Raw genomic sequence first — 72,089 nt, 5'->3', positions numbered from 1 at the left:
ATTGCTGAACGCGGGCTTTTCTCTGGTTGTGGCGAGCAGGGGCTACTCTTCGCTGTGGTGCGCAGGTTTCTCATTGCGGAGGCTTCTCTTGTTGCGGAGCATGGGCTCTAGGCACACAGGCTTCAGTAGTTGTGGCTCGCAGGCTCTAGAGTGCAGTCTCAGTAGTTGTGGCGCACAGGCTTAGTTGCTCCGCGGCATGTGGGATCTTCCTGGACCAGGGCTTGAACCCGTCTCCTGCACTGGCAGGCAGATTCTTAACGTCTGCACCACCAGGGAAGCCCTCTTCTGCCTATTTTTAATCAGATTTTTTTTTACTGTAGATTTATATGAGTTCTTTATACATTTTGGATATTAACCCCTTGTCATATATGATTTGCAAATATTTTCTCCCATTCTGTGCGTTACTTTCTCATTTTGTTGATGGATTCTTGGCTGTGCAGAAGCCTTTCAATTTGATGTGGTACCACTTGTTCGCTTTTTTGTTTTCTTTTGTTGCCTTTCCTTTGCTTTTTTAGGTTCAAAAAATCATCACAAAGACCTATGTCAAGGAGCTTACTGCCTATGGTTTTTTTTTTTTTTTTTTTTTTTGGCTGCATTGGATCTTTGCTGTTGTGCACAGGCTTTCTCTAGTTGCGGTGAGCGGGGGCTACTCTTCATTGCTGTGCGCGGGCTTCTCATTGGCAGTGCCTTCTCTTGTTGCGGAGCACAGGAGAAGGCATGTGGGCTTCAGTAGTTGCAGCACATGGGCTCTCTAGAGCACAGGCTCAGTAGTTGTGCGCCCGGGCTTAGTTTCTCTGCAGCATGTGGGATCTTCCTGGAACAGGGCTTGAACCTGTGTCCCCTGCATTGGCAGGCAGATTCTTAACCACTGCACCACCAGGAAGTCCACTGCCTATGTTTTGTTCTAGGAGTTTTATGGTTTCAGGTCTTGCATTCACGTCTTTAATCCATTTTGAGTTAATTTTTGTGTATGGTGTAAAATAGTGGTCCAGTTTCATTCTTTTGCATGTGGTTGTCTAATTTTCCCAGCATCATTTGTTGAAGAGACTGTCTTTTCTCCGTTATATATTCTTGGCTACTTTGTCAAATATTAATTGATATATATGTGTGGGTTTATTTCTGGGTTCTCTATTCTGTTTCAAGATCTATGTGCCTGTTTTTATGTCAGTACCTCACAGTTTTAAATGTTATAGGTTTGTAATATAGTTTGAAATCAGGGGGCATAATGCCTCCGGTTTTATTCTTCTTTCTCAAGATTGTTTTGGCTATTCAGAGTTTTGGCTATGGTTCCAGACAAATTTTAGGATTATTTGTTCGAGTTATGTGAAAAATACCATTGGAATTTTGATAAGGATTACATTGAATCTGTAGTTTACTTTGGATATTATGGACATTTTAACAATATTAATTCTTCCAATCCATGAGCATAGAATATCTTCCCATTTATTTGTGTCTTCCTCAATTTCTTTCCTTAATGTCTTGTACTTTTCGATATATACAGGTCTTTCACCTCCTTGGTTAAATTCATTCCTAGGTATTTTATTGTTTTCAATGCAGCTGTAAATGATATTGTTTTCTTAATTTGTCTTCCTGATAGTTTGTTATTAGTATATAAAAATGTAACTTATTTAAGTGTTGATTTTTATATTCTGCGATTTTATTGAATATGTTTATTTTAACAGTTTTTTGGTGGAGTCTTTATGGTTTCTACATATAATATCGTGTCATCTGCAAATAGTGCAGTTTTACTTTTTCCTTTCCAATGTGGATGCCTTTTATTTTTTGTGCCTAATTGCTCTGGCTAGGAATTCTAATACTGTGTTGAGTAAAAGTGGAGAGAGTGAGCATCCTTGTCTTGTTCCTGATCTTAGAGGAAAAGCTTTCAGCTTTTTGTTGCTGAATATGATGTTAGCTATGGGCTTGTTATATATGGCCTTTATTATGTTGAGGTACATTCCCTCTACACCCGTTTTGTTGAGAGTTTTTATCATAAATGGATGTTGAATTTTGTTAAATACGTTTTCTGCATCTATTGAGATGATCATCTGACTTTTATCTTTCATTTTGTTAATGTGGCGTATCACATTGACTGATTTGCTGATGTAGAACCATGTTGTATCCCTGGGATAAATCTCAGTTGATCATGGTGTATGATCCTTTTAATGTACTGTCAAATTTGGTTTGCTAATATTTTGCTGAGAGTTTTTAAATCTATGTTCATCAGGAATATTGGCCTGTAATTTTCTTTCCTTGAGGCATCCTTGTCTGGTTTTGGATCCAGGGTAATTCTGGCCTCATAAAATGAGTTTGGAAGAGTTCCCTCTTCTTTTTTTGGTGGGGGGGAAGAGTTTGAGAAGAATTTGTATTAATTCTTTGAATGTTTTGTAGAATTTACCAGGGAAGCTATCTGGTCCTGGACTTGTGTTTACTGGTAGGTTTTTGATTACTCATTCAGTCTCCTTACTATCAGTTGATTCAGATTTCCTATTCCATCATGATTTAGTCTTTAGACATTGTATGTTTCTGGGAATTTATTTCTCCTGGGTTGTCCAATTTATTGGCATATAATTGTTCATAGTAGTCTCTTATGGTTCTTTGTATTTCTGTGATATCCATTGTAACATCTCTTTCAATTCTGATTTTGAGTTCTTTTTTTCTTGGTTAGTCTAGCTAAAGGTTTGTCGGTTTTATTTTTCTATTTTCAAAGAAACAGCTCTTAGTTTCACTGAGCCTATTTAGTCTTTTTAGTCTCTATGTCATTTATTTCTGCTCTAAGCTTTATTTCCTTCCTTCTACTAACTTTGGGCTTCATTGTTCTTCTTTTTCTAGTTTCCTGAGGTGTAAAACTATGTTGTTTATTTGAGACTTGTTTCTTGAGGTAGACATTTATTGCTATGAACTTCCCTCTTAGAACTGCTTTTGCTGTATCCCATAAATTTTGGTATGTTTTAGTTCCATTTTCATTTGCCTTAAAGTATTTTTGAAATTTCTTATTTCTTCCTTGACCCATTGGTTGTTCAAGAGCATGTAGTTTAATCTCTACTTATTTGTTAATTTTCTAGTTTCCTTTGTGTAATTTCTACTTTCATACCGTTGTGGTTGAAAAAGATGTCTGATATTATTTCAGTATTCTTAAATTTATTTAGACTTTTTGGGGCTTAACATATAATCTATCTTAGAAAATATTCCATGTGCACTTGAGAAAAATGCATATTCTGCTGCTTTGGGGTGGGATTTTCTATGTATGGCAAGAAAATACATACAAAGAAACCTGGTCTAACCTGGTCACCTGGTCTAGTATGTCATTTCAGGCTGATGTTTCCTTATGATTTTATAGCTCGATGATCTATCCATTGATATAAATGGAATATTAACGTTCCCTACCATTATTGCCTTTTTCTCTCTTTAGGTCTGTTAATATTTGCTTCATATATTTAGGTGCTCCTAGGTTGGGTGCATAAATATTCCAAATTTTATATCCTCTTGCTGGATTGACACTTTATCATTATGTAATGCCCTTCTTTGTCTCTTATTAGAGTCTTTGTTTTAAAGTCTATTTTGTCTGATAATTATAGCTACCTCAGCTTTCTTTTGGTTTCCATTTGCATGGAACACCTTTTTCTATTCTTCACTTTCAGTCTGTGTATGTTGTTAAATCTGAAGTGAATCTATTGGAGGCAGCATGTAGACAGGTTTTTAAAAAATCTTTTGCGTATCTGCCATAGGTTTTTGCTTTGTGATTACATGAGGCTTACATATAACCTGTATTTAAAAGTCTATTTTAAGTTTGAATGCATTCTAAAGCTCTACATTTTTATTCCCCCTCCACATTTTGTTTTCAATGTTACGTTTTACATTATTTTATCTTGTGTATTCCTTATCTGATTTTGTAATTATAGTTATTTTACTACTTTTGTCTTTTAACCTTCATGCTAGCTTTATATATTTATTTACCTTTATCAGTGAAATTTATACTGTCATATGTTTGCTTGTTACTAATTAGTGCTCTTCAGCCTAAAGTCCCTTTAACATTTATGATAAGGTTGGTTTAGTGGTGATGAATTCCTTTGCCCTTACTTGTCTGAAAAACTCTCTCCTTCACTTCTGAATTATAACTTTGTGGGATAGAGTATTCTTGCTTAGAAGGATTTTTTTTCTTTAAGCACTCTGAGTATATCATGTCAATCCCTTATGGCCTACAAAGTTTCTGGTGAAAAATCTGCTCATTGTTATGAGGGGTCCCTTGTATGTAACAAGTAGTTTTTCCCTTGCAGTTTAATATTTTCTCCTTGTCTTTAACTCTTGACATTTTAATTATAATGTGTCTTGATGTGAGTTTCTTTGGGTTCATCTTATTTGGAACTCTCTGGGCTTCCTGGATCTAGATGTCTGTTTCCTTCCCCAGGAAGGAAGCTTTCAGCATTATTTTTTCAAATAAGTTTTCTGTCCTTTTCTCTCTTCTCATTCTGGTGCCATTATAATATGAATATTAGTTCATTTAATGTTGTCCCATAAGTTCCTTAAGCTATCTTCACTTTTTCATTCTTTTTTCCTTTTGCTACTCTGATTAGGTAAATTCCAATGCCCTGGTTTCAAATTGACTAATCCTTTCCTCTGCTTCAGCTAGCCTGTATTGGACCCCTCTAGCATATTTTTCAGTTCAGTTATTGTATTCTTCAGCTCTGTGACTTCTCTTTGATACTTATTTTCTGTCTTTTGCTGAATTTCTCACTGTGTTCATCCATTTTCCTCCCATGTTCGGTGAGCATATTTATGACCATTCTTTAAACTCTTTATCAGGTAAATTAGTTATCTCTGTATCATAAGGGTTCCCCCCCCCACTCAGGTTTTAGCTTGTTATTTCATTTAGAACATATTCCTCTATGTCCTCATTTTTCTTGAGTCTCTGTGTTGGTTTCTATGTATTAGCTGAAAGAGCCATCTCTCCCAATCTTGAAGGAGTGGTCATATGTATTAGTTGAACTTATTCAACCTCACCTTAGCTCTTGGTTGTCTCTAGAACCTTGGTGATTGTCCAAGCAGTCTATTTTATTTTTAGTCACTGCCACTTGTGGATGTGCTAAAAGGGTAGGGCTCTCAGTCAGCACCTAGATTCAGGCTGACTGGAAGCCAGACACTCAGGCAGCAGCTTTTAAAGTATGCAAATAAATACAGTCCTGTGAGAGCACAAGTGTAAGCCCTCCTGGCCACAAGACCAGGCAATCTGGAAGTGTGCCCTGGGCTACAGTCGCCTAAATTGGGGCCCCAGGTGAGTAGATAAGCTTCTTTCTGAGAGATACTGGTGAGCTGTAGCAAGGCAGAGGGAGAGTGCAAAGATGGCATCCCCCCCACTACGTTCCCTGAGAACATCTCTGTAGACCTCTAGATGTCTGTCAAACCTGAAGTCTGCCCCTCAGGTCAAAAGTCTAGGACAAGCCAATAGGCGCCTTTCACAGAAATCCTAGGGGTGTGTTTCAGTCTGCCATCTGTGCAGTGCTCTGACAAGTACTGTCTCTCTGATTGTACAGTCCACATGAGACCCAGGAATACAAACCCCCTTGCCCACCAGATCCAGCTGTTCAAAGGGTAGCTCCTGGGCGGCAGCCACACGAACCAGGCCCCTGCCATAAAAACCAGGGCATCAGACACGTGTGAGAACTCCCCTCCAAGAGATGCTTGTGCTCTGGAGCCGGGCAGAGGGAGAGTACGAAGATAGCGTCACCTTCCAAAGTCTCAGGAAAGCTTTACAGTCAGCCCTTTGATTTGTGTTTAATTAGAAGCCTGCCCCTCGGGCCGCAGTCATGATGATTAGCTTATCGGCCTCCTTCACAGAAAGACTGAACCCCTGGATCCTTTGCTTCATGCTGTGCCGTGAGGATGGTAGCTTTTGAAGAATTCTCTTTGTTACCGTCCCGTGGGACCTACGAGCATAAGCCCTGCTGGCCACCAGAGCCGGGCCATGCAGAGGTGTCCCAGGGCAGCAGCTGCAGAAATGAGGGCACCAGATAAGGGTCTAAGCTGAATTTTGGGAGCTGAAGCAAGGCCAGGGTAAAGCACAAAGATTGGGTCTACCAGCCCCTGTTCCCTGAGAGCACCTCTTTGGCCTCTATAAGTGTCAGCCCAGAAGCCTGCCCCTTGGGCCTCTTAGAAAGACAGGGTGTTTTTCAGTCCGCAGAGTGCCCTGGGGATGGTAGTTTTCCAAGAACTGTCTCTTCGATTGTCACAGTCTCATGGGACTCAGGAATGCAAGCCCCACCCTGGCCTCCAGAGCCAGGTGATCAGGGGCATTCTCTGGGTTCCAGCCACAAAAACTGGGGCACCAGACATGTGTGAAGGCTCCCTTCTGGGAGATACTGGTGCCGTGGAGCAGGCCAGAGGGAGAAGGTGAGGGTGGCACCCACTGAGGAAAAAGAAAAAAAAAGGCACCTGCCAGGGCCTCTGTCCCTGGAAAAGTATCCCTGCAGGCCCCTGTCCCTCTGGTGGTTGCTTTAAGATTAGCTAATGATTCTCTTTCACATCAAGTTTAGGCACTTTCAAACAGCTGCTTTTTCGCTGGGCCCCGGGGCGAGTGATTCTGTTCACGACAGCCCTGTGTCTCTCGTGAAGCCCCTTTGGTTTTCAAAGCCAGGTGTTTTGGGGGCTTGTCTCAGGTGCAGGTCTTTAAAAGTTGGGGTGCCTGATGTGGGGTGGCCCAGGGAAGAGCTCCAGGTTTGAGTTCCCTCCGCACTGTAGGTCACCATACCAGGGTTAGGGTTGACGGCTAGACTACGTCTCAGCCTCTCCTACCCACCTCAACGTGACCCTTTTCTCATTTGCCCATGTGAAGGAGCTGCTCTGCTAGTTTTCAGGTCTTTTTCAGAGGAAATTGTTCCACAGGTAGCTGTAGACTTGGCGTGTCAGTGGGAGGAGCTAAGTCCATGATTTTCTTGTGTTGTCATCTTGGACTGCCCTCCTGTACCGCTTCTAATTCATGTCATTCATTACCTTTTGTTTTTTGAAAACTTCCAAGACATGGTATATAATAATGCTGGCAGTCTAGCATCTGGCTTTAAATCAAATTAGCTTAATGTTTCACCATTTAGGATACTATTTATTGGTTTTTGATAACCCTTCTTCATAATTTTACTATTTTAGTTTACTAATATAAGTTTATGCTGATAGTTTCTAACATTGAGTCATCCTGGCATTCTCAAAATATAGGGTAAAAAGTTTCTCTCAATGTACATTTCATAACATCCCTCTCTCCCCTCTAGATAAAGCCAAATTAATCATCGAGAATAACATAAGAAAAATCTGAGTGGACTATTAAGCTCCTATAGTCAGTCATTCATGAATTAATATATTTTTCCAGATATATTTGAGTGCTTACTATGTACCATCCTCTTTATTGTGTGTATGTGTGTGTATGTGTGTTAACCTTCTTAATTCTTTGAGGCTGGTACATATAACTGCATTTTACAGATGAGGGAACAGATCTAAAGACATTAACAATTTGCCCAAAGTCCCACAACTGAGAAGTGGTAGGATTGAACCCAGGTTTAGAGCCTGAACTCTTAACAACCATATTATAATGTTTCTCATTAAAGCATTAGAGAAGATCAAAAAATAACAGAAGCTTCAAGATGGCAGACAAATTTAGTGTGCTATTTATTCAGTCTCCAAATTTTACTGAAATGACAGTAAACATCTATTAATGGAAATAAATCCAAAATAATATAGAGAGCAGAAGGGAAGGCCCACGTAGTTCAAAAATTCTGACAAATTCCTAGAAGACAAGAAGCAGGAGGCATTAGAGAAGTCACAAACCAGAAAAGCAGGGATGCTTTTAGTCCAGCCAAGCCCCAGAAAGGACTCCAACCTGTGAGACATTAGGTACAGAGAGGGACAGGGTTGCTGGCAGTACTCAGTTTTACTTAAAGGGCTGTCTGTGAACAGTTGGACCAGTCAGCTCTTCCCACCTACCCTCCCCCACTCAGCAATATCTGTACCATGTTAACAGAGAGGTGCTTTTTAAAGAAATTGGACTATATTACATGCATGAAAAGGGGACAGGCTTTAAAGATGGGAGTTGGCCCCTAGATTATGTCCTCCTTGTCACCTGGCATCATGGGAGGCTTTTGAAATCCTTGACTCAGCTTACAAAGTAGCAGCCAGCTACATAAAGGGAAGAAAAAGCAAGATATTCCAGACACAAGGTATAACCTGAGCAAAGGTGTAAAGGTTAGGAGCAGCATGGTGGCTGAGGGAAATATTTCACTCTCGCCTGAGGATAACGGTCAGTCTTAGGTGTGACAGATGCTGAGGCTAGAGGAGCAAACAGTAGCCAGATCTAGAGCTTGTACTTGCCCTATAAGGCAAAAAGGAGCGATTGAAGGATGTAGTGCAAGAATATGAAATGGTCAAGACCATCGTTTTGGCAGTTGAGAGGACCTGGGAATGCATGCTCTCTGGGTATCCTAAGGCAGCGGGGTCCCAAAGTGTGGTCTGGGAAGGCATCAGGACCTGGGAACGTTAAAAAAAAAAAACAAAAAAACAAAAAAGCGATTATTGGGCCCTGCACACGCATTTGAAAACAACTCTTCTAAGGTAGAATACCTCTTATCTCATTTCATCTCTTCCAAGAACCTTTCCTGCCCCACCAATGTAGAATGGGTCATATACTCCACTGGCACCTACTCTGTCTCCTGAATACACTTCTCGTACAGTAGAGCTCTATGGTGCTTCCTATGTCAGGTCTCTCCTGGTAACCAGCACACTTCTTTATGTCAGGTATGGCCTCTCACCTGGCTCTGCAGGTCTGGCAGGACCTAGCAAAGGACTTAATAAATTAGCTTCCTGGATGAATGAACCTAAATGCTAGTTAGAAGGCATTTGTAGTAGTCCAATCAGTAGGCAAGGAAATGAGGTCTTGAACCAGAAGAGTACTGGAGATGGACATGAGAAATATTTAGGAAATAAAATGGGCAGAATGTTAACAAGAGCTAACAATTATGTAGCACAAACTATGTACCAGGCAGTTTTAAGTGCTTTACAAGTGTTCCTATTTAATCCTCACAATTATCCTGAGGTAGCTACTACGTTTATCCCCATGTTTTAGATGAAGAAACTGAGGCTAAGTAATTTACCCAAGTCAAATAGCTAATATTGAGCCGAGATTCAAACCCAGACGATGTCTGGCAGCAGACATGTCTATGTTGTTATTTACACTTTCCGCCTCCAAATTTGTGTTAAGATTTCCAGCTTGAGTGACTGGGTAAATGGGGGGCCATCAGCAAAGACATAGAGACAGGGAAAAGCCAGGGGAAGATGCTGAGTTCAGCTCTAGCTATGCTGTGTTTGGGATGTATTTATGGTGTGTCCAGCAAGTGGTTTGATATAATAGTCTGAAATACACGACTGAGCTGGGTATACAGATTTAGAAATCAACATGTAAACCATGAGAAATGGATGAGATGATCCAGGAAGGATTATAAATGAGAAGACATGTGAACTGAAGGCCCTGGTGAACAATATTTAAGGGAAACTAAGATGCAGTGGTCTCACAGGTATAATGAAAGCCCTAGACGGTAACATCCCAGAAGCCAAGGGAACAGGTAGTCTCATGGAGGGAGTGACCAGCACTATTGATATCAATGAGTTGAAGTAAGAGAAAGACTGAAGGCCATTTTGGCATAAAGGACTTCACTGAAATTGGTTTGCTATGACCACCTACAGAGGGATGAAAGCCAGATTAGAACAGGTTAAGAAGTGAAAAGAAGGCAAGAAATTGGGAAAGCATATCTAATTCTCTACAGAGAGATGACATCTTGTGGAAGATGCAATAAAAAAAATTTTTTTTTGTCTTTTTAGACGAGACTTCAGTGTATTTCTGAGAGTCCAGCAGATGGAACTAGGGGAAGTGGTATTGAGGATAAAGGGAAGAGATGGAGGACCAATTTAACCGAAACCTGGGAGAGGCTAGTGGAAGCTGGGCTCTGGGAGAAAGGTTGGACTTGAGCAAAGAACAACCAACTCAGCCTCTGAGGATGGGAATGGATATGAGATTCTTAGGTGGAGGGACAAGAATAATGGCCTTAATTTTATTGACAAAATTATGTTAATGGTAGGTAGTCCATTGAGTATGGAGGCAGGGTTAAGCGTAACAATTAAAGGAAGATTTAGGGAGTGGGAGAGGGGGCATCCCTAGATGCAGTAAAAGGACAAGTAATTTTATGAATAAATCATTTACAAAAACCAGGAGATCCAGATTAGGTAATGACAGAAGGCTAAAAGAAACTGAGAGAAAATGGTGGGAAAAATCGATCACAGGACTCTGTGAGGTCAAAAATCAGTTTACAGCAAGTGAGGGCAGAGCTTGATGTTATACTTAGAGTAGGATACTAGAGTTTCAAACAGCTCTGGATGAAAATATCTTAGCTTGTAGCCTTCAGAGTGGTTGGTCGAAATAGCAGAGATAAAGGTTGATAAAAGCAAGAATTACAGGGTTGGAATACTGAGTGATACCTACATAAGTGCATTTCAGAAAACATCAAAATTGCTGGCACTTTCAGGAGACTGCTGTTTTTGTTTGGAAAAATACAGCTGAGCTCTGGGTGGGGGGAAATGCCTGAGGTAGATGGGCCACTTCCCATGGCCCTGGGTGCCACAGCTTAAAAAGTTGCTAACAAAATTTGACTGCTACTGTGGAAGGTGTGAGGATGGTTGTAGGAGGGTATGGAAGAAAGAAGAGATGAAAGAAGGAGAGGAGGCAGACAGTGAGTGGAGAAGGAGCTTAGGAGAAACTCAGTGGCAGGGTGGTTGAAAAGAACTTGTAAGAATCGGTGGGAACGTCTAATTTTGAGTTGTTTGCAGTGGGGTGTGCAATGTGACCTAACTCTTCTGCCCACATTTCGCCTCTTAAAAAAGGACCACTCCACAGCTCAACGGAGCTGACTGTTCTTACCAATGCCTGGTGAATGAGCGTTCAGCTGTTAGGTATGACCGTAAGACTTCTTGGCCACCAAAATGTGATCAGCAGTGGTGTGTGTCATTGTCAAGCGAAAGCACTGTGTGACAGATGTGACTCACTTCTCACTTTCCCTCTGCCACAGCAACGGACCACATTCCCAGTGGCAGCTTCGTTATCCAGGGTCCCAGTGAGGTGGGAAGCAGACCCCCATGCTATCCACCATAGCTATGTAGGATAATGTATTCTAAACCACCTGTTTGGGGGACTGTATGTATTGCAGCCTAACTGTCCATATTTCCAACATCCAATCAGTTGTTGTCCTGTCAGTTTTATCTCGAACACCCTGACTTCCCCTCCAAATCTACACTGGTTCAGCACAACATTCCCTTTCACATATATTATTCCATTAACATCCTCACTCACCAAGTGTCTTTCCTTCCTTCCAGTCCATTCTCTATACAGCAGCTAATCTTTCAAAATTACAAATCTGATCACATGACTGGCTTTTAAGTATTTCTAGGCTTGCCATCATCCCTGAAATTAAATCCAAAACGTTTACAAGGCCCTCTATAATCTGCCCTTCCTAGCTTCTTACTGTTCTCCCTCATATTCCAGACTACAGCCATCTCCAGCTTCTGAATACAGCATGGCCTCTTGTCCCTCTGCTTTTGCTAATTCTATTCCCACCACATGGAGTACACGGCACCCCTGGCTTAGGCTTGTCCCGATCCCTAGACCAGGAATCTGTGCCACAAATCATACAGAGCCCTAACGGAATTTCCCCTGTTGAAACACTACTTAACAGTAACTATGTAGTGTTTCCCCCATACTGTCCCTAGGGTTAAGCACATAGTACTAAAGAGTAGAGAGGCACCAAAGGAAGGAGGGAAAAAGGTAATTAGCTTTGCCTTCGATCCGTTTACAAGGATGGAGGCGTGGCAGTAAGTTTTTCGTAAAGCTTGACAGGTAGAGCACGGCGAGCAGGGGCTACAGCAATGCAGATCAGCAGTGGGGCCTCTCTTACACACATGGTCATCTGACAGTGCTTGACTCTGCTTCAGAGGGCAACTGATGCTGAAACAAATTTCAAAAGTCTTTTAAATGCAGGTTTTAAAGACTAGATTTTCCAAGGTTTCCAAACTCAGCATTCTGAACTTACTAAAACTGCTGACCAATCAGCCTCATTTAATACTTCAAAAAACATCATGTAAAAGGAAATTAACTTTTATTTTTGTTTATGCCAATTCTGCTAAGTGGGACTAAAATGGTTCAGAAGCTTGAAAGATGACTCATTCAATGGTCTTATTTCGAAGAGTAAGCAATTTGATTTGTGATAAGTTTTCCTGCCACTTGCCTACCACCATTCAGTCTTTAAAATCTCATGGGTGGTTATCAAGATTCATAAGAAGGATTTTCTTGTCTCTAAACATCAACTAATCCTAGAAAAATAGCAAAAATCTGCTAGAGTCACCTTTACTTTTACAATTTACTTTCAAAGCTCAAATATATAGTTTTGAAATAATACCTAATACCCCCCATCACTGTTTGGCATGTCTTTAAATATTACAGCTAAACAGGAAATTACCTGTACTGAAAGCAAGTCTTTAGTTCAAGAAAGTAGTGAACAAACTGTTCTCTTGAAGAGAATGTAAATGAGTAATTTTGAAAATCCACTTATTCTTTTTCAAGAATTCAAGTAAAATGTACTAGTTGCCTTTTTATACAGTACCCCAATTGCAAAGCACTCACATTGCCTCATATTCCCCTACGTAGTAGAAGCCCCCTTTATACTCATATTTCTTTAAGTAAGAGAAAGCATTTTATAGCCAGAAAAAAAAAAAGTATGTTAAGCGATTTAATACAGACCATCCATTTAAATCAGAGGAGGTAATATATAGAATAGAAACCTATTTTCACTAAATCATGATAGTTCTAATTAACTGGTGGAAGAAAATAGGTTAAAAACAGTACTTAAATTTAGTTAGGAAGATGAAGAACTGACACTAAGAATGTCTGAAAACTTCTGCATGTATAGAATCTCAGTTGGTTTTACCTACTAACAAGAAACAAAAGCTCTCTAGAGTAGTGGTTCTTAACTGGGGCAATTTTGCACTCTCTCCCTCTTCCCCTACTCCACTGGGGACATTTGGCAATATCTGGAGACAATTTTGGTTGTCACAACTGGGGGTGGTGATGGTACTACTGGTATCTAAGTGGGTAGAGGCGAGGGATGTTGTTATCTTACAATGCACAGGGCAGCTGCCATGACACAGAATTACTCAGTCCAAAATGTCATAGTGCTAGGTTGAGAAATCCTGATCTAAAAAGAACATGCATTTTTCTACTTAAGTATCAAGTCTGGAGGAAAGCATGGGTTTTATTTCTAGAACAAGAAACTAGGTGTTTATTTCCAGACCTTTTAGGAAAGCCTAATTTAGTTCATGGATGGTAAGGATTCCAAGTAAAGTACACATTTGGTGTCTTAAAAATACTACATTAGGATTACAGTAAAATACCACCACACACATTTAGCTGCTCTTACCTAAGTAAGCAGTTGGGTTTATATTAAAAGTGAAATGTCTATGAAACAAGTAAAATAGTTTTTCAAAGTAACAGGATTATTACGGGCTACTAAATCATGAGGTTATTGTGGTTATCATACATTAACCAGTTCTAAAATACAATTCTTCAGATTTTTCTTGTGAGAGCGCATTCTAGAATAAAATCACTCAGTGTGCATCAGCCATTATTTACTGATAATGGCTAAATACACTAATTCCAATACATCCTAATCTAGAAAGAATTTCAGTTCACAGATAGCTTTTTCTCATCTAAGACTTAAGTGAAAGAATTCAATTTGCCAAAATCACTGACAATCACTTAACATCAGAACTAAAGTACAAAGCGGTCAGGGTATTAAGACTCCCTCTACTAAAAAAAGCATACTGACACATTAACATTACAGAGTCTAACAAAGTAAAATTATCTGCAATACTCCCCTTAGTTTTAATTGAAGTTGGTTTTTATGAAAAGTGCTAACTTTCAAAGTTGTTACAAAGAGCCAAAAACATGTTGCTGGTAACTCTTGTCCTAAATTACAGTGTAGGTGTTCACAAAGTCCTATTTTTCTAGTATTAATAGGAAAATAAGCAACTTACTGTATTGTAAAGGGAAAATATGTAATTTCATTGTACATGTTTCTTAAGAAAATGGCCATATCTGGTGAGATTTTGGCAGCTTGCCACGTAATACTTCCAATGTGTTGCATTTTGCAGCCAAAGGCATCAGAGGAGTTTTACTTAATTAACTGGAAAAAAATCAGCTAAAACCAGAATATCCTTTTCCCAAACAGTAAAATGAACTGTTGTCGTTACTGTCCATTTTCCATTTCACAGAGAATTAATTAAGATTTCAAAAACAGATGTGAATCTGGGGTGGCAGTAGTTTGAAAATTGGGATTCAATATTTAAGATAGAGCTAGAATCAACATTTACTGAAATTTTTAAGCTCTTTAATATCAAAATATTTACTAAGCATAATATATCTAGAGATTGGCAGTTAATTTTAACAACTGAAATTTTTGGTAAAATTTTTGATTTGGGCAGGAAATGTTATTTCAACTTCTAAAAAATTGTCAAGTATTTGACATGTGGCTAAACACACCTTACAAGGTTTATTAGTTAACCAGTTAACTGAATTTTTCAGTGACTGAGGATTTTGTATATCTCATCATTTTAAACTTCAATCATGCCTATATAATCATATTCATATATCTGAGACTGAGCTAGATATAAAGATATCCCTTAAAACTGGTTAAATGAGATATGCCCATATGTTATTTCTTTACCATTTACCCAACAAAAGTGTAAAAAAACAAAAAACAAAAAAACATGATTTGGTTACTTATGGTTACATAAAAATTATATAAATATTCAAACATTTGTTGAAGTCTCCATACTCCAATATTTTAAGAATTCTAATTCCCAGGGGTTAAGCAGATTTAGATATCATTAATGAATACATGACCACATTTAAAAAATCATTCAGTGCTAATGATTTAAAATTTTTAGTTTAGTCTTTGCCATAGCAAATTTCCTTTCTGCCTTAGTTTCATAAAATAAGCTAACCTAAAAACACAACCCCATACTGAGCTTTCTTTAAAAAGAAACTGGGGGGCTTCCCTGGTGGCGCAGTGGTTGAGAGTCCGCCTGCCGATGCAGGGGACACGGGTTTGTGCCCCGGTCCAGGAGGATCCCACATGCCGCGGAGCGGCCGAGCCCGTGGGCCATGGCCGCTGGGCCTGCTCGTCCGGAGCCTGTGCTCTGCGACGGGAGAGGCCACAGCAGTGAGAGGCCCGCGTACCACAAAAAAATAAAAAATAATAAAAATAAAAAATAAAAAGAAATTGGGTAGATCTAAACAATTTAAACGTTCTCAAGAAAATCAGAGAGCAGCTGTTCTCTTACTATTGTAGATCTCCTGAGGAACCTACATATGCAGAATTGCTAAGCAGAACTTCCTAATATTTAAAAGACCAGTAAGCAGTATGAGTGGCAGATTATGACTGAACGCCACACCTTGCAACTTCCATTCCAGTATCAGGACATTACCACTAGAAGAAGTATGAAGTTAATTAGTATGACTCAGCATTTAAAATCTGAGTATTCTACTTTTACTAATTTTGTTATATATGTGAGTATATACATATAATATATATTATATATATATAAACACTAAAACCATATCTACTACTAGAAAAGAGCAGAATCTTTCGTTAGAAGATAGAATTTCAGCTATATTAGAAAAGTTAGCCATTTTGCAAGACTCAAAAAAACAAAAAAAAAACTGTAAGCATTTTAGAAGTTAAAGAATGGAGAAATCCAATACATAAAAAGTATATGGATTTAACTTCAGACACTTAACTAAGACATTCACACAACATATGCATGTCAGTCTCCTATATGGTCCTAGAGCCTGCAGTATTGTAATTTATTGTGAAACCATGTAACCAAATACTTAAATATATCCACAACATCTATATCACGGTAATGCATAGTACATAATATACCAACATCTCAAAATAAATTTCTATTACAGTTTTATGCAAATTATGGTATGATTATCACCTGCCACATTCTGAAATGGCACCAACTTCATGTAATGGTCCATGTCCTAATCAAAATCCTTACTGGTAATGATGTCTTATGCATTATCATCTGAATATCTCAAGTCAAGCTGTTAATCTAATAACCACAGTATGTTACCAATTAAAATCACCGCATATTTGGATGTTAAAGCAGGTTAAGTAATACAGCAGGAAAAATACTTCTAATTCACAGTTTCAAAAATAAAGGGTGCAGTTTTCAAATATCTGAATGCTTAAAATTGGTCACTCAATTTAACAACTGCCTCCTTCAATACATGTAAACTATGTTTGCACAGCATTAGGAGATGTCTTTTATTTCAGAAATTAGTTCTTACTGTTACAGGAGCACCACAAATTTGAAGAGGCTACAGTGTGAAATGAGCTCACTGAAGGATATGTTAAATAAAATCTTAACTACAATATAAGGTACTGTTTCCCCCAAGCACAGACCCTTTAATCAGGAAAAGTAGTCAACGCTTACCGAATACAATATGTAAATTAGCTCTCCAAGAAAGGGGGAAAATCTAACTCAACTAAAAGAAAATACTATTATTAGCTAACAAACCTGTGATAGCCAGCTTCAGAATTTTCCTAAAAGTAAAATTCAAAAGCATATAGTTATTTGACTCTTTCGATAAGGAATGTAGAGATACAAAGGAAATGAAAGAAAAATCTGGCTTTAAGAATTTCTAAGTGGAAACACACGCACACAAATGGGTAACTGAGAAAAACTGAGTACTTAAATATTCAAATTTTAAATGTATACGAAAATTTATAATAGAAAAAGAAGTGGCGAATTGTTATCATAACTTGATTTGCTGAAAACATCTGCAAATTCACACTGGCATTAAGAAAACCAAAGTTTCAAAAATTTACTCCTCTCTCTTTCTCTCCAGATATGTTTTCTGTGCAAAAATAAATATCTGAAAATTGCACTAATACAATAATACTTATTTTTACTTTTGTATTATGAATAATCTGCACATGCTGCTTTACAGACAATACATATTTGTAAACTTGCTCATGCAAAATTAGTGTGCGCAACAGGGATACTGTTAATCCCCATACCTAAAAAAATGATATCTCTTTTAAACTGCCAACCCCTCCGAAATGTAACAAATCTTACACATATTCTTGTCTGCCACAGCTAAAAATCAATTTGTGTTGCTGAAACAAAAAGTTATACAAGAAAAAGAAACATGGTTTTTGTCTTGCAGAATTTTTGATTTTTAAATAAGAGAAAATTTATAAAAGAAAGAAAATTCATGGTCACAAAATTTTAACATTTTAATCCTAAACATTACAGGGTAAATAGATACTGGACCCTATCTCCATCAATCCTAACTTTTAGATGTCATTTTAAATGTTGCCCTAACCACTAAAACATTAGTGGTTTTACAACCTCTGGATTATGGAAATACGTATTTCTGAAATAAATGCTACAAAAACAACAATGGAAGAAAGTCAAACTGTCTCCACGAAGGAAAAAAAAAAAGTGGAACATTTTGAAGCTTTACTTCTCTTTCCATGTCTTATGATTAACCTGTCAATTCAGTGCATCATATGGTCAATGTAATGGTCCCCAGGTTGAACCAACATCTAACTAGTGTCCATTGATTCCAAGTTAGTGGATGATGAATCTTTTTGGATACTTTCAAAGATGGCTGCCAGCTCAGGGTTAGAACTGATCTGTGACTGGAATTCACTCATCAGTGGACTCTTCTCTGCTTCTGGAATGGTTAGCAGTGCTGCTACTGCTCTCATGGCAGATCGCTTTAGTTCATCTTGCTTTTCAAACTCCTGCTTTACTGAGTTTGCTTTTACCTGTAACAATGAGTAAATTTATATTACATGCTATAAAAGGCAGTTCTTATACAAACAAAATTTAAGCACATATAAATAAAGAAATTTAAGCACATATAAATAAAGCAAAGCTACTCTTTCATAGATCCAAAAGGCACATTATTCTTCAAGCAGAGTTGCTCTGAAACTTCTTTTTAGTAGTAGCTATGTATCTCCTTTTAAGGGAATATTCTATACAAGGCCCATTATAAAAACCAAGAGTGGGATCTGCTTATTAGCAAGTCCTACTTTGTCCTCTATCAAGAAACTACCCCTCTAGCTACCTTGTTTATTCATTATTCTTCAAACATGTCATGTACTGACATCTCTGTGCCTTAATTCATATAATTATTTTTGTATGAAAAGTCCTGTTTCACCTTCTGGACCTAAAACAATCCTGACTTCTCAAGGTGCATTTTAAACGCTGTCACGTGCATATGAAGCCTTCTGTGACCCCCACCCCCTCCTCCACCAGAATTAAACATTTCCTCCTCTTTTGTGGCCCTATCACACTTTAACCCATATCAGTACTTTAAAAATATGTGTCAGATTGTTATAACAAACTTTTAAGAATAGCATTTAACAGTGCTAAGCTTTCTAAAACATCCACATTTGAAGGAAGTGAGGAATAGGAATAATAAGTTAACTTTTGAAACAAACTGCTACATAAGGGTGCTAGCAAAGTTAAATTTGGAAAACCACAGTATAGAATCAACTAGGGATCCTGAACATACTAAGTCTGGCCTAAATCAATGACATCAACATTACCTTAGTTGTACATGTAGCACGTAATGGCTCAACAAGTCGGTCCAACCTCTGCAGTACTGCACTTGGACAAAGGGTAGAGAGTCTCACCAACATTAAAAATGTTAGCATCTATTATGAATAAAAGAGACAAAATTTAGATTTTGCATTATTTTCTAAAGACAAATCCCAAATTCTGACAAAGCTTTTGAAAGGAAAATGACTAACCTGTACCATTAAGTTTCATTTTAATGTAATCTGCCATTGGAATCACACAGAATTGCCTCAAATCTTGTCTAAGGAATTTTACCTACAAGTACTAGAGTTACCTTATCTATCATGATAGATGGTCACGGTCCTAGAGTACAGAACTAAAAGAGTGGTTCTCAATCCTGACCACACATTACAGCTGGGGAGCTTAACAAATATACCTATTTTTACTTCACTCATCGGGATAGGGCCACAGACTCAGTATTTTTTAAAAAGCTCATGTGCACCAGATGGAACAATCAGTGAATAAGAAAATAACTGAACCAGAAGAAAAGCTTTATAAGAAGTTTCTACTGTCTTTGCAAATTTCACTAAAAAACAAAACAAAAAGCCTGCTTATTCAGATTAATCCATATAAAGTCCAGTAACCCATAATCTTTTCTCTTAGACCATAAACTGTAGAAATAAAAGGATCCTATTCTTTCAGGGCTCTTTTCACTGAGTTCCGGAGGGGTCAGGTTATTCCATGTTACATTATGGAAACGTGAAAGCTGGAGTTCTGATAGTATGGATGAGTTACTGCTCAACTACCACTTTGGCCCTGCTTGACCAAAGGTCCTGACTAGAAGAAAAAGATTTTTCAAATCACCCTTTTATAGTTCACATTTTAAACGGACTTAAGCAAACAGGAAAACAAAAAGCAGTTATGAGCAAAGTTCATGCTCTAAACCTAAGTAGCATGAAGTATAATTTCTCTATGGTTGCTTCTACAGATTGCTTTGTGTATCTGAAAACAGTTCTTCCTCTTATCCTTTAACAAACCTCTTGATATTGACTTCCTCTTCCAATGAAAAGGTTTCTGGATTTTTCCTGTATGTCAACTGATGTCACATTGCATCGCTATTACTTTTGCATATTAGTTTATAACACACTAAAATCATGACAAGCAAACCAATCTTTCTCACTTAATAACGAGTAGATTACAAAGGTGAAAGTCACTAGCAAAGTCTTCTTCTAAAACATTCTATAAACAGGCACAAACATCTTACCTTAATATCATAATGGTCCTTCAAACCATCTTCAACATGATTTAGAAATTCAAAGATATCAAGTCTATCCAGACAACTGTCTAGAAGTGTGTACATACACTCAAAAGCTGCCTTTCTAATATCCAGGCCATCATCAACTGTATGCTTAAATGGACCCATTTCTACCTGTTGAAATAAAACAGAATACGTAGATATACTAGAAAGTAAAAGACAAGCTTAGGTAAACAGTGCAATCTAACTTACCTCTCTTATAAGCTCCTTTCTAACTTTTGTTTCATTATAAAGATGTGGAAGAACAGTATCTAGAAGATCCCTTATTAATGATGGCTTATTATGTGCTGCTGAGTTGAATGTGACCAAGGCCACTCTTCTTACATTCAAATCTGGGTCTTCCAAAGTTTTTAGGAAATCACCTGAAAAATTGAAAGAGAAGCAACAGAGTTATGGTAAGCTTAAAATATGCATTATATTATTTTCCTAAATTGATAGTTTATTATTGTTACTTCTTCAATGTGGGTCATGGAATATGATGAAATCCTAAGTGAGCTATATAATTTCTTTTGACAACAGGTAAACTATTATGTCTGAATGTGAGTGGACTTAATTGATAAACCTGTTCTCAGCACCTTTAAATGCAAAAGGTAAGGAGTGAGAGCCCCAAAAGCTCCCCATTACTTTTATATAGATAGTTGATTTAACAGGTGGGTGACATAAAAAAGTGACGGAGCCAGCAACCACAAGGACTAGTAACTTGAATGATTCTCCTTAAAATTCAAAATTAGTACTCGCACTAAAAGCACCAACAAAAATGGAATTTTTTTTTCACTCATTCAAAAAACATTTATTGAGCATTTATGGCATGAAGCAGTGGGGATGCAGCTGTGGACAAGTCAAATAAATTTATGCTCAGATGAAGTTTATATTTACTTTAAATTTTAAATTCCAAAAGTGAAATTTAAAAACCTGAGTTCAAAAGATAAGCAAGGTGGGGACAGATCCACTGCTTGATAAAGATGGAATACTGTTAACAAGTATATAATTTATCAGATGACGGAGAAATGTGCCTCCCAAAGCCTATTTTTATCTTTAACAAGAAACAGATAAGAGGTCTAAGAATACAAAAAGGAAGAAACTGAAACCTACCACAGGACAAAAAGCTAAAGAAAGCACCTAGCCACTTTAAACACAGATATAAGTCTGGTTTTTCTTCCACACGGGGGACAGAAATTATAGTGCAAAGATCTTTGGAGTCATACAGACGGTGATCCACACTGCTTCACTTGTCAACTGTATGACCGACTTCTGGCAAGTTACTGTAGGCAAGAGCTTCAGTTTCCCAATTTATAAAATGAGAATTTTATACGTACATTACTGAACACAGTGTCTGGTCCACATGTGATATTCACACAGAGCTACTCATCATTATGTCATCTCAACCCTACCATAAGCAATCTTTTAGAATACACAGGGGAAAAAAGGTATGAGAAGAATTAAATGTATCACAACAGCAATTCGAAGAAATGGGAGGGGGAAAAAAATACTTCAGACACCATAGGTTGGTAAACTCAAGGTTGACCACCCAGGAAAGTTCTGACTACAAAAAAGGTTAAGAGGTAGCTTGGGTTCAAAAAGAATTTAGATGTACCAGACTAAACCTCCTCACCTCTGTTTGCTTAGAATTACTATCATGGTGAATTGCTTTCAGTAAAGCACAAAAAGTATTGCTATTATGATAGACAAATGGTGACGTGGTCTAGGATCAGTGGTCCCCAACAACTTGGTCTAGGAATTTCAATTTTAAACAAACAGAATGATAATCATCTGACTGAATAACTATACCAATGATGCACACTGGTTGACTGTTGTCAACCTAGAAAGATGTCTCTAAAGATCTGGCACAGGTCTCTTCCTTTGCTGTATCTTGTACAATGACAAAAATGTGAGTAAATATATCAAAGCAAAAGGAGGCGAGGGGAACAAAGGCAAGAATCTTCTGATAGAGACTTTCTTTGAATTAATTCTAGGTCTCAGCGTTGGCACCCATTTATCCCCCATGTCCCCCTTACTCTGAATTGGTAATCCCTTTTGGTAGTTCTTTTCTTTTAGACTGTGTTTTTTAAATGGCATGAAACTGCAAAGCTTCTTTGCCATATCCCTCTATCCTCTCTGCTGGTATCCCCATTCTTGTCTTCAAGAAAATACCAGAGAGTTTAGTTACTAAAAGCTCTAGGAAAACTGATGATGAAAACAACACAGGGAAGTTATAAAATCATGAAAAATAACACTAAAAGCTAATTCTTGTCTTCATAGAAAGAGATGGCCCTTTTCTTTCTTGGCTAGCTCCTCTTAGGTTGGTAGAACTAATTACCACAAGAATTATCTTTTTTATTCTTAAATTTTTACCTTAAATTTAAAAGCCTCCAAAGATCCCCTTGGGAGCTGGAGAGATACAATAATAACGAAGAACTGGGGCCATCACAAGCTCAAATGTGATTCATTTACAACTGGGAAGAACTTCAGATTAGTCAGACAGATCATACATCTTTTTCCTTTACCCATTAGTTTACTTTAGGTCATTCCCAAAATATGATTATCAAATGTGTAGTTGACTTTAAAGACATCCTAGCATATTTACTAAATTTCAGCTATTTGCAAAATTATTTTTTTTATGAAAGAATTACCAGACCCTTAAAAGCATTTTAGTTCCTTGGTGATATATTTAGCTATTGAAATGATTCGTTTTTTGACAGTTAACTATTAACTAGTTATTCAGTATATTCATCTTCATTTCCACTTACCTATGCAGTTCTTTAATAGTGGGTCAATAGGCTGTGGATGATCAGAAATAGTAAACTTCACAGCTGTAACCACTGAGCTTCGGGCATATGATGAGCCTAATTAAAAATAAATTTTAAGTCTATTGGTATTTAAGTCAACTAAAATCCATGGACACCTTTATCATTTTCAAACCACTTCAAATAACACCAGGGTCTTTAATTCCTTAAAACTCTCTTTGGTTGGGCTCCCCTGGTGGCGCAGTGCTTAAGAACCTGCCTGCCAACGCAGAGGACACGGGTTCGAGCCCTGGTCCGGGAAGATCCCACATGCCACAGAGCAACCAAGCCCGTGTGCCACAACTACTGAGCCTGTGCTCTAGAGCCCGTGAGCCACAGCTACTGAGCCCATGTGCCACAACTACTGAAGCCCGCGTGCCTAGAGCCCGTGCTCCGCAACAAGACAAGCCGCCACAGTGAGAAGCCCACACACCACAACAAAGACCCAACACAGCCACAAATAATAAAAAACAAAAAAAAACCTCTCTTTGGTCAAGAGGGGTATTTCTTATTACTTCCAGGATACTAATGAAGCAAAGTTTACTCATCTTATGAACATAATTCCACTAGATTTCAAAAGGAACAATCTCTACCAGGAAGGAGGCAGCCTGCGTGACCAGCAGTGGAGGCTCTATCCCTCACAAAAGGGAACTGGTTAAACCACTATATGACTGTCAAGATTTTTATTAAAAATGAAAGCAATTTCTAAGAATGAATGGCCTTTATTATCTTCTCCTGGGACAACAGGGGTTGACACTGGTAATCTGAAAACTCTTCTAGAATCTTTCATTTGAACCAGGTTAGTTCACCAATTTTAGTACGGTAATTAATTCTAAAGAGACATCTGTCCCACATTAAGACAAGAGTAACATTAAAATACATTAAACACTAGAAACTACAACAGATTTATTTAATCATTACCTAACTACACTTCTTTATCCTTTTAAACAACAAGGTGTCATTTGAATATGGCTCCATATCAATAACATAAGGCAATAGGTTCTACATATAACAAGATACAGAAATGTTTTAACTTCGGCATTAGCCATCTTTCCAGGCAACAACTGCTAATAAACAAAAACTTTTTAGATAAGAAAATCTAGGTACCCACCTGATATTAAATACCCCTTAAGCCGTGGAAGGAGAGTTTCTGGATCAATTAGAGTGAGTTTGCCTAGACATTCAGCAACAACATTTCTGGTTCCTTCTTCTGCACACTCACAGTGCTTTAGCAATAAGGCCCAAATGTTTTCAACATATGGTTTAAGGCCCACCACTGATGCAGAGCTAATAATTTCCTTCAAGGAATGAAGCAGTAGATACTGCCTTTTGGGTTGACTGGTTATTTCTTGTAAGACAAATGGTAGATATTCAGGAAGGTTGCCCACACTAATGCTGCCTAATGCATAGGATGCAGCTGATTTGACTTCTTCACTAGGAGATGAGAAGGCTTCTAATATGACAGATTTTAGTTCCAGCTGCCCACTTAAGTCAATATGATGCCCAACTTCTCCAAGAGAAAGTAGAGCTAAGAGGCGAATAGAATCTGTAGACCTTGAGTTCTTGACATCTTGAATAAACTGACCCACTACAGCTGGTCCTTCTTTAGGGCATGCTCGAGTAAGAGCAGCTACACATTTGGCAATGGAATAATAAGACTGCTTATGAGTAAGAGCTGTGCTCTGAGAATAAACTGGACCAGTCAGCATGCGCAACAAATCCATGTATCCTAGGTTATTTGTTCCAGTGACAACCAGAGCTTGGAAAAAGTCTAGCATGGCGCTAAGAGCTCCCCCTTGCAATAAAGGTGATCTAACAAGTCCAATAAGTTCATTGAGAATGGATCCACTTATCTTTGAAAGGGAGGAGGGATACACTTTTGCCAGTGTGGTAAGAAAACTGATAGCCATCTGTGAAACATGCATATCACTTTCGCTGATAAGAGGTGGGAGCTCATCTAGAACTGCATCAATCATGGCAGCTGTCAGGCTATCACTATAGTTTTTAATTAGAATATCTAGAGCAGAAAGGGTACCCAGTTTCAAAGCTCTCTGGTTTTTCCTGAGAAATGAAGCAAGGATAGGAACCCCTTCTCCCAGGACGGGCCTCAAATCTATCTTCAAAGGCGACCCAGCAATCAGTGTCAACGCCTTCACTGTAGTTAACCGCGTAATCTCATTCTTCAGTCTCTCCAAGAAAATCTGAAGGGTATTAGGCAAGTCAGAGCCCAAATTGTCTCCAAGGTTGCAAATAATTTGTCCCATACAGGAAATAGCCCTTTCCTTGACTTCCTGATCAATGTCAGCTGCTTTTAACCTCTTAATGGTACAGGTAAATAGATCTTTGATGTAAGGAGTCGCATCAAACGAGGAAGGCTGATCTAAAGGACGAATTACTTTGACAAGCTGTTGAGTAACAAGAAGCGCTTCAGATGTAATCTTGTAAAATGGATCTCCAACACAAGCCACCACTGGAGGGACCAAAGCTTGAACATGAGGATGGAAGACTTGAGGAGAGTGGTTACAGAGGATTACATATAGACAGGACAAAGCATCAATCTTCAAATTTGATGAGCTTGATTTATCATTCAGTGAGAAAATGATTCCTAAAACCCAACCAAAAAAGAAAAATCCAGTATTTTTATCCATGGCACCTTTATGAATTTAAAGCTAGTTTTAAAATTTAAAACGAATCCCTAAAAGATTGCTAAAGTTCCCACTATATATTATCTCTAAAGCAGTCGAAATTCCACAAGCTATGATAAATATTAAAGTAAAAAATTTTAGGGTACGATTTTAAACTTTTAACTTTAGGTATTCAATGGTTCTGTAAAAAAGTTAGTTACATGTGCAAAGTTGTCACAAATTATCCTTTTCAAGGAAACAATTATTTAAGCTTATCTAAGTCTTAATAAAGTCTATAATAAGTCCCAAAAGTGATTTACTATTTCTTTCATACCTGGTACAAGTACAGGAATGTGTTGTGTTAGGGCCCCAGGTAATACATTTACCAGTTCAGTTAACATGTTAAAACAACACTGTCGGGTCTTCACACTTTTTTCTTTCATCTGTTTGTGCAGAGCTTTAACAATGTTGGGAACCTGTAATTATCAAGTGCTCATTAGCTGGTTCAGCTGCTGGTACTTCCTCAATACACTTAACACAAATTACAGGGGCTGGGGACAAATGGAAGAATTTTTTTGGTCAAATTCCTAATTCCACTAACTGTCAACAATTTGTACAATACAAACTTTGTTGCATCTACTATATATGTTCTCTTGAAACTATATTTGCTTGATACTGATAAATAAGAGAGCAGAGAAAAGCTATCATTAGCTTTCTACAGAGCAACAAAAGTCTTCCTTGATTAATTTTACTTACGAAATGCACAAGACTAAATAGAGATCTAAACAATAAAATAATTTTCAACCAAAACTTTAGGAGCATAATTTATAAATGGTTTTTGAAACTGAAATAGCACATACAAGCAATTAAAGAAAAAAGACAAATTATAGAAAAGAAACCATTAAATGGGTCCTTGTGTTTGCTTTTCGTTGACTGTTATAATGAAATCAACCTCACTTCAAATGTAGTTACAAGCGGCAGAAATAAGATTCAAAGACATCTGCTTCTAAACTTCCTAATGTCAGTCAGTAAATCCTAAACAGGGAATTTACCAATAAATCTTATGGATGCCAGGAAACAGACACATACCATATCGAACAATGATGAGAGAACTAGAGGCAAAAGAAAATATCTATCTAATTAATTCACCACAGCATCATCAAAATTTCCTGTGATTTTTATCTGCTTTCCATATACTTAGTCAATTGCTTATGTCCTCCATACACTTTATCTTTTCCTTCTACAATTAATCTTCAGTGTTCACCTTTAAGTTCACCACAAACTTTTAAAATTTTTACTACTTGAAAACAAGATAGATATGGCATGTACATCCCCTCCTCTGGTTTAGTTGTTCAGTCCTTCTCAACATCTGTTTTGTAATCTACAAAAATGAACAAATATGTACCCCATAGGGCTGCTGTAGAGACTGCATATAAGATAGGAAAATACCTAGCATGTACTAAATATTCAACAAATGGGGGCTATACAGAGCTAACATTTAGGATCTTAGAAAAGATGTCCTCAAGTGAAAAAAATATGTATTTTATCAATAACAATAGCTGGTATATATAAATACTATGTAGCAGGCTTCACTGTATGTTTACATAGATCATATCATCTCTACCTTGGGTAGACAGTTCTAAGTAAACCCTTACTACAAATGAGAAAAGTGAGGCTTAATAAAATGTCTAAATAACTTGTCCAAGATCACACAGCTAAATTAGGAGGGAAGGAAGCTATGAACACAAGTTGTCTAATTCCACCGCCCTAAGATTTCTCCATTGATCAAAGATAAAGACTACTTCACTGAATCTTAAAGCTAATATTGTTTAGCCAGGAAAAATCAAGAAAACTTCAATCAGAATAAATTATTTACAAGTAATGTAATATGAGCATCCATAAACTACTATACAAACACATCCCAGAACTGTTTCTCTAAAGCTATTCTGGAACTCATATTTCCATATAAAAACACCACTTTAAAAGATGACATTTATTAGCATGACTTTTAAAACACACTTTTAAACTGACCTGACTCTGAAGCATTGTTAAAGGTGTTTCTCCCTGTTCCATTGCATCAGGGTCACACAGCCAACTTTGCACAGGACGAGTTTGCTTCAAAAGAGAAAGGTATGCATGAAAAACATCTGCCTTTACATTCTCTTCACGCTCTTTAAATCTGGATATCAGTGCAGGAGAGACGGTCTTGTAGAATTCTGGAAGCATTTCATGCCTTGTGCTAACTACAGCATCCAAGCACTTAGCAGCTGCACGTCTCACTTTCCAACTCATGTCATCATCGTCACTGTATTCATCATCACTCCCTAAAGAGAAGTTTTAATGTTAACAGGCTATTAATCATAAGAAAAGTTTAATATAGAAAGTGAACTGATATTCATAACTAAGATAGTTTTCTAACTTTCCACTAAGATATACAGCAATAGATAGGTTTAAAAAGAACTAGTACTTAAATCGGAGGCAGAATTTACTTATAAAAATTTACACATAAACAAACCTCTAAAGAAAAATTATCTGATTGTGTTTTTAATTTGTTAAACATTTTCTCATTTATGGGTAATGAGCTGCTTATTAACTCTTTAAAATCATTTATTAATACATTAAACTTCTTCAGATTATAAATATTTGTAAAATCATAAATGTCCCAGCCTTTTAAAATAATGTGAATGGAAGTTCAATTCAAAAGATTCACTTGACACTACAGGAAAATCAAACAAACAACTGGGGAGTTTATAAGATAAACTATAAAATAGATTTGTGATATAGATGATGTGATAAAAAGAATGATCACCAATCCCAGGTCATGCTGTGAAACTAATTTTTCAGGGGAGAAAAAGAATCCTGACAGCAGCTTTCTTTGTGACTACAAGGCTTTTCATTAAATTTGTTGATGGGCTATTAGGAACGAATATGCATATTCTCAACCTTTCAAGATATTATCTTAATACAGCTTAAATAAACTATACTTTCTCAATTATAACAAGAAAATTCTGCCCACATAACAGAGCACCAGCTTCTCCAAACTCCTGTTAAACATTAAAGCAATATTCCAAGCATAAGCATTAACAATTCTCTCTCACTTACTATTCTTGCTAACTTTTGTGTGTGTGAAATCTCTGAAAATTATTTCCTTCTAACAACATCAAGCCGAATCAGTTGGGTAACGTGAAGTCAGGAGGATGGCCTACATATTAGCAGTTCTCAGGACAGTCTAAAATTACTAACAATAATTTCGTTATTCTTAGATATAAGAACTATAGTCCTGAAATGATTCCTCAGTGGGAGAAAAAAGATACCATCACTTCTTTGGCTTATATTCCAATTAGCTTAGTGACAGCTAAATGTAGCCAACTATGCCTTGGAAAATTTTCCAATCTCCAGAAGGCTTACTTAATTTCGTCTTAGCAGTTTATAGTAAAACCCAACCAAATACTGCTAAACTAAGGCATTTGATTTATTCACCAATACCTATTTGAAGAAAAATTATAGGGTACTACCAAATAGATTACTTTAAAGCACATAAATAAATGAAAAATTTCCAATGGCAACCCAACTATAGGAATTACTTTACAGAAATATACTTAAAGGTTATAAAAAATTAAACAGCTTAATCACGAAAATTATGTTGGTTTTATAAGTTACAATAACACTATGATAAAAAGGTATTTATTAGGTATAATCCATGTACCTGATAAAGCAGCCAAAGGACCTGGTTTGTTATTCAGCATCAGTACTTACCACACTAAAAAAGCCAACAATCAAAAAATCTGGAACATAAAATGCTACTCCTTTTTTCAAAGGATATTCCTATTATAAGCTAAGGTTTCCCTTCGTTAATATAACACATTTACTGAGTGTCTAATGTGTGTCAAGCACTGTCCTAGGCACTGGGATAAAGCAATTGATAAAGAAAGACTAAAATAAAATCTCTTCCTTCATGAAGCTTACATCCTGGTACGGTAGAAAATAATTTCAGTGTATCAGAAAATGATTAGGTGTAATGAAGAAAATAAAAATGCTGCAAAGGGAGATAGATATGAGTATGAAGTAAGGGGAAAGCCCTGAGATGGGAGACTGGACGAGGAGGGTGTGTAAAAGAAGCGATCAGGTATAACCCCAAAGTTTTTGGCCTGAAAAACTAAGAAGAATGGAGGTGCCATTCTGAGATGGAGAAGTCTAAAGAAGAAACAGGGTCGGGCAGGCAGTGGGGGAAGGGTGGAGAGAAGATATTTTAGACATCTAAGCAGTAAATCAGTTACGCAGTTGCATATATGAACCTGGAATTCACAGGAAAGGTCTGGTATAAAGGTAAAATTTGGCTTTTCAGCATATTGATATTAAAGCTAAGAGACTAGATGAAATCAACAAGATCATAAGAACATAACAGAGAAGTCAAGGACTAAGCCCGGAAATACTCCAAAGTATAGTGGTCAGGGTGATGAAGAGGAACCAGCACAGAGACTGAAAAGGAGTAATCACAAAGATAGGAGGGTGTGGTATCCTGGAAGTTAAATACAGAAATGCTGCTGAGAACTGAGGAATAGGCAGACTCAAACATCTGAGGTCACTGGCAATCACCAGAAGACTGGATTTAAGAGAAAAGAGGAAAAAAGGAGTTGGAGAGCATTCATTCTTTTGAAGAGTTCTGTTGTAGGGTAGAGAAACTGGGCAGTATCTGCTTGACTCTAAAATGGGATTAAGAGAGGTTTTTTCCACCTTTTTTTTTAAAAAAAAGATGGATGAAATTACAGACTTTAGAGCAAAGTCATTACCTAAATTCATTCAAAGAATCAAACTTAAAAGTATAACTAACAGGAAATCCACCGATGCATATACCCAATAACTTAAACATTTCTATTATGATTCTTTTAATACTAGCAGAAACAACTAAACATGAGCAACCCTGTGTCCTTGAAGTGCTACTCCTTTCCAGAGTAAATACCACAAATCACAGCACAATGACATCAATCATACGAGCCTCAGAAATGCTTAAATTATTCATGAAAGTTAAATGGAGCCTCAAACAATATTTAGGATTTCTCATTAAAGTAACTATGTATGAAACCAACCAAACTGCTATGAATGTTATCTATAGGTACAATTTTTAAAATAACATTCATTTCCCTCCTTACAAAAACACTTTGTAGAAAATTTGAAAAATAAAGAACAAAAGTCACTTATAATTGCTTGCCAAGAGAAAAACACTAGTAACATTTTTTTCACCATATTTAAAAAAATAAAACTGGGACAGTAATTTTTGCTACCCACTTTTCATTCAACTTATTAACTGCTTTAACAAGAACATGATTTTGAACATGTTGCATAGCAGTTCAATACATGGATGCCCCATAATTTTTTTTATCAATTTGCTCTTGTTGAATATTGTGGTTATTTCCGCTTTCACTATCATAAGCAAACAAACACAGTACAATCTGGGTAAGAATCACCTCCATCTATAACACTGGGTCTTTCATGAAAATGTAACAAATTCCTTCTATTTAATTTGAAATACCTTGGTCATCATCATCACCACCATCTGCATCCATGGCATTTTCATCTTCATCTTCATCATCATAATTATAATTTGGATCATAAGTAAGATACTTAAGACATATATTTATAATGGTAGAAACATGAGGATATACTTCCTTAGGACATCTGAAGAAAAAAACAAAAGCTGCCTTGAATAATTATACTTTTTTCCTTGATTCAGTATCTGCCAATTTTGCTTTATTACCAGATATTTTTCCCTTCCCTTTACCATAGTATAGGAAAGTGGTTTCCAGCCCTCAACACCAATGATCCTTCATCTTTCCCTCCCACTGACTTCATGTTTTAAAAAAGATTTACTTTTCAAATTACTCTTATTAAATCAATTTTAAGATGAACTCCACACCCCCACACACACTTTAACATCTCTGAAGTCAGATGATTCTTATAATAAATGGTATGACGTAGTTAGTGTGGGGTCATACAGAGAAATCTGTATACGCTCTATCTTCTCAACACACGGCTAGAACACCAAGCCCAGATAAATGTATCTTCAGTAACTAGGATTATTGGTGAAAATGCCAGTGTACATTCATCTAGGCTTGGTCTTCTAACTTTATGTTGAGAAAAGACAGAACATATAATAAATGCCCAACAATAAAGAAATAATTTGTATTTCTCAATTAAAAGGACAGAAATGCATCCCACAATTTCTGATTTTAACAATTTGCTATGACTATAAAAGCTCCTTATCAAAAACCATGAGTGGCAAATAACTACTTATAATTACTGCAAATAACAACAGTGAAGTCTCAAGACACTGTGCTACTACACTGTCAATTCTAGCCAAAAGCAAAAAAAAACACCCCAAATCTCACTACTTAGCCAGTATGGCCTTCTTGTACATAAATACAGTTTTTATTATTAGAACCAAGGTTCCAAAACTGAGAATCACTGCCCTAGCAAAATGGCTGTAACACATCTCAAAAACTGTTGAAGAGAGATGAAATTCACTAGTATACATTTCTGACCAGATAATTAATTTATCCTGGTACTCTCTCAGGATAAAGACTACATCATTAAAGTAAACTGAAAGACAATTATAAATACCTTTCCCAAGTTCTTTAAGGAAAGTCCTAACAATAAGAAGGAAACATTTCAAAATAAATGTAAGGATTGTATTTTAAAATAAAGATGATATTCACTTCAAATACTGTATTGGTTATCAGTTATTATTTAATAAAAACTTAATTAAAACACATTTGAAATCCAAAACTCAATCCCAGCTGTCATTAAAACCCATTTCTCCTCACCCACCTAATCTACATCTTAATTATTACTCTATTCTTAAGAAAAATTTTTATTTGAAAAATATAGATCTTAAAAACTTGCCTTCTCACAAATGATTCAAAGGCTTGAATGCAGTACTCTCTTAATTCATCGTCATCTACATTACAAAATTTTACCACCAAAGGAATTATCTTCTCAAGGTATTCACCTAAGAAAAGCATATTAGTTCTTATAAACATTCGTTAATATTTTTTAAAGAAAACTTTTCAATACATAAATATTTCTTACCTATTCTATGACCAGCTTGCCTACTAATAGCAGCAATACATTGTATGTAGGTTCTTGTTGTTGACATGGAATCATTTTTGGACAACTCTGACAAAAGATGTTCAATAAGATCAACAAAAACTATATTTCCACAGCTCATAACCAGATGGCCAAGAGCAATAATGGTTCTTTTCCTCACTGCAAGTCTAGGGCTGGTCAACTGGGGGAGCAGACAGGTCAGAATTGAAGGATGGAAATTAACAAGAAGTCCTCCTTGCCTTAAAATAAAATAAAAAGAAAACAAATAAATACAAAATGTCCAAGTACTACTGAAATGTCTGCCCTCTGACCATCTCTTGATTACCCCTTCTCCCTATTGTCTTTCCTCTACAAATCTACACACTAAGTTTCAACGATCTTGTTGGTCCAACCCTCTCTTTCAAATCATTTCACATGTGCAGTTCAATGACTCAATAGCAGTCAAACGTCTGTGTCCTGCCAGGACAGTGCTAGTGATCAAGTCACACGCAGGACAAAAGGTCTAACTGAGGGGCTTCCCTGGTGACGCAGTGGTTGAGGGTCTGCCTGCCAAGGCAGGGGACACGGGTTCGTGCCCCGGTCCGGGAAGATCCCACATGCCGCGAAGCGGCTGGGCCCGTGAGCCATGGCCGCTGAGCCTGCGCGTCCGGAGCCTGTGCTCCGCAATGGGAGAGGCCACAACGGTGAGAGGCCCATGTATCGCAAAAAAAAAAAAAAAAAAGGTCTAACTGAATTTTCACTACTTATCAAATTAAGCATAAATTCCTCACCCTCCTCAACAAGACTCCAATGTATCAAAATGATCTCCTACCACTTTTCTATTCATTCTATATTCTGGAAAATTAGAATACAATGTTTCCCAACTCAAGACTACTTACATATTCTGATATATTCTATGTTTAAGCATAGACACCTGTGCCCTACCCACTTTTCAAAACTAAATTCAAATGCCACTGTTTCCATAACAAACTTTCTTGGATCCTTCCATTTTAAACCCCCAAATACACTATACTCTCCGTTAATATTTAGTCCAATTCTGCCTTACATTATAGCCATTTGTGTTCTTACCTCCTATCGCAAAGTATAAGCTCTTTGTGGGCTAGGATGATAGCTCTTCACTTTTACTATGTATTTGTACCACATGAAGGCACTTGATTATTTTCAAGTTCAAGTGAATTAGCCACAAATAACAGACAAATAATGATGACGTATAATGATTGTAAGAATCAGGGACAAACTGAAACTGACAGGTCTTTTAAGGTTACTTCCCCGTTGGAGTTGCTTAGATCTCTTTCTATATTCCCAAGTTTGACTTCCAGAGGAAAAGTAGAAAAGCAACAAATATATAAAGCCAAGTTCCTTCCACCCTCACAACACATGCTCTAAAAAATCATGGCTGCTGAAGAATACCAGCATTATTTTAACTGGAAAACTTGCCACTCCTACCAGCACATTTCCTTATCCAAGTAGATCATTGTATTCAAGAACATCAAAGAGTAAAACAAAATATAAAAACTCTGCTGAAATGTTTAAGTCACAAATTTTATTATTTTTCAAAACTACAAGAAATATGCTTGCTATGCAGTATTACATAATATAATTAGCTTTTTTCTTCCCTCACTTCTAACCACACACATTTATAAAACAGACACAATTTAAACATGAATAATTTTAGACCAAGTTTTATTATATTTATCCGAAAGCGTTCTTAATAAATGCACAAATATTTGTATTATAAGTAATACAAACAAGTCATGTTTACCTGCTCAACATATCAGCCATAATATCCAAGGCTTCTAGCTGAACAGAGACATCTTCCTGCTTTGCTATTGCACTGGTAAGACGCCCAGTAATCTTTTTACATACATTAGCAGCTAATGCAGAGCCTGCATGAATAAGAAATCGATTATGATTTCAAGGCAAGTATGTTGAATTCCACCTTATATTCATGCTAGTTAGCAAATACTCAGCAACTCTAAACTTGATTTTAAAACTGACTCAAGAGATCCATGTCAGAAAAATATGTTTCAAGGGACTTCCCTGGCGGTCCAGTGGTTAAGACTTCGCCTTCCAACGCAGGTGGCGCGGGTTCGATTCCTGGTTGGAGAGCTAAGATCCCACATGCCTCGAGGCCAAAAAACCAAAACATAAAACAGAAGCAATATTGTAAAAAATTCAATAAAAACTTTAAAAATGGTCCACATCAAAAAAAATCTTAAAGAAGAAAAATGTTTCAAAACAGGTTTTTTAATCAAATAATTTATTAGACATAAGTAAGAATTAGACCCCGCTGCAGGAGTACACAAAACAGGGAAAACAGTATCGATTCAGTAGAGTCTACTGGACAACTATTTCTGTGCACTGGCATGAATGCCAGCTATGGAGCTAACAGTAACTGTAGTGCTTACACCTCTAGATTGGAAAGCAGTGATGACATTTTTCTCTATTTAAGTCCTCTTTACTAGTAACCTAATAAGATCCTTTCCAATCCAAACAAAGTAGAAATGTTGTTCCAGGAGACTCATCAATAAAGATTATGACTATTTTAAAGTAGATCTGTGTTGTTACTGACCAGGGAGAAAAAAAAAGGAAACAAAAAACTGTGAAAGTAAAAATCTGAATGGTTAATAGAATTCTTGTTAGAGCCAGAAATCAGCTAAAAACAAACATGTTTCAATGAGAGGGAAAAAAATAAGGAAAATATCAATGTAGCTAATACAACTATAAATAACATACTTCAGAGTTGGTGAAATAAAGTAACATTGGCATGATACAGTGAAAAAAAACCATCACCTTTGGATTAAAAGATAATGGGTATGAATCTTCGTCCAACCAGGTAATCAAAACTTCGGATGAATTAACTTAATCTCTGAATTTCAGTTCCCTTATCAACAATCTACATTTAAGACCTCCCATATGACTGACATTTTTAGACAGTGAAATAATATACACGCACTATCTAGCATGATACCTAGCATAGAGAATAATATTTATTAAGTAAATGAGTGAAAACTACATACTAAGACTACATTATTACCAATATACCTCTTTCCATGAAAGAGAGTAATTTCACCCCATTTGCAGATGAGACAGTAACTTTAGCCTGAAATTTTAGCCTGTAGCTTAGCAGTCAAGACAAATTCTAAAACTTACATTACATGAACATCTGTCAGAGGTCAAAAGCTAATTACTTGACAAATTCGTTAATTGTAGTTTTAAATTTTAAAAAAATTATAAGTAGCTATAAAAGGCTCAGCCTTAATTAAAGATACTAGTAAACTGAACTCTTTCACAGCTGTCTTAATGGTGCTAAGTTTTACATCATAAATTCTAAAGCAAAGCAAAATTAACATTGAAAATAGAAAGCTAATCAGAAATAACTCATGATTTTGGTTATCTTTTCTCTCATTGCATAGGCTGGCTTAACTCTATTCTGCAAGTCACATTTAATACAATATAAAATCTTATTCCAACATAAAAATCCTTCAGAACTGGTATTCCAAAGAGATACTTAAATTCAATCAAAATAATATTTTTAAGCAAAAATAAGACTCCGGACTTTTTTTTACAAAGATCTTTTAGGGATAGATACCTCTCTCCCTCCCTGGTCAGGAGGGAAAAAAAAAAAAAAACGGTGGAGGAGAAATACCTCCATTTATAAAAGGGAAATAGGAGAAAAAAGCATTCTTGCTTACCACTGGAAGCTGGAGGGAGTTCTCCAATTACTGTTTTAAGGCCAATACTCGAAATATCTCGAAGTTGCTCCTTATCAGAAAGCATGTTAGTGCAGAGGGTATCTACAATTGTCTCTACTTGGTATTCTTTCACTTTACTCACTAAAGGGCCAAGACTGTAACATAAGGAAGAAAAAACATTTTTTAAATCTAGATAAACAAAAACAGAAAAACAGATGAGTGAAAACATTAACTTTTCTGCCTAGCAACTGTCAACACGAAATAAATGCTATGCCTGTAACATAGATAGTATATGAATAAGAGTGTTAAAAAATTCTTAATAAGCTCTTTGCAGTTTCCAATTTTTTCCCACTTATTTTCATCACAGTATCATGAAACTCGAAGATGCTTTCACCTTCTCCCGACAAACCCTTCAAATACACACAACATCCTTTAATAATAAGAAGGCTAATTAGGAGTCTGCTCCTAACAAGGATCCTATGATTTACCTGCAATAGAAATTCCATCCAGTGTATCACATTTTCCCAACTGTGACCCTTCCTTCCTACCATCTATCATCAACTCCAACTCATGAACCAAAAAATTTATATTCTTTTTATTTTCTTGTTTAAATTTTTAAAGTATCAAGTAACTGGGAAAAGCTCTTCCACCGTGTCCTTGCCACAGAATTTAGCACATCGGAGATAATGTTTATTGCATGACTATTCATTGAGGAGCCATTGTATTCAAGACTGTATTGAATAACAAAAGTATGGCCCCTATCTTCAAAACTTTACCATCTGGTTGGTGAGGTAAGGAACTCACATAACTACTTTAGAAATTCACTACTCTGCACAATTAAAAAAAAGAAAACAACTTTTAATTTCAATGTTAGTATTTATTTACAGACAGGAGACTGCACCTTGGAGACAGATTTTTAGGTACTTGTATTTATGGAGTATAGTTAGAAAAAAGAGCACTTCAAATGAGAGACTAGAATGAATAGAATACATGCTGAAAGAAATGAGAAGTCAAAAGAATTGCTTGATGCAAAAGGCAGATGAAACACAAAATAGGAAAGGCAAACACCTGGGATATTAAGGAGAATCTTTAAAGTTAGGCCAATGAATTTAAATGTGATGTGGTAAAGTTGGGAGCCAATGCATTTTCTCAAGCATTAGTGACATGATGAAAATAATTTAATTTGATAAATGCTCAGATCATTGTTTCACATACAGATTCTCAATAAATAACAGCTGACTGACTGCCTGACTAGAAAAGTAGTAGGCAGTATGATCTGGGGAATTAGAGGGAACTTTCCTCAACATAATAAAGGCCATATATGACAAACCCACAGCCAACATCGTCCTCAATGGTGAAAAACTGAAACCATTTCCACTAAGATCAGGAACAAGACAAGGCTGCCCACTCTCACCACTCTTACTGAACAAAGTTTTGGAAGTTTTAGCCACAGCAATCAGAGAAGAAAAGGAAATAAAAGGAATCCAAATCGGAAAAGAAGAAGTAAAGGTGTCACTGTTTGCAGATGACATGATACTATAAATAGAGAATCCTAAAGATGCTACCAGAAAACTACTAGAGCTAATCAATGAATTTGGGAAAGTAGCAGGATACAAAATTAATGCACAGAAATCTCTGGCATTCCTATACACTAAGGATGAAAAATCTGAAAGTGAAATCAAGAAAACACTCCCATTTACCACTGCAACAAAAAGAATAAAGTATCTAGGAATAAACCTACCTAAGCAGACAAAAGACCTGTATGCAGAAAAGACACTGATGAAAGAAATTAAAGATGATACAAATAGATGGAGAGATATACCATGTTCTTGGATTGGAAGAATCAACATTGTGAAAATGACTCAACTACCCAAAGCAATCTACAGATTCAATGCAATCCCTATCAAACTACCACTGGCATTTTTCACAGAACTAGAACAAAAAATTTCACAATTTGTAGGGAAACACAAAAGACCCCGAATAGCCAAAGCAATCTTGAGAACGAAAAACGGAGCTGGAGGAATCAGGCTCCCTGACTTCAGCCTCTACTACAAAGCTACAGTAATCAAGACAGTATGCTACTAGCACAAAAACAGAAAGACAGATCAATGGAACAGGATAGAAAGCCCAGAGATAAACCCACGCACATATGGTCACCTTATCTTTGATAAAGGAGGCAGGAATGTACAGTGGAGAAAGGACAGCCTCTTCAATAAGTGGTGCTGGGAAAACTGGACAGGTACACGTAAAAGTATGAGATTTGATCACTCCCTAACACCATACACAAAAATAAGCTCAAAATGGAGTAAAGACCTAAATGTAAGGCCAGAAACTATCAAACTCTTAGAGGAAAACACAGGCAGAACACTCTATGACATAAATCACAGCAAGACCCTTTTTGACCCACCTCCTAGAGAAATGGTAATAAAAACAAAACTAAACAAATGGGACCTAATGAATCTTCAAAGCTTTCGCACAGCAAAGGAAACCATAAACAAGACCAAAAGACAACCCTCAGAATGGGAGAAAATATTTGCAAATGAAGCAACTGACAAAGGATTAATCTCCAAAATTTATAAGCAGCTCATGCAGCTCAATAACAAAAAAACAAACAACCCAATCCAAAAACGGGCAGAAGACCTAAATAGACATTTCTCCAAAGAAGACATACAGATTGCCAACAAACACATGAAAGAATGCTCAACATCATTAATCATTAGAGAAATGCAAATCAAAACTACAATGAGATATCATCTCACACCAGTCAGAATGGCCATCATCAAAAAATCTAGAAACAATAAATGCTGGAGAGGGTGTGGAGAAAAGGGAACCCTCTTGCTGGTGGGAATGTGAATTGGTACAGCCACTATGGAGAACAGTATGGAGGTTCCTTAAAAAGCTACAAATAGAACTACCATATGACCCAGCAATCCCACTACTGGGCATATACCCTGAGAAAACCATAATTCAAAAAGAGTCATGTACCAAAATGGTCATTGCAGCTCTATTTACAATAGCCCAGATATGGAAACAACCTAAGTGTCCATCATCGGATGAATGGATAAAGATGTGGCACATATATACAATGGAATATTACTCAGCCATAAAAAGAAACAAAATCGAGCTATTTGTAATGAGGTGGATAGACCTAGAGTCTGTCATACAGAGTGAAGTAAGTCCGTAAGAGAAAGACAAATACCGTATGCTAACACATATATATGGAATTTAAGGGGAAAAAAATGTCATGAAGAACCTAGGGTTAACACAGGAATAAAGACACAGACCTACTACAGAATGGACTTGAGGATATGGGGAGGGGGAAGGGTAAGCTGTGACAAAGTGAGAGAGAGGCATGGACATATATACACTACCAAATGTAAGGTAGATAGCTAGTGGGAAGCAGCCGCATACCACAGGGAGATCAGCTCGGTGCTTTGTGACCGCCTAGAGGGGTGGGATAGGGAGGGTGGGAGGGAGGGCGACGCAAGAGGGAAGAGATATGGGAACATATGTATATGTATAACTGATTCACTTTGTTATAAAACAGAAACTAACACACAACTGTAAAGCAATTATACTCTAATAAAGATGTAAATAAAGATGTAAATAAATAAAAAATAAATTTCAAAAAAAGAAAGAAGAAAAATAAACAGAAATGTTGGAGAAATCCAAGAACAGCGCAATCCAAATGGATGGAAATGATAATAAGAGACATGGCATATATGCAGAGACCTAATGTGAAACAATACAAATTGGGATTTGAAATAAAAGGAATTCCAAAAATGAATTTAAAGACTTGTAGCTTCTAAAATGGCAAAATAGCTTTGTTGGACTAAACCTCCTGCAGATAACAATTACAAAATCTCTAAAACTCTATTTTAGAAAACAATTTGAATGCATAATGATGGAACTAAAAACAGATGGGAAAAAGTGTCTACCTAGAATTCCATATTCCGTGAAATCACCCTTTAAAAATGTAGAATAATAAAAATTTATATTAAAAACAACTTCAGATAAAAGCTGAGACTACATGGCAACCAGACCTATACTACAGAAATTGCCAAGGGAAGTTCTTTAGGCTAAAGGTAAATTAAACCAAATGATAACTCAGATTTACAGAAAGGAATAAAGATCACCAGAAATGGTAAATGTGTGTATACCTAAAAGGCTACATTTAAGAGACTATATATTTTTTCTCACAACTATCAATAATACTGTATTATGGACACACACACACAAATTTAAAAAATAATAGTAGCAGATAGCCAGGAGGAAGGTAAATGGAAAAATGTTATTTCAAGGTTTATATAATTTATATCAAGTGGTACAATATTAACTTTTAAGACTGTGGTAAATTTAAGATGCAATTTATAATCCATAGCCTAGAGTGACAATTTTTAAAATAACACAAAGATGATGTATCTGAAAAGTCAACAGACGAAATCAAAATTAAATATTATAAAACAAGACACTTCCCAACTTTTGATTTTAGGAACCCTTTTAACAGTTTGAAAATCAATGAAGACCCCAAAGAATTTTTCTTTATGTGGGCTGTATGTATCTGTCAATGCTTACCACATTAAAAATTAAAAGTAACAATAATAAAGGCACATGTTAACATAAATTTAACATTTTAAAGGAATAACTATATTTTCCAAAAAACAAAAAATGAGAAAAACAGCTGTTTCACATTTTTGCAAATTAATGTTTGGGCTTAAAATAACTGGATTCTCACATCTGCTTTTGCATTCAATTTTTTGTGATATAATGTGTCATGTAGCCTGTGGAAATTATACCGTATACTTATGGGAAAATGAGCAAATTATACCGTATACTTATGGGAAAATGAGCATCAAAGGGTGAATAACACCTTAGTATCATTCATATTACAGTTTTGAACTTTCGTGGTCACAGATGTCCCAGGGACCCCCAAATCAAACTTTGAGAACTGCTGCTATAAAATATTTGATTAACCCAAAAGAAGGCATGAAAAAAAACAATTAAAAACAAACTCCCCCCAAAAAAACACACAACAAAAGAAACAAATGGAAAAAAAAAAAGTAAAATGGCACACCTAAATCTAACTATATCAATACTTAACAATAAACAACAATGGACTAAAACACTCATATCAAAGGGAAGAAATTATGAAACTGAATAGAAGAAAAAAAAGCAAGACCTAACCATCTGCTGTCTACAAGACGCATAATTTTAAAACACAGGACTTCCCTGGTGGCACAAAGGTTAAGAATCCTCCTGCCAATGCAGGGGACACGGGTTCGATCCCTGGTCCGGGAAGATCCCACATGCCACGGAGCAACTAAACCCGTGCGCCACAACCACCGAGCCTGCGCTCTACAGCCCGTGAGCCACAGCTACTGAGCCCGCGTGCCACAACTACTGAAGCCCGCACACCTAGAGCCGGTGCTCCACAACAAGGGAAGCCACCACAATAAGAAGCCGGTGCACAACAATGAAGAGTAGCCCCCACTCGCCTCAACTAGAGAAAGCCCACGCGAGCAGCAACAAAGACCCAATGCAGCCAAAAAATAAACAAATACAAATAAAAACAGATTAAAAACTGAAATAGAGAAAGATACACTAATCTTAAAAAAAACTGGAGCAGCTATATGAACATAAGAAAAAATATATTCCAAGAAAAAATATATTCCAAATGTATTTACAAAGAAACATTTTATACTCATAAAAACATCAAACATTAGGAAGACATAATTATAAATGCGTATGCCCCTAATCATACTTTAAAATACATGAAGCAAAAATTGGCATTAAAGAGAAAAACAGATAAATTGACAATTATAGTTGGAAATTTTAACACTCCTTTCTCAGTATTTAATATTAAGAAAAGAAAAAACAATCACAAAGGATATAAATCTGAACAACACTATCAGCTACCCTGACCTAACGTTTATAATATACCATACCCAACTACTGTAGAATACGCTTTCAAGTGGACAGGGAACATCCTCATCCACCAAGACCTATCATATGCTGAACCATAAAACCAATCTCAATGAGACAAAAGAAACCAAAACAAATAAACCTCCCTGAAACCTTAAAGAGTATGGTTCTCTGACCATATGCAATTAAATTAGAAACCATTAAAAATAAAAATAAAGATCTAGATAGTCTCCAAATATTTGAAAATTGCTTCTAATCACAATGGAGATTAAAAATATTTCAAACTGAATAATAAAAATACCACAATTTACTTAGAGCATATATACCTTTAAATGTTTAAGAATTAGAAAGGAAAAAAATGAGTGGAAAGAAAGGAATAATAAAAGAGAAGCAATCAGTTAAATAAGGCAACAGACAATAGGGAAAATAACAAACCCTAAAGTCAGTTCTTTGATAAGATTAGTAAAGTTGGTAAATCCCTGATTAAATGAATTGAGGGAGGAAAAAAAGAGAAATCACAAATTACCAAAATCAGGATCGAAAAAGGGGGATATTCACTGATGACGATTGTTTAGACAGACTATCCCCAGGAATCAACAAAAATTACTGTAATAATTGAGATAGTACGGTTTGCAGTTACGAGATTCAGTATTGTTAATTGTTGATTCTCTCCAAATATTTCTATAGCTTCAACACAATCTCAATCAAAATTTGAGCAAGCTTACTTTTAAAACAGAAATTAACATTCTAAAATTTACATGGAAATACAGAGAACTTAAAAAATCAAAATACTCTTGAGAAAAGAATGAAGCTAGAGAACTTACACTACCTTACTTCAGACTTCTATAGATCTACACCAGTGTTTCTCAACCAGGGGTGACTTCTGCCCTTCCACAGACATTTGGCAAAGTCTGGAGACATTTTTGGTTGTTCCTACTGGAGGATGAAGGAATGCTACTGGCAAAAATAGTGGGTAAAGGCTCAGATACTGCTAAACATCCAACAACACACGCAATACACAAGATACCTCGCCATAACAAAGAATTATCTGGCCCCAAAACTCAACAGTGCCAAGCCTGAAAAAGCCTGAGCTATGCTAATAAAACTGTATGGTACTGGCATTAGAACAGACAAATAGATCGGTGGAACAGAATAGTCTAGAAATAGACTTACACTTTTATAGTCAACTGACTTTGACAGAGATGTCAAAGCAATTCAGTACCGAAACGAAGATGTTTTCAATAAATTGGTACTTCAACAACTGTATTCCCATATAGAAAAAAAAACAGCTCAATTCCTACTTCACAAAAATTAATTCTAGATCACAGGACTAAAAATAAAAGCTGAAACTACAAAGCTTTTAGATGAAAACACAAGAGAAAAATCTTTGCAACATAAAAGATTTCTTCAGCACAGAAAGCAATAACCATGAAAGTTGAAATTAATTTATAAATTAAATCAAACTAAACTAAATTTTAAAATAAATTAAAAACTTAAGATCATCAAATTGGGAGAAAATACTATAAGACATATATGTGCCAAAGGACCTATATCCAGAATATATGAACTCCTATAATTCAATAGTAAAAAGACAGCCTCAATTTTAAAAACAGGGAAAAGTCCACAAAAAAATAAATAAATGGCCAATAGACAAAATGACATTAGACATCATTAGTCATCAGGGTAATGTAAATTAAAACTACACCTATACACCAACTGGAATAGCTAAAATTAAGGAGTGACACAACCGGGATTTTCTTGGTGGTCCAGTGGTTAAGACTACAGGCTTCCACGCCTGGTAGGGGAACTAAGATCCCGCATGCCGCGGCCCAAAAAAAAAAAGAAGAGTGACACAACCAACTGCTGATGATAATGTGGAACAACTGGTACTTTCACGTAAAATGGTAAAAATACTTTGGCAAACAATTCCACAGTTTCTTAAAAATCTAAATGGACAAAAGCAATTTCATTCTTCCTAAGAAATAAAGACACATGTCCTGAAAAGGACTCACACAAGAATGTTCACTGTCTCTTTATTCACAATAGCCTAATACATCCAACATAAAACCAATTAAAGGTGAACAATGTTGACCTTAAGTAGGGAAGTTGTGAGGTAAGGACACAATTTTATCTTTTTCAAATGGTTATCCAGTGTTTTGAAAAAAGGTCCAGCTTTTCTCATGATGCCACCAACTGCATCATGTAACGAATATTTTCCATTCTCTTTTACACTACTGGTCTATTAATGCCTCACTACCTCACTGCTTTCATTTTAGATAAACGTAATAGTATGTTTTCGTATCTAGTAGGGCTAGCCAACACACCTCCAACTCCAGAAATTTTCAGGGAATTTTTTGTCTATCTTGAGCAAATACCCTGTCCCTCTTCTCCCTTCCACGAAAATATACTTTAGAATCAACTTGTCTAGCTTGTGGGAAAAACTTACTGATTTTTAGAATTAAGTTAGCATTAAAATAACCCGGAGAGAACTGACAACCCTGTTGAGTTATCCTATCCAAGGACCTGAGATGTCTTTCCATTGGTTCCAAGTACATTTTTCTGAGAGTATGTTTTTGTTATTGGTCAAGAGTAAAGTTTTTCTTCTATAAAAGAAAGTTTTTAAAAAGAAAATTGTAACCTTACCTTAAACCATGCAACACCCCCACCCAAGGTCACCACTGTAACATTTCTTGTCACATTTATTGCTAGGCATTTTGTCTTTCTGTTACTATAATAAATGGACATTTGTTTCCATATCTTCTAACTGGTTATTTGCTTATGTGAAGGCTACTTATTTCTGTTCATTAATTTTACATCCAGTTCCTTCATTGAATTCTTACTGTTTACATTATTCTTTTCTTCCTCTGATCTATTAACATGATGGAATAAAAATATTAATAAAGCACATAATATTAAACTGTCCTTATACTCTTGGGATGAATGAACCTCACTTGGTCAAAGTATATTATACTTAATGTATTGTTGGATTTTATTTTGAACATTTAAATGAAACTGGTGTGTAGTTTTCTTTTTTAGTGTTGTATTTAGTCAGAATTTATCATCAGTATTTGGTTTAAAAATAAGACTGGAAAGTTTTCATACTTTATGTTCTGAAATAGTTCAAAAACTATCTATACTGGAATTATCTGCTCTTCGAGGTTTCAAAGAGTTGTGTGAAAGATTTCTGGGCATGAGTTTCTTTTGGGTGATGAGTTCTTTGATAAATTTTCCAATTTCTATCTATTAGGATTTTCCCTCCTCCAAGAATCAGTTCTTGGGTTTTATCACCTAATATATTACTTTTGTTAATATCTTAATTCCTTTCTTATTTTCCTGAATATACATCATTTTCCCCCCAACCTGTTAAATTTTAAGTATAAAAGATCATCAAAAGCTCAAACGATCAGGTTTCTAACAAGTTTCATACTCAAGTGAATAAAGACCTGTGTACCTCTCACCTCTCAATCTGGGACAAAGCCTACATTTTATTATCATTTTTAAAGGCTGCTTATTGCTCAGCACATAATTTGAACCAAACAATTTTGTTTATTAATAAGCACATGGCAAAAGAAACAAAAGATGAAAAATAATTATTTAAGTAAAACTAGACTCATTCGCATTATTCTGCAATTTACCATTTTTTGAAGACCCATTTGATTTTAAACTTGCTAATGTTCCAAGTTAAAGAAAGTTGTACTACATGTCTAGAAATTCTATGCTGACCAATGATTTCTCATACTTTTGCCTCTTTTTACAGAGGATATGTAAAAGCTTAGCCTAAAATAAATGTAAAACCTTTATAAGAAAATCCAACAAAGGTAATGAGACAATACTTTATTTAAATTGATACCAGATATTATATGCCATACAAAATGACATAAAATTCTATAATTTAATTTTTATATGAAACCAGAAGTTATACTTACTAATAACTTACTTATAAATTTTTAAGGGTTTCTAATGTTTGGTATGCATAAATTAAATAGATGCACTAATACAATTTACCAAGAACTCAAATTCTGTACCTTTAACTAAGAATAAGAGTCCAGTGGTCAATATCACACCTAACAAGATGCTGTCAATGCACCATACACACAAAGGTAACTGGAATTCTCAATTTTTAGGAGATTCTTTGTAACTACTGTATCATCAGTGTCAATTAAACTATAGTTTTAACTGTTGTTATCCTTTATCAAGTCTTATTTTTTACTTCCTTGTCATTGGTTCTTAAAACCACCCCTCCTCCCCGGAATACAGAGATGGATAGGCCTTTTAACCTAGCTAAAAAACCTGGCCAAACAAGTAAGAGAATTACTCTTTCTGGAGTTTCCTACATGTATTTCATAAAAATTAAAATAACATGTCCAGCCAATACAGAAACTACATATAAGGAAATGTGTCTCATGTACCAAGTACAAATACTAAACCAAATCACCTACAAATTCTAAAGAAAAACTCCAGAAAGACATAGTACAAGACTAAGATAATCTACCAGTTATTACACTGGATTTTTTAAAGGAAAGTGAAGGCAGTAGGAAGCAAGTAAAAAACAACTTACCATTTGACAGCTAAATTCTGTACCTCTCCATTTTTATCTTCCAGTAACTTCAAAATCATTTTCACTACCTTCCTTTCACTATCATCATCCAACTTGATGGAATCTTTCTGCAGTTCTGTCATCAAATCATTTGTAGCCATAAACCTGTCAAAAAATTAAAATTTGTTGGTAATTAAAATTTTCTAAGCACTAATAAAAAAAAAATCACAGTTTTCAAATCCAATGCTATCATTCATATCTAAGTCCTGATCTAGTCTTCTAAACAAGGTATCATTGGCTAAAATTATTTTCCCCGGGTTAGTGTTGATTTCAAATTTACTGACCGGACCTTCAATGAATGCTCTTTCATTCTAATAAAGTTGACCACTGAACAACGTGGCGGTCAAGGGGGTCACCCTCCCCCCACCTCGCTAAAAATCCATGTATAACTTTACAGTCACCGTCCACATCTGCACTTCTGCATCTGCAGATTCAACTGACCACAGATCGTGTAGTACATGTAGTACATATTTATTGAAAAAATTTCCCATATAAGTGAACCCGTGCAGATCAAACCCATTGTTCAGGGGTCAGCTGTAATTGCATCACTGCTTTTAGGGGAAGAAAAGCTCCTCTTTACTTTTTCGTTGCATGTGATTTGAATTTTATCTAGGAAGTCTTTAACTAACATTAAGAATACCTTCCTGTGTAATACTGTTGTGTTGTTGGATTGGGAGTTACATATTACAAATCACTGGGAAAATTCCAAAATGCAAATTCTCACCTCCACCCCAACTCCCACAACCAGGATCAAATGTATTTTCAAAACGATGAAGAGGTGATTCCAAAAGTTATTCCAACAGACATACAGCCCCCTTTCCTTAAGAACCACTACCAAAGGACAAAGTTTTAAACTATGCGCAAGCACAATTCTTATCAAGTCTTATTAAACTGCTTATAAAGAAAAGCATATGTTCAAATTGGGATAATACAAGGTAAATTAAGCAGGGGCCTTTTAAAAATTAACATCGTTCTTCTAATTGGAAGCCCCTCCCCATTTTATATGATGACAAAATGAAATTAAAACCACACAATATTCTAGAAAGTTAAAAGAACAACTGAATAGAACACTAATGCAGGCACTTCTACACACAAAGCATGAAAAGCACCTTAAGTATTTTACTTAGATAAAATCCATTAAACAACCATACCAGTTAGGACCTCTAAGAACCCCTGAAATGTTAATCATCTGGTTGAAGAGAAAACATAGTGATCATCAATTTAAGTAAAAAAGCATGTAATTCCAATAAAAAAAAAAGTTACTTTATAGTTCTGAAGAAACTATACTGGTACACAGATTCCTTCCTTTATTTACCATTTATTTATTCACTGCCTGTTATGATGCTACAAAGGCTGGACTATGAGCAAAGAACAGATAAGACGTAAGTCTTGACTCCTAGCCTCAGAGAGCTTATACTCTAATAAACAAGTCTACTGATTTTCAAAAGTCAATAATTAACGGTTAAACATTTTTTGAAAGTTGAAATGAGCACCGGCAAAATTAGCAATAGATAATATTTTTTAAACTCAGAAAACCTGGATTGAGATAGTATGAGGTTATAAGAAGAACTACTTTTTAATTGTGACCCTGAAACCAGAAAGTTCCTTCTGTTCATGTGTTAAAAGGTTTGCACTATAAATTTTATAAGGAAATTGTTTGACCAGTTTGAAAGCTGTCTATGGAAGATTCAAAAGTCAACTTGTAAAACGTCTCTTAGGCATTTACTGCTTTAGGTATGGGGCTAAGGGCTGAGAAGATAAATTTATACTCAGTCCCCTCTTAACTTATTCATCTAACACAGCAGACAGGTAAATGGAATAATCTCACACAAATTTTCTAAAACACTCAAGGGTGTTTGGCAAGGATCACACCAAAGAACCGATAGTTAGTTTGGATCTCAAAGGATTACCAGGGCTTGCATGAGGAAAGCTGTTTCGGGATTTTAAATGTATTTGTGTGCATGGTGGTGGTGGTGGTGAGGGGCATAATACCTCAGAGTGAAGCAATTCAGTGTGTCTGAGGCACAGGGAAATAGAAACCTAACAGGAAGATGGAAATGTAGGCTGAGGTCAAGATGGGAAAGGTTGTATATACTCATTCACTATGTACTGAGAACCTTTTATTTGTCAGTTACTGTGCTAGGTACTATGGATACAAGGGCTGGCAAAAGCAAACACAGTTGTTTCCTGCTATCTTGGAACTTACATAACAGCTGAATAGAGACATACTGATTTTTTAAAACTACATACATGAGTACTTACATATGTAGTTATGAACTGAGATAAATGCTATGAAGGAAAGGAATATGGCATAAAGAAAAGATAATGGGATAACAAAGTAACATGACCTAGACTGGAATGAAAGTTGTGTATCAGGGAAGACTGAGATCCTAAGCATGAGAAGGAAACTGTGTGTGGGGGGTGGGGAGGTTATGGCCAAGTAGGCAGGGGCCAAAAGATTAAAGAGATTTGAAGATCTTACTAGGATTCTAGTCTTTATTCTAAAAGTGATGGGAGGATGGTTCTGAAGAACCTAGGGACAGGACAAGAATAAAGACGCAGCCGCAGAGAATGGACTTGAGGACACAGGGAGGGGGAAGGGTAAGCTGGGACGAAGTGAAGAGAGTAGCATTGACATATATACACTACCAAATGCAAAACAGCTAGTGGGAAGCAGCCACATAGCACAGGGAGATCAGCTTGGTGCTTTGTGACCACCTAGAGGGGTGGGATAGGAAGGGCGGGAGGGAGACGCAAGAGGAAGGGGATATGGGGATATATGTATAGCTGATTCACTTTGTTATAAAGCAGAAACTAACACATCACTGTAAAGCAATTATACTCCAATAAAGATGTTTTAAAATAAATAAATAAATAAAAGTGATGGGAGGAACTTCCCTGGCAGTCCAGTGGTTAACACTCCATGCTTCCAATGCAGAGGGAGCAGGTTCGATCCCTGGTCTGGGATCTAAGATCTCACACGCTGCACAGCGTGGCCAGACAATTTTTTAAAATTAAAAAATAATAATGATAAAATAAAAGTGATGGAAAGCTACTCATCTGAGGTAGAGATGGGGAGTAAATGGAATGATCAGATTTACATTGCAGAAGTATTACTCCATCTACACTGTGGAAAACAGTTTGAGAGAACCAAACTTCATTTAGCAGACTGGATAGAGAACAGTTACGAGAGCTATGCAGCAGTCTAAGTGAGAAATGATGGTAGCCAGAATTAGGGTTATGACAATAAATGGAGACGGAAAAAATGTACACACAGTCAGTTCTCATTATTAGCAGAGTAAAATTTGTTGTAACCCCCAAATCAATTCTCCAGCGCTTTCAAGACATTTGCAGACATGCGAAGAACCAGGAAATATTTGAAGCACCCAAAGCACACATTCTGCACACACTCCCAGCTGACACTGCACCAGGTGACACTCTGCCTATTTCAGCTCTCATACTGTAAACAAGCATCCTCTTCTCAGTCTATCTGGAGCCACGTGTTTTTTTTCGTTTTTTTTTTTTTTTTGCATGTTTGTGCTTTCTGTTGGTAATTTTGCTGTTTAAAATGACCCCCAAGCGTGGTGTTGAAGTGCTATCTAGTGTTCCTAAATACAAGAAGGCCATGATGTGTCTTCCAGAAAAAGTACATGTTAGATAAATAACTACTGTGAATAATATAATGAGAACAAACCCTATTTGAGATTTACAAGGTTAAAGTTTGTAGGTCTTTGAAATGGATTAGATATGGGGATGGTAAAGGATAAGTTAGGAAAAGGACAAAGAAGTAGAAGGGAAACCACAGGACTTGGGTGTTATAGTCAGTATACATTCTGTCCAGTCTTAGTGTTATTGAATAACCACTGTCACACATTAGACGGTTCAACCATTCATCTTACAACACAGGAAGAGAGAGTTAACAAGCCTGGTTCAACTACAGACTATACTGAATGGCCACTCCTCTGATCCTAATCAGCAAAATCCCAACCAAATTGAAGACATCAACAACGTGACTTACTGCCCTTCAGACCAACTTTGTCTGCCCTTGGCCAAAAGTAAGGACTGCCGGGGGCGGGGGGCGGGGGTGACCCAGCAGCCCCTACAGTCCAGGAACTGTTCTAAGGCTCATACCTAAACTTCAATGATAACATCCAAATGAATAACCCAAACAGATCTGATGCTTTCAGGGAAAGCATATGTTTTTCCTGGGCATAAACACACAGAACATCCATTTCAGGTAAGTTCACTTAGCAACATAAAATACCAAACATCCTCCTAACTAAATGAGTGACTGCTACTTCTTTACCAATTATAGCTTTCCCTCTGCTTTACTATGCCCTCCTTATAACATTTATTAAGATGTCAAATGACAGAATTACCCCTTTCTGACATTCACAAAAAGATAGACAAGATGAAAAGGCAGAGGGCTATGTACCAGATGAAGGAACAAGATAAAAACCCCAGAAAAACAACTAAATGAAGTGGAGATAGAAAGAAAAAGAATTCAGAATGATAGTGAAGATGATCCAGGACTTTGGAAAAACAATGGAGGCAAAGATCGAGAAGATGCAAGAAATATTTAACAAAGACCTAGAAGAATTAAACGAACAAACAGAGATGAACAACACAATAACTGAAGTGAAAACTACACTAGAAGGAATCAATAGCAGAATAACTGAGGCAGAAGAACGGATAAGTGACCTGGAAGACAGAATGGTGGAATTCACTGCTGCAGAACAGAATAAAGAAAAAAGAAGGAAAAGAAATGAAGACAGCCTAAGAGACCTCTGGGACAACATTAAATGCAACAACATTCACATTATAGGGGTCCCAGAAGGAGAAAAGAGAGAGAAAGGACCTGAGAAAATATTTAAAGAGATTACAGTCGAAAACTTCCCTAACATGGGAAAGGAAATAGCCACCCAACTCCAGGAAGCACAGTGAGTCCCATACAGGAGAAACACGCAGAGACACATAGTAATCAAACTGGCAAAAATTAAAGACAAAGAAAAATTACTTAAAGCAGCAAGGAGAAAACGATAAACAACATACAAGGGAACTCCCATAAGGTTAACAGCTGATTTCTCAGCAGAAACTCTACAAGCCAGAGGGAGTGGCATGATGTACTTAAAGTGATGAAAGGGAAGAACCTACAACCAAGATTACTCTACCCAGCAAGGATCTCATTCAGATTCAATGGAGAAATCAAAAGCTTTACAGACAAGCAAAAGCTAAGAGAATTCAGCACCACCAAACCAGCTCTACAACAAATACTAAAGGAATGTCTCTAAGTGGGAAATACAAGAGAAGAAAAGGACCTACAAAAACAAACCCAAAACAATTAGGAAAATGGTCATAGGAACATACATATTGATAATTACCTTAAATGTGAATGGATTAAATGCTCCAACCAAAATACACAGGCTTGCTGAATGGATACAAAAACAAGACCCATATATATGCTGTCTAAAAGAGACCCACTTCAGACCTAGGGACACACACAGACTGAAAGTGAGGGGATGGAAAAAGACATTCCATGCAAATGGAAATCAAAAGAAAGCTGGAGTAGCTATACTCACATCAGAAAAAATAGACTTTAAAATAAAGAATGTTACAAGAGACAAAGAAGGACACTACATAATGATCAAGGGATCAATCCAAGAAGAAGACATAACAATTATAAATATATATGCACCCAACACAGGAGCACCTCAATACATAAGGCAACTGCTAACAGCTATAAAAGAGGAAATTGACAGTAACACAATAATAGTGGGAGACTTTAACACCTCACTTACACCAATGGACAGATCATCCAAAATGAAAATAAATAAGCAAATACAAGCTTTAAATAACACGTTGAACAAGATGGATTTAATTGATATTTATAGGTCATTCCATCCAAAAACAGCAGATTACACTTTCTTCTCAAGTGCACACGGAACATTCTCCAGGATAGATCACATCTTGGGTCACAAAACAAGCCTCAGTAAATTTAAGAATATTGAAATCATATCAAGCATCTTTTCTGACCACAACACTATGAGATTAGAAATGAACTACAGGGAAAAAAAACATTAAAAACACAAACACATGGAGGCTAAACAATACATTACTAAATAACCAAGAGATCACTGAAGAAATCAAAGAGGAAGTCAAAAAATACCTAGAGACAAATGACGATGAAAACACGACGATCCAACTGGGATGCAGCAAAAGGAGTTCTAAGAGGGAAGTTTATAGCTATACAAGCCTACCTCAAGAAACAAGAAATATCTCAAATAAAAAATCTAACCTTACACCTAAAGGAACTAGAGAAAGAAGAACAAACAAAACCAAAAGTTAGCAGAAGGAAAGAAATCAAAGATCAGAGCAGAAATAAATGAAATACAAAGAAAACAATAGCAAAGATCAAAAAAACTAAAAGCTGGTTCTTTGAGAACATAAACAAAATTGATAAACCATTAGCTAGACTCATCAAGAAAATAAGGGAGAAGACTCAAATCAATAAAATTAGAAATGAAAAAGGAGAAGTTACAACAGACACCGCAGAAATACAAAGCATCCTAAGAGACTACTACAAGCAGCTCCATGCCAATAAAATGGACAACCTGGAAGAAATGGACAAATTCTTAGAAAGGTATAACATTCCAAGACTGAACCAGGAAGAAATAGAGAATATGAACAGACCAATCACAGGTAATGAAATTGAAACTGTGATTAAAAGTCTTCCAACAAACAAAAGTCCAGGACCAGATGGCTTCACAGGGGAATTCTATCAAACATTTAGAGAAGAGCTAACACCTATCCTTCTCAAACTCCTCCAAAAAATTGCAGAGGAAGGAATACTCCCAAACTCATTCTATGAGGCCACCATCACCCTAACACCAAAACCAGACAAAGATACCACAAAAAAAGAAAATTACAGACCAATATCACTGATGAATATAGATGCAAAAATCCTCAACAAGGGCTTCACTAGTGGCGCAGTGGTTGAGAGTCCGCTTGCCGATACAAGGGACACGGGTTGTGCCCCGGTCTGGGAAGATCCCACATGCCGCAGAGTGGCTGAGCCCGTGAGCCATGGCCGCTGAGCCTGCGCATCCGGAGGCTGTGCTCCGCAACAGGAGAGGCCACGACAGTGAGAGGCCCGCGCATTGCAAAAAACAAAACAAAACAAAAAAGCCAAAATCCTCAACAAAATACTAGCAAACAGAATCCAACAACACATTAAAAGGATCATACACCATGATCAAGTGGGATTTATACCAGGGATGCAAGGATTCTTCAATATACACAAATCAATCAATGTGATACACCATATTAACATTTCGAAGAATAAAAACCATATGATCATCTCAAAAGATGCAGAAAAAGCTTTTAACAAAATTCAACACCCATTTATGATAAAAACTCTCCAGAAAGTGGGCATAGAGGGAACCTACCTCAACATAGCAAAAGCCATATACAACAAACCCACAGCAAACATTCTCAATGGAGAAAAACTGAAAGCATTTCCTCTAAGATCAGGAACAAGACAAGGATGTCCACTCTCACCACTATTATTCAACATAGTCTTGGAAGTCCTAGCCACGGCAATCAAAGAAGAAAAAGAAATAAAAGGAATACAAATTGGAAAAGAAAAAGTAAAACTGTCACTGTTTGCAGATAACATGATACTATAAATAGAGAATCCTAAAACTGCCACCAGAAAACTACTACAGCTAATCAATGAATTTGGTAAAGTTGCAGGATACAAAATTAATGCACAGAAATCTCTGGCATTCCTATACACTAAGGATGAAAAATCTGAAAGAGAAATTAAGCAAACACTCCCATTTACCATTGCAACAAAAAGAATAAAATACCTAGGAATAAACGTACCTAGGAGACAAAAGACCTGTATGCAGAAAACTATAAGACAGCGATGAAAGAAATTAAAGATGATACAAATAGATGGAGAGATATACCATGTTCTTGGATTGGAAGAATCAACATTGTGAAAATGACTCTACTACCCAAAGCAATCTACAGATTCAATGCAATCCCTATCAAACTACCACTGGCATTTTTCACAGAACTAGAACAAAAAATTTCACAATTTGTATGGAAACACAAAAGACCCCAAATAGCCAAAGCAGTCTTGAGGGAATAAAACGGAGCTGGAGGAATCAGACTCCCTGACTTCAGACTATATTACAAAGCTACAGTAATCAAGACAATATGATACTGGCACAAAAAGAGAAACATAGATCAGTGGAACAAGATAGAAAGCCCAGATATAAACCCACACACCTATGGTCAACTCATGTATGACAAAGGAGGCAAGGATATACAATGGAAAAAAGACAGTCTCTTCAATAAGTAGTGCTGGGAAAACTGGACAGCTACATGTAAATGAATGAAATTAGAACACTCCCTAACACCATACACAAAATAAACTCAAAATGGATTCCAGACCTCAATGTAAGACCAAACACTATAAAACCCTTAGAGGAAAACATAGGAAGAACACTCTGACATAAATCACAGCAAGATCTTTTTTGATCCACCTCCTAGAGTAATGGAAATGAAAACAAAAATAAACAAATGGGACCTAAATGAAACTTCAAAGCTTTTGCACAGCAAAGAAAACCATAAACAAGACAAAAAGACAACCCTTAGAATGGGAGAAAATATTTGCAAATGAAGCAACTGACAAAGGATTAATCTCCAAAATTTATAAGCAGCTCATGCAGCTCAATATTAAAGAAACAAACAACCCAATCCAAAAATGGGCAGAAGACCTAAATAGACATTTCTCCAAAGAAGACATACAGATGGCCAAGAAGCACATGGAAAGCTAGCTGCTCAACGTCACTAATTATTAGAGAAATGCAAATCAAAACTACAATGAGGTATATCACCTCACACCAGTAAGAATGGCCATCATTTCAAAATCTATAAACAATAAATGCTGGAGAGGGTGTGGAGAAAAGGGAACCCTCTTGCACTGTTGGTGGGAATGTAAATTGATACAGCCACTATGGAGAACAGTATGGAGATTCTTTAAAAAACTAAAAATAGAATTACCATATGATCCAGCAATCTCACTAGTGGGCATATACCCAGAGAAAACCATAATTCAAAAAGACACTCGCACCCCAATGTTCACTGCAGCGCTATTTACAATAGCCAGGTCATGGAAGCAACCTAAATGCCCATCGACAGATGAATGGATAAAAAAGATGTGGTACATATATACAATGGAATATTACTCAGCCATAAAAAGGAACGAAATTGAGTCATTTGTTGTGAAATGGATGGACCTAGAGACTGTCATACAGAGTGAAGTAAGTCAGAAAGAGAAAAACAAATATCATATATTAACGCATGTACCTGGAACCTAGAAAAATGGTACAGATGAACCGGTTTGCAGGGCAGAAGTTGAGACACAGATGTAGAGCACAAACATATGGACACCAAGGGGGGGAAACCCCGGCGGGGTGGGGATGGTGGTGTACTGAACTGGGCGATTGGGATTGACATGTATACACTGATGTGTATAAAACTGATGACTAATAAGAATCTGCTGTATAAAAAGTAATAATAAAAAAAAATAAAAAGAATTGCCCCTTTCTGACAACATCCAATCTAAAGCAAACCTCTGCTTCCTTCCAAAAATTACCCAAATAGGTCCTAACACCCTCTTACTGAGATATCCCATAGTATGTGTTCTCCCTCACTACATGGTAAGAAACCAAACCTGTGAGGGACATCTATACATATAAGAGAATATCAAGAAGAAAAAAGTGGTAAACAGTGCTTACATTACATATCAAATAGAAGAGCAAAGAAAACACCCACTAAATTAGTTACCTGGAGATTGTGAGGGATTTGAGGGAGAGTAATTTCAGTAAGCCTAGGAGGGCAACCTCTAAGTTTAGAGTTTATCTCGTAGTCTATGGGAATTAGTGCAAAAGGCAACGATCAGCTGTGATATTTACAAAGAAAATTCTAATGGAAGAATTACCAAAAGATTGGATTAAAAAGAGGCCTGAGAGAGACTGATTTGAGAAATACTCACCAGGGAACTATGGTAAAGCGGAAAGGGTGACATCAAGCTTTCCAACTGGGACATTTGGTGGATGGTAATATAACACAACAAAATAAGAATAAAAAAGGTTTAAGGTGGGAGAGGAGGAAGTTAAGATGTTAACTTTCAGACTTTTATGGGAGTCCCAGGTGGATTAACCTACAGGCAGTGCCATCTCATTGATTTATTCAAGTATTTGGGGGGTACCATCATTAGAAACTGTGCCAGGCTCTGCAAAAACTTATGAGCAAGACAGTCAGACTGCAACACACACACTTGGCGACTGAAAGTTCACTGAGGACAGAACTTATTCATCTTTAGTAAATCCAATTAGAGAAGCAAAAATAATGGTAAAATGAGCGAAGATGGCGGAAGAGTAAGTCGCGGAGATCACCTTCCTCCCCACAGATACACCAGAAATACATCTACACATGGAACAACTCCTACAGAACACCTACTGAACACTGGCAGAAGACCTCAGACTTCCCAAAAGGCAAGAAACCCCCCACATACCTGGGTAGGGCAAAAGAAAAAAGAATAAACAGAGACAAAAGGATAGGGACGGGACCTGCACCAGTGGGAGAGAGCTGTGAAGGAGGAAAGGTTTCCACACACTAGGAAGCCCCTTCACGGGCAGGGACTGCGGGTGGCACAGTGGGAAAGCTTCGGAGCCGCGGAGGAGAGCACAGCAACAGGGGTGCGGGGGACAAAGCGGAGAGATTCCCGCACAGAGGATCGGTGCCGACTGGCACTCACCAGCCCGAGAGGCTTGTCTGCTCCCCCACCGGGGCGGGCGGGGCTGCGAGCTAAGACCCGGACTTCGGTCGGAGCGCAGGAGACGGCTGGGGTTGGCGGCGTGAACACATCCTGCAGGGGGTTAGTGCGCCACGGCTGGCCGGGAGGGAGTCCGGGGAAAAGTCTGTACCTGCCAAAGAGGCAAGAGACTTTTTCTTACCTCTTTGTTTCCTGGTGCACGAGGAGAGGGGATTAAGAGCGCTGCTTAAAGGAGCTCCAGAGACGGCGCGAGCCGCGGCTAAAAGCATGGACCCCAGAGACGGGCATGAGACGCTAAGGCTGCTGCTGCCGCCACCAAAAAGCCTGTGTGCGAGCACAGGTCACTATCCACACCCCCTTCCAGGGAGCCTGTGCAGCCCGCCTGTGCAGGGTCCCGGGATTCAGGGACACTCCCCCGGGAGAACGCACGGCACGCCTCAGGCTGGTGCAATGTCACGCTGGCCTCTGCTGCCGCAGGCTCGCCCCACACTCCATGCCCCCCGCCCCCCCGCCTGAGTGAGCCAGAGCCCTGGAATCAGCTGCTCCTTTAACCCCATCCTGTCTGAGCGGAAAAACAGAGGGCCTCCGGCGACCTACACGCAGAGGCGGGGCCAAATCCAAAGCTGAGCCCCTGGGAGCTGTGAGAACAAAGAAGAGAAAGGGAAATCTCTCCTAGCAGCCTCAGAAGCAGCGGATTAAAGCTCCACAATCAATTTGATGTACCCTGCATCTGTGGAATACATGAATAGACAACGAATCATACCAAATTAAGGAGGTGGACTTCGAGAGCAAGATTTATGATTTTTTTCCCCTTTTCTTTTTTTTGTGAGTGTGTATGTGTATGCTTCTATGTGAGATTTTGTCTGTATAGCTTTGATTCCACCATTTGTCCTAGGGTTCTATCCGTCCGTATTTTGTTTTTTGAAAAAATTTTTTCTTAATAATTACTTTTTATTTTAATAACTATTTTATTTTACTTTATCTTCGTTCTTTCTTTCCTTCCTTCCCTCCTTTAGACAACGAATCATCACCAATTGAGGAGGTGGACTTTGAGAGCAAGATTTATTATTTTTTTCCCCTTTCCCTCTTTTTGTGAGTGTGTATGTGTATGCTTCTATGTGAGATTTTGTCTGTATAGCTTTGCTTCCACCATTTGTCCTAGGGCTCTATCCGTCCTTTTTTGTTTTGTTTTTTTTCTCAATAATTATTTTTTTATTTTAATAACTTTATTATATTTTATCTTACTTTATTTTATTTTACTTTATCTTCTTTCTTTCTTTTTTTCCTACCTTCCCTCCTTCCTTCCTTCCTCCCTCCCTCCCTCCTTTTTTTCTTTCTTTCTTTATACTTATACTAATTCTTTCTTTCTACTTTTTCTCCCTTTTATTCTGAGCCGTGTGGATGAAAGGCTCTTGGTGCTGCAGCCAGCAGTCAGTGCTGTGCCTCTGAGGTGGGAGAGCCAACTTCAGGACACTGGTCCACAAGAGACCTCCCAGCTCCACATAATATCAAACGGTGAAAATCTCCCAGAGATCTCCATTTCAACACCAGCACCCAGCTTCACTCAACGACCAGCAAGATACACGGCTGGACATCCTATGCCAAACAACTAGCAAGACAGGAACACAACCCCACCCATTAGCAGAGAGGCTGGCTAAAATCATAATAAGTCCACAGACACCCCAAAACACACCACCAGAGGTGGACCTGCCCACCAGAAGGACAAGATCCAGCTTCATCCACCAGAACACAGGCACTAGACTCCTGCACCAGGAAGCCTACACAACCCACTGAACCAACCTTAGCCACTGGGGACAGACACCAAAAACAACGGGAACTACGAACCTGCAGCCTGCAAAAACGAGACCCCAAACACAGTAAGATAAGCAAAATGAGAACACAGAAAAACACACAGCAGAAGAAGGAGCAAGATAAAAACCCGCCAGACCTAACAAATGAAGAGGAAATAGGCAGTCTACCTGAAAAAGAATTCAGAATAATGATAGTAAAGATGATCCAAAATCTTGGAAATAGAATAGACAAAATGCAAAAAACATTTAACAAGGACCTAGAAGAACTAAAGATGAAACAAACAACGATGAACAACACAATAAATGAAATGAAAAATACTCTAGATGGGATCAATAGCAGAATAACTGAAGCAGAAGAATGGATAAGTGACCTAGAAGATAAAATAGTGGAAATAACTACTGCAGAGCAGAATAAAGAAAAAAGAATGAAAAGAACTGAGGACAGTCTCAGAGACCTCTGGGACAACATTAAACGCACCATCATTCGAATTATAGGGGTTCCAGAAGAAGAAGAGAAAAAGAAAGGGACTGAGAAAATATTTGAAGAGATTATAGTTGAAAACTTCCCTAATATGGGAAAGGAAATAGTTAATCAAGTCCAGGAAGCACAGAAAGTCCCATACAGGATAAATCCAAGGAGAAATAAGCCAAGACACATATTAATCAAACTGTCAAAAATTAAATACAAAGAAAACATATTAAAAGCAGCAAGGGAAAAATACACACAAGGGAATCCCCGTAAGGTTAACAGCTGATCTTTCAGCAGAAACTCTGCAAGCCAGAAGGGACTGGCAGGACATATTTAAAGTGATGAAGGAGAAAAACCTGCAACTAAAATTATTCTACGCAGCAAGGATCTCATTCAGATTTGATGGAGAAATTAAAACCTTTACAGACAAGCAAAAGCTGAGAGAGTTCAGCACCACCAAACCAGCTCTACAACAACTGCTAAAGGAACTTCTCTAGACAAGAAACACAAGAGAAGGAAAAGACCTACAATAACGAGCCCAAAACAATTAAGAAAATGGGAATAGGAACATACATATCAATAATTACCTTAAATGTAAATGGACTAAATGCTCCCACCAAAAGACACAGATTGGCTGAATGGATACAAAAACAAGACCCGTATATTTGCTGTCTACAAGAGACCCACTTCAGACCTAGAGACACATACAGACTGAAAGTAAGGGCATGGAAAAAGATATTTCATGCAAATGGAAACCAAAAGAAAGCTGGAGTAGCAATTCTCATATCAGACAAAATAGAATTTAAAATAAAGACTATTAGAAGAGACAAAGAAGGACACTACATAATGATCAAGGGATCGATCCAGGAAGAAGATATAACAATTATAAATATTTATGCACCCAACATAGGAGCACCTCAATACATAAGGCAAATACTAACAGCCATAAAAGGGGAAATCGACAGTAACACATTCATAGTAGGGGACTTTAACACCCCACTTTCACCAATAGACAGATGATCCAAAATGAAAATAAATAAGGAAACACAAGCTTTAAATAATACATTGAACAAGATGAACTTAATTGATATTTATAGGACATTCCATCCAAAAACAACAGAATACACATTTTTCTCTAGTGCTCATGGAACATTCTCCAGGAGAGATAATATCTTGGGTCACAAATCAAGCCTTGGTATATTTAAGAAAACTGAAATTGTATCAAGTATCTTTTCCGACCACAACGCCATGAGACTAGGTATCAATTACAAGAAAAGATCTGTAAAACATACAAACACATGGAGGCTAAACAATACACTACTTAATAACGAAGTGATCACTGAAGAAATCAAAAAGCAAATAAAAAAATACCTAGAAACAAATGACAATGGAGACACAACGACCCAAAATCTATGGGATGCAGCAAAAGCAGTTCTAAGAGGGAAGTTTATAGCAATACAATCCTACCTTAAGAAACAGGAATCATCTCGAATAAACAACCTAACCTTGCACCTAAAGCAATTGGAGAAAGAACAAAAAAACCCCAAAGTTAGCAGAAGGAAAGAAATCATAAAAGTCAGATCAGAAATAAATGAAAAAGAAATGAAGAAAACGATAGCAAAGATCAATAAAACTAAAAGCTGGTTCTTTGAGAAGATAAACAAAATTGATAAACCATTAGCCAGACTCATCAAGAAAATAAGGGAGAAGACTCAAATCAACAGAATTAGAAATGAAAAAGGAGAAGTAACAACTGACACTGCAGAAATACAAAAGATCATGGGAGATTACTACAAGCAACTCTATGCCAATAAAATGGACAACCTGGAAGAAATGGACAAATTCTTAGATATGCACAACCTGCCAAGATTGAACCAGGAAGAAACAGAAAATATGAACAGACCAATCACAAGCACTGAAATTGAAACTGTGATTAAAAATGTTCCAACAAACAAAAGCCCAGGACCAGACGGCTTCACAGGGGAATTCTTTCAAACATTTAGAGAAGAGCTAACACCTATCCTTCTCAAACTCCTCTAAAATATAGCAGAGGGAGGAACACTCCCAAACTCATTCTACGAGGCCACCATCACCCTGATACCAAAACCAGACAAGGATGTCACAAACAAAGAAAACTACAGGCCAATATCACTGATGAACACAGATGCAAAAATCCTCAACAAAATACTAGCAAACAGAATCCAACATCACATTAAACGGATCATACACCATGATCAAATGGGGTTTATTCCAGGAATGCAAGGATTCTTCAATATACGCAAATCAATCAACGTGATACACCATATTAACAAACTGAAGGAGAAAAACCATATGATCATCTCAATAGATGCAGAGAAAGCTTTCGACAAAATTCAACACCGATTTATGATTAAAAACCCTACAGAAAGTAGGCATAGAGGGAACTTTCCTCAACATAATAAAGGCCATATATGACAAACCCACAGCCAACATCATCCTCAATGGTGAAAAACTGAAACCATTTCCACTAAGATCAGGAACAAGACAAGACTGCCCACTCTCACCACTCTTATTCAACATAGTCTTGGACGTTTTAGCCACAGCAATCAAAGAAGAAAAGGAAATAAAAGGAATCCAAATCAGAAAAGAAGTAAAGGTGTCACTGTTTGCAGATGACATGACACTATACATAGAGAATCCTAAAGATGCTACCAGAAAACTACTAGAACTAATCAATGAATTTGGCAAAGTAGCAGGATACAAAATTAATACACAGAAATCTCTGGCATTCCTATACACTAAGGATGAAAACTCTGAAAGTGAAATCAAGAAAACACTCCCATTTACCACTGCAACAAAAAGGATAAAATATCTAGGAATAAACCTACCTAAGCAGACAAAAGACCTGTATGCAGAAAATTATAAGACACTGATGAAAGAAATTAAAGATGATACAAATAGATGGAGAGATATACCATGTTCTTGGATTGGAAGAATCAACATTGTGAAAATGACTCTACTACCCAAAGCAATCTACAGATTCAATGCAATCCCTATCAAACTACCAGTGGCATTTTTCACAGAACTAGAACAAAAAATTTCACAATTTGTATGGAAACACAAAAGACCCCAAATAGCCAAAGCAATCTTGAGAATGAAAAAACGGAGCTGGAGGAATCAGGCTCTCTGACTTCAGACTATACTACAAAGCTACAGTAACCAAGACAGTATGGTTCTGGCACAAAAACAGAAATACAGATCAATGGAACAGGATAGAAAGCCCAGAGATAAACCCACGCACATATGGTCACCTTATCTTTGATAAAGGAGGCAGGAATGTACAGTGGAGAAAGGACAGCCTCTTCAATAAGTGGTGCTGGGAAAACTGGACAGGTACACATAAAAGTATGAGATTTGATCACTCCCTAACACCATACACAAAAATAAGCTCAAAATGGAGTAAAGACCTAAATGTAAGGCCAGAAACTATCAAACTCTTATAGGAAAATATAGGCAGGACACTCTATGACATAAATCACAGCAAGATCCTTTTTGACCCATCTCCTAGAGAAATGGAAATAAAAACAAAAATAAACAAATGGGACCTAATGAAACTTCAAAGCTTTTGCACAGCAAAGGAAACCATAAACAAGACCAAAAGACAACCCTCAGAATGGGAGAAAATATTTGCAAATGAAGCAACTGACAAAGGATTAATCTCCAAAATTTATAAGCAGCTCATGCAGCTTAATAACAAAAAAACAAACAACCCAATCCAAAAATGGGCAGACCTAAATAGACATTTCTCCAAAGAAGATATACAGATTGCCAACAAACACATGAAAGAATGTTCAACATCACTAATCATTAGAGAAATGTAAATCAAAACTACAATGAGATATCATCTCACACCAGTCAGAATGGCCATCATCAAAAAATCTATAAACAATAAATGCTGGAGAGGGTGTGGAGAGAAGGGAACCCTCTTGCACTGTTGGTGGGAATGTAAATTGATACAGTCACTGTGGAGAACAGTATGGAGGTTCCTTAAAAAACTACAAGTAGAACTCCCATATGACCCAGCAATCCCACTCCTGGGCATATACCCTGAGAAAAACGTAATTCAAAAAGAGTCATGTACCAAAATGTTCATTGCAGCTCTATTTACAATAGCTCGGAGATGGAAACAACCTAAGTGTCCATCATCAGATGAACGGATAAAGAAGATGTGGCACATATATACAATGGAATATTACTCAGCCATAAAAAGAAACGAAATTGAACTATTTGTAATGAGGTGGATAGACCTAGAGTCTGTCATACAGAGCGAGGTAAGTCAGAAAGAGAGAGACACACAAATACCGTATGATAACACATATATATGGAATTTAAGAAAAAAAAATGTCATGAAGAACCTAGGCGTAGGACAGGAATAAAGACACAGACTTACTAAAGAATGGACTTGAGGATATGGGGAGGGCGAAGGGTAAGCTGTGACAAAGCGAGGGAGAGGCATGGACATATATACACTACCAAACGTAAGGTAGATAGCTAGTGGGAAGCAGCCGCATAGCACAGGGAGATCAGCTCGGTGCTTTGTGACCACCTGGAGGGGTGGGATAGGGAGGGTGGGAGGGAGGGAGACACAAGAGGGAAGAGATATGGGAACTTATGTATATATATAACTGATTCATTTTGTTGTAAAGCAGAAACTAACACACCATTGTAAAGCAATCATACTCCAATCAAGATGTTAAAAAAAAAATAATGGTAGAAATAGATCCTTTGTACTGCACAATGAGTGGTTTCCAAAACCCTTCCCTTAATATATAAACACAATTTTACCCTTGTTTCCAACAAATCTAAATGCTATGGGCCAACTGCATCACCCAGTGAACTAATTATCTTTCATATATCTTGTACACACCACACTGCTGTTCTCATTTTTTCTCATTTATTCTCTTAGAGTTATGAATTAACTTGGGACAGTCTTAATATCGTTCTCGTAAATAAAACTAATTATTAGTCATCTTTCTTCTTCAGTTTCCTCAATGAGGTCCCTTTCTCCTCTTTTTCAGTAGTGAGCCCTAATCATTGCTGATAATAAGTGTTAGCCGTACTATACCTGTATCCCTCCCCACCAAATCACAAGTGAAATCGTGTAACTTAATGCCATCAATGTACAAAGAACTTAGAAAATGCTCAGAAATCACCTTCTTAATCTCTGCAAATCTATTTCTTCAGATTAAACTTACTTTTCTTCAAGCACAAGCAGTCCAGATAATGTAGTCTTTCCTGTTACATTATTGTAAATGCCCACACAGTACTTTCAGCTATGTTATGGGATCTCTAAGCTCCCTTCCAACTCTGAAAACTGATGATTCTGTAACAGGCCCGAGATTTTTATTAGCATTTTAAACAGTTTCCAAGGGCATATGCCTTCCAATAGGCAAAACACATAAATATATTTGGTGACATAAACCATAATCAAGCTAGGAAATTCTACAATGCAGTGAATTATTTTAAGATTGTATCAAATGGTATTTAAAAATAATAGATTGGTAGATTTTACAATGACTTCTTAAACTTCCCCAATCCTTACATGCTTTTTTTACTCTGGAATTAAAATCAAATTCAACTAAAACAAGTTATCTATTGAAAACTCACATGGCCAAGGCACTAAATAAAGTGGAGGATCCAGTTCAGTAAGACAAGGTCCCTACCCGTTCCTATCCCCACCCCAAGAGTGCTGTTTGTATTGTGTGCTTTCACACCTACCTAGAACTTCAAGACCTAGCTCAGATCACTCCTTGAACATGAATGAATCTCCTTGCTTTCATCTTCTCTGCCACTTAAGCCTGAACACTACATACTGCCCTGGGTTATTTATGTTTTTACAAATGCCTTAACCACTCAACAAGCATGCAGAGAATACTGAAGGCAAGCACTATCTTCAACTTTTTGTCGTCCCTCTCAGGGAATTATTTAATCTTCTAGCACAAAATACTCCCTAAGCCTAACTTAGAGGGAACTGAAATTTAAGGTCTTACTCTTAATGTCCCCTAGTCAAAATCTTGCAGAAGTAGAATATGGTAATTTAGAGTTCATGCTCTGGGGGTATCTGGAAATCCCTGATCTACTACTGTTTAACTGGCCTTGGGCAAGCACTCAGCATCACCAGATTGAAGTTTCCTCAGCTGAAACAGAGATTGCTACTAGTATCCACTTTACTAAAGTTGTAAGGATCAAGTGTATAAAGTCCACAGTAAGCATTAACAATTATGTACAGAGAAATAAAAGAACGGTAAAAAAATTTTTTTAGCTCTTGATTCCTTGGAATACTGGAATTCAGCTGGTAATGAAGCATATGAAAATAAAAGCTGGTGATGAAGCATATGAAAATAAAAGCAGAACCTTATTAGTTACCTCAACCTACTGAATATTCAGTATTAATATTTATAGGTGCAGCATTCACTTTGTTTATACACATTAAAATTTTCATTCTGTTATCTACAGAATCACTACTTACTGCCACTAAACCATAGTATCCTACCTTCGAAGAACACTAAAACATGAAAGAAAAAAGGACACTAGGGTTTTTTCCCCCCAATAAATTGCGCCTATAATTTAAGTCCTACCAAAAAAAAAAAAATCTTTAAAAACGTTGACATTCCAAAATTTTGAAGTCTGCATCCATTTCTTTACCTTCTTTACATTAAAAAAACTATTTAGTTATTCAGAGACCTGAAAATTTGGGCCTATAAGGGACCTTTTGTAATTACCCATGTACAAGTCTCTCAAAAGTGAATTTAATCCCAAACTAAGTAGTCTGTCCAAGATATCAGATAGTACACAGCAAAGAATCCTACAGGACTAGAACCCATATTTGTAACTGGTAGGTCATATTCCCTTTGGATTCCACCATGAGAAAAATGGTTTTTTCTTCCTTTTGGATGTAATATCTTCTTCTCCCCTTAGCACAAGGTAGAGTGGTCTGCACATGTTAGATTTTCTATAATGTTAATCTTGTCCTCAAGATCCTTCTAGCACTAGGTATTTTAAAACATGTAACAATAACTATGATATTTACAGCAAAATAAACAAGTAAATAAATTTCTAATGAGAAATTAGAAAGCATCATTTAAAAATAGAACACGTGTATTCAAATACGGAAAAATCTTCAAAACACTTGACCGCAAACGTTATTTTAATTAATCTCTTAAGTGTCAGTAATCTAATATATATAGTGCTTTGGTTCCCAAGACTTGTCTATTACTGAATGGTCTGAGCGTATTAAGTCTTAAAAACTCAGTTGTTAAAAATATCTTAATGACAAATTACTGGAAGTCATTTACTGTTCTTAGGCATATCTTCTATAATATTCACCAACTATTAAAAATATTATCAGTATCACATTTTTAGGAGTAATCCTCCAAGCAATGTTTTAACTTATTCAAGCCCAAATTAGTAGATAATCCTTACCAAGTTCAACACTAGTATATCTTAACATCAGAGCATTACTCTTCCATATAATTAGAAAAAACAAAAACAAAAAACTCCTCAGGCATGTACGTATTACCTTTCCTTTAGAGGAAATGTAAGAAAGAAAGCTTCAGTCAATAATCACATATGCAGTATTATCACATGACTTGACTTCTTTATTCTAAACGTATTATCCACACACAAGTCTGACTAGTGGAACAAAACTGTACTATTACAGGGAAAGTCCTATCTTTAGACTAAAACTGAACACAATCAGAATGAAAGTCAGTACTTTTACAGAATGAGCCAAACTGACAGAAATGGGAGGGGGTAAAAATCACACCACACATTCTACCTACTTAAAGTTTTTTATGTATGTTCCATTCAAATGTTTATTTAAATTTTAATGGCTTGCATTGGGAGCAAGCAAAGCTCCAAAGGGAAGTAAACAGCATTCTAATCCTTTAAAAAACAAACAAAACCTTTTATTTATTTTAATCTTGATTTTGACCCTAGAACTCACAAATCTAAAAATATTAATGCCCAAAATAAAAACGTCTCTTCCAAAAACGAACACTCGAACCTTTATTATTAGCAAACTAATTTTAAAACTTTTGAATACAATACTTAAAAACTCCCTAGATAGCAAAACTTTTTGAGAATCATTTCTGGCTATGAAGTCACAGAACCAAAATGTCATTGGCTATTTTAATATGCCAGCATATTAACTTAATTAGGAACAGATTATTACATTCTTCTTGGTTCTCCTTTCACAAATCAAAAAATATTTCCCCAGTACATAAGGTTTGGGCGTGTTTTCAGGTGTTAAAACGTACCGTTCATACAAAAAAAAACAAGCCCGTCAGCCACAATTTAAATTGAAGACTATTTTTTCTTCCCTTTAAAATGCACAGAAAATAAAACCGCTAGAGAACAAAACAAGTATCCAAGCTATAAAAAGCTAATTAGATCGGGAGTTGATTGATTTTGTGATGGGACAGAAGGCGGGAAGGAAAGAATGTAACAATTTCTGTAGTGCAAAAAAAAAAGAGGGAGAGAAACCAAGATTACCCGTGAAAATATAACAATTCTTCAATATGCATGTGACCAAGGTTTGGAACCAACCGTACAAGTCTCCTGGAACAGAACTTTATAACAAACCTTCACATTCACCATCCCCATATTAGAAAACTCCTTTTCAATAAGACCCATTTGCTTGTTGCACCTTTTTGTTTCAGGTTCAGTAATTCACCTTTCTGGCAGTAATTTTGGATCTAAGGAAATGAGACTGAAACCCCGAGATGCTGCTTGGGTTTTTGCCTGACAAGGGAAAATGACAAGAAATGCTGGCGGGAAAACCCTACGAGTCAAGTTTCCACCCTCCTGGCTCCCCCTCCACCTTCTTCCCACCTTGACGAAAGAGATAATCCAAAGAAAGTTTATAGCCCAATCCCCGAAGGGCTGGAAAAGAAAGCAAATCGTTCGAGCTGAATGCACCTAGGCCCGCTCACATCTGCGAGAAAGGAGGCGGCAGCTGGGACCCCGAGTGGGCAGCAGCAGCAGCTCTGGCCCCGGGAGCAGGGCGGCCTAGCGCCTCGGGCAGGCCGGCGGGTAGGCCTGGCCTCCGGGTCTCCAAGCGTAGAGCGACTCCCTTGCTCACAATGGTGCCTGATCTCGCTCCTTCACGCTACCTGGGACGCGAAAGTCACGTCCTGAGAGGGCAGAGCATGCGGTGGGGGACGCAGAAGAGGCCTAGGACCAGAGACGGGCAACGGCCTAGAGGAAAGAATGGGGGAAGGGGGTTAGAAGGTGGGCGAGGAAAGGGACCTGCCGGGATCGGGGAGCGGAGGGTGGCCTGGAGACCTCCGCAAAGCCGAGCAACCAGTTAAGGCCAAAGGGGTGGGGCAAGGCCTGTGTGGGGGCCAGGGCCGCGGATGGGGGACCCCGAGGAGAGCTGAGGGTCGGATTTCGGCCTCACCTGAAGTCCTTGTCGCTGGATGTCATTTTTTCCAGCAAATTGGAAATGTGGTACGAGGCGCTCGCCATGTTGCCGGCCTCGATCCCGCCCGCCGGCGCTGCTCGTGCTGCTGCCCGCCGCCGCCGCCGCCGCCGCTGGGGCTCCTCCTCTCGCTCGCCGCGGCTCCCGCTTCCAGGGTCGCAGCGCGACGCAGACGCTGACAAGGGAGGCGCCTGGACGGGCTGCCCCCTCCCCGGCGAGGCGTGGGCCTGTCCCGGGGGAAGCAGAGGCTACGGGGCCGGCCTAACGACGGCGCTGCTCGCCGGAAAACGAGTTCATGAGCAGCGAGGAGTACAGCAGGCTCTCTCCGGAGAGGCAGCCACTTCCACTCGGGGCAGTCCCACTCCCACTCCCTCCGCACTCGCTCCCTAAGGCAAAAGGCCAAAACCCGCCTCCTTCGCTCCGGGGGAGGGCGCGGCAGACGCGGGACGCTACGGAAAGCTGAGGTCAGGGTTCAAGGAAGTCTCCCCACGCACGCTGCGGAGACGCTAGGTAAAGGACAATCCTGTTGGCTGAAGCCTGTGTCAATCTTCGCGTGACCCGCCCTTCAGGAGGCATGACAACGGCCAAAAGGGGCTGTTCTCGCGAGACTTGAAAGCGGCGGTTAAAGGATTGGGGGCCAGGGGGAGGAGGATACCTTCATCCGAAAATAACTTGTTTTTCCTGTACGACAGTAAGAGAAAAAGATTACGATTTTTAAGGCGCATAAGGCCTAGGAGTAAAGCTAATTAACAGGTTAGACTCGGGGCGAACAGAAGAGTTATTAGAAGGAGCTTTCGTTCTGAATCGGACGCGTGGCCTGCATTGCCTTAACCACGATGGTGCAAGTTGCCACGTGAAAACCACAAATCCCAGAATTCAGTCCGCATGTTACACTGGGTCAAGATATGATTGGCTGAAGGAACTTGTAGCTTCCTCATTGGCTCCATGGGAGGCCTGAATGCTGGGATTTGTAGTCTGGCGAGGCAGCTGTGTTGAGTAAATCCTTCGGCGTACGGTGGATTAGATTTCTGCAGCAGATTCGAATTTTCACTTACAGTTGTTTTTGGCTGTTGTGGGGTGTCTGCAGAGCTAGGCTGCTGCGGTCTGGGCAGGCGCATTGCGGATGAGTTGATGTTCTTGGCAGAGGCCTAGTAGCGGCTTCCTAGCACTAATCCATGAGAGTGATGGTCGCCTCATCCTCTGAAGGCAGCTGAGCCTCTTCTGGGCACTCCCAACGTGCATTGAAGAGCCAGCCCCCTAAAGCAAAAAGGACCATAGTAAGACCAAGGGCCGGTGACCGATGATTGTATTCAGGGCTTATTCCTTTTATCTGGAATAGCTAAATGATTACTCTCTGTATTCAGCATTTGTGGAATTAATAATCCTGCAGCTATTTTATTGTTCCCTAAAACATACACAGACAGCAATCGGAGATACCGAATCATGTGTTTCAGTATCCATGTTCTTATCTCCTTCATTCGAATTGGAGCTGGCCTTCCTAAAAATAAAATTTAAAAAAAGAGAGAGAGAGAAAGCCCAGTTAAGAGACGAGGAAAATTCAGTCTAAATCTGTTATTGCTCTAGTTGGGGGAAAAAAGAATTTAAATAGCTCCTTTCTTCCAGGTATTAAATCTCAACATTTCTTTACCGTTCTTTCCTATATTCACCAAATGTTATTTAGTGTCTTAGAAAAGACAGGCATAGTTATAGGCAATAACAAAATAGATGAAACACTTTCTGACCTAATAATTCATATTTAAATTTCCCCTCATTACTCGTTTACCCACATGTATCCTGTACTTTACCCAAGTTAGCTATTATTAGGTTCCATGAGTGCTTCAGCCACAATTCCATTCTGCTCTGAACAACCTTTTCACAGTATTTAATATAAACTATACGCACACACACCCCAGACGCATCACACACAAACAAGCCAGTCATTTATCTTGTGTGAACCCCAAGGCCTAAAATCTCAATCATCTAGTGATAACCCTTTTTTTAGCCTGAATCTAATGAGAACCAAGTCATGGTTTTTCCTTTTGTATGTACAAATCTTTCATTTATCAATTTCCAACTGAACTATAATATTTGTAGTTAGCTTAAATATAAATCCTGTTTACTGCCACTTATTAGCTGTCGTAGGCAATTCATTTTAAGCTCTCTGAACCTCTCTTTCTTCATGGGTAACACAATGATCATCAGAGTATTTCCCCATAGAGCTGTTTTAATAGTCAAATTAGCTATTGTCTTAGTCCGCCAGGGTTGCCATAACAAAATACCACGGATTGGGTGGCTTAAACAACAGAAATTTATTTTCTCACTTGAGGCTGGTGGTCCAAGGTCAGTGAGCTAGCAAGGTGGGTTTCTCCTGAGGCCTTGGCTTGCAGACAGCCACCTTTTCCTTTGTTCTCACAAAGCCTTTTCTCTATGCACCCACAGCCTGGTATCTCTTTCTCTTCTTATAAGGACACCAATCATACTGGATTAGGACCCCACCTTTTTAACCTCATTTAGCCTTTATTGTGTCCTCATGTAACCTTAATTACCTCTTTAAAGGCCCTATCTCCAAATAGTGTCATACTGGAGGTTAGGGCTTCAATATATGAATGGGGGGGGGGGGCGGGAATGACACAATTCAGTCTGTAACAAATATCCCATATAAAGTGCTCAGCACATTGTCCAGAACATAATAATAATATTTATAACTAATTTTTTTGCATACTTACAAAGGTCATGGAACTCATCTAATAAAAGTTGGCTATTGTTATTATTACTACATTCTCAG

General features: G+C 37.5%; 1 protein-coding gene across 3 annotated transcripts; it reads right to left on the bottom strand.

Moving 5' to 3' along the window:
• Positions 1 to 17,356: 17,356 nt before the first annotated feature.
• On the bottom strand, positions 17,357 to 69,774 carry CAND1 (cullin associated and neddylation dissociated 1). Of its 3 annotated transcripts, XM_027106949.1 has the most exons (16): positions 69,284 to 69,696; positions 68,997 to 69,081; positions 46,677 to 46,820; positions 36,197 to 36,351; positions 34,264 to 34,387; positions 32,484 to 32,740; positions 32,298 to 32,403; positions 30,928 to 31,073; positions 27,429 to 27,721; positions 25,732 to 25,873; positions 23,885 to 25,378; positions 22,738 to 22,833; positions 20,183 to 20,352; positions 19,940 to 20,104; positions 18,705 to 18,812; positions 17,357 to 17,918 (listed from the first exon to the last, which is right to left on the bottom strand). In XM_027106949.1, exons 3-16 carry the CDS (start codon positions 46,814 to 46,816, stop codon positions 17,694 to 17,696), a joined length of 3,621 nt encoding a protein of 1,206 aa, XP_026962750.1. In that variant the 5' UTR covers positions 46,817 to 46,820; positions 68,997 to 69,081; positions 69,284 to 69,696; the 3' UTR covers positions 17,357 to 17,693. The 3 variants fall into 3 exon arrangements, with proteins under 3 accessions (XP_026962750.1, XP_026962749.1, XP_026962751.1); XM_027106948.1 differs by lacking the exon at positions 68,997 to 69,081 and having other exon boundaries at positions 69,284 to 69,774; XM_027106950.1 differs by lacking the exons at positions 23,885 to 25,378; positions 68,997 to 69,081.
• Positions 69,775 to 72,089: the final 2,315 nt, after the last annotated feature.

This window comes from Aethalodelphis obliquidens, unplaced genomic scaffold (assembly GCF_003676395.1).
Source record: "Aethalodelphis obliquidens isolate GAN/ISIS:26980383/991018 unplaced genomic scaffold, ASM367639v1 scaffold8, whole genome shotgun sequence".
Classification (NCBI taxonomy): Eukaryota; Metazoa; Chordata; class Mammalia; order Artiodactyla; family Delphinidae; genus Aethalodelphis; species Aethalodelphis obliquidens.
The sequence above is the reverse complement of the archived record's forward strand: the minus strand, read 5'-3'. Positions and strand labels throughout refer to the sequence as shown.

Excerpts from the sequence above, each read along its gene's own strand:
- CAND1 (XM_027106948.1), bottom strand. The coding sequence starts at position 69,351 with ATGGCGAGCGCCTCGTACCACATTTCCAATTTGCTGGAAAAAATGACA. Across the intron at positions 25,379-25,731 it reads CATTCCTGTACTTGTACCAG|GAATCATTTTCTCACTGAAT; the intron begins GTATGAAAGAAA and ends GTTGGGTTTTAG. Across the intron at positions 18,813-19,939 it reads AGGACCATTATGATATTAAG|ATGCTAACATTTTTAATGTT; the intron begins GTAAGATGTTTG and ends TATTCATAATAG.